The sequence below is a fragment of the Ptychodera flava genome, chromosome 22, assembly GCF_041260155.1.
Source record: "Ptychodera flava strain L36383 chromosome 22, AS_Pfla_20210202, whole genome shotgun sequence".
In the NCBI taxonomy this organism is placed as follows: domain Eukaryota; kingdom Metazoa; phylum Hemichordata; class Enteropneusta; family Ptychoderidae; genus Ptychodera; species Ptychodera flava.
The window spans coordinates 20,499,380-20,568,332 of NC_091949.1; the positions used below are offsets into that span (position 1 = coordinate 20,499,380).

Here is a 68,953-nt window from a genome sequence, read left to right on the forward strand (position 1 = left end):
GAACATAAAAGAGGGAATGAGTTTAAATTCAGGGCACCGCGTGGTTTTTATCGATGTCTTTACTAGAATCGCACACGCTCTTACCTTCCGAGAAGTTTCCTGATACGATGCTGTTTCTACACTCTTTTTATCACTAAATTTCCTCTTTTTTGTTGGACTAAAAAAAAAATTGACACCTTAGGATTATTTATGAAACAGCTAATGAACGTTTTCGATTGCACTAAACTAACTATTTCGTTGTTTTACATCGGACAGTATTGAAGCCTTTTTTTTGCACCCGCCGCGGCCGCCATATTGAATTGTGTCGGGTCTTATGCCCCTGAGTTCAAGGGGCTTATAAGCTTGCATATTAAGTAGCTACTATATTAGATTTGGTTCATGTCGATTAATTTTTAGGATTTAAAATGATTTGCAAAAGTATCTCTTGAGTTCTTTCTATTTCATACAAACCTAATTGAAATGTGGCAGCCCAGGTCAGGTGTCTTTGAGTTTGCGCAGTAATGAGTTAGTTTCTACCGGACCACTGTATCGCCTTCACTCAACTCATCGCGTACACCCATACCACGTTTACACGCGTTTCATATGAAAACAGAACACAAATCATGGCGTCCCACCTACTCACACATTTACAATTCACAAGCTTGAACCTTGTCTACTATACACTACATTGGCATCTCGCCAAACTTAAATCAGAGGCTAACAGAAAGGGTCACCAGCCAATACATCTTCTAAAGAACTGTTACATTATTCTAAATACCTAACTAAAATAAATTGTGACCCTGGTGGAATTAAACATTCTCATATAAATGAGCTTTAGAGTAATAATGACTAATCCGAGGGGTTTGTGTATTTTCAAAATAATTTATTCAGTCGACATTGAGCTGTTTTTTTCTATATCACGCCATCATAAAACATTACAATCAACAAGATAAACCAAGCTAGCGCGTGTATGTACAGATTTACGATACTTAAATCCATACAAATCACCCTTTAATGTATACATGTAGGCTATATGAAATTCACACGTAGAATACTTAATAAAATATTAAAGTAGACATTTTAGGGGACAAAAAGTGTGCAATGTTCTAATTACATATTTTTAGCTAAACACTTTGTCTAGAATTTTAGCCGTAGAGGAATTTGCTAGCTCTCCTTTGCAGAATAGCTATTATATAGTCACTATTGAACACTAGAATACACCATATTATATTTCCTATCACCCGTTTCTGTGTGTTGCATAATGGCATATAATCACTTTTAAACCTTTTAGGGTAATTTTAAAGAATTTAGTCTTTCAAAAAAGGCGGAGTTTGGTGGTCACTGCTTCGCTTGCTCTAACATTTTATCGCTATTATTTAGGTCGTTTAAAGACGGGTCGTTACTCTTTATCAGTGTTGATTTATTATTATTCTTAACAGTTCCTTGACAACGTTTTATGATTTGTTTCTAACTAGGCTCCTAAGCTACACACAGGGTATTTATGTCACATCGTTTCTGCTGAACTATACGTCGAATGTATGAACACATCATGCTGGTAATGAACGAACACGATGTCCTTGCTGTACTAATCTCTGTAATCGTATTTCACAGCAACTGGAGACAATTTTAGTTATATATCTTAAAGGTGGTTGAGGAAAAGAAATGCAGACAAATGTTTCAGTGTCACTGTCTCTCCTTATCATATTTTCCGTACCAATTAACCAGCGAGTGCCATCAAAAATCGAAAATTAAGGAATTGTTCATTCCAGTCATCGAATTTCTTTCATTTTAAAAGTTCTTTGATGAGTAAAGAATTTTACACGATTCCGTACCCTCTGAAGATATTTTCCTGGATGACTTAAGTTATTGTTCTTTCAAGCGATTGGACTAGTGAAATAACCCAGTTTACCTATTCCATGTAGATATTGGTCTGATCAACTTTGCATTGTTGCTTACAATTCAAAAATTACTCTGACTTACCATTTTGCACTGCATATCATGGTTGCTAAAACTCCAAGGAAGTGATACTGCATCTTGTCGTTTTCCGCCCTGTCCTGATGCACAGCCATCTCGGTGTAAAACAGCTTCTAGAATCCGAAATAAAACAAGAAATAAATACCAATAACAACATTGAATATGTTTTTTACAGTTACCTGATAACGAGACAGGGTACTGTAGCATTAACGCCATTTTACATGCATTACTTACATAATTACTTACTTACTTACTTGTTAATTACAAGCTTGCTTACATAGAGATTACGTGTTTTTTCATCGACAAGTCCATTTTTTTAATTTATTCATTGCTTACTTTTACTTAGGATAAAATTGTCCGCCTACTCGTGTACTTGGAAAATTCATATAAACGAGACAAGTTCTATATGAAATCACCCACAGAACGACAAATATCTTGCTGTTACTTTACCGCATATTTTACTCAACATGGACACTTCACATCATGACATCAATCAATGGTCTTTGCAAGCTATACACCTGCACGAAACAAACATCACCCTCGACGACGATTATGTGAGACTAGTTTAGAAAACAGTGTTTATCATTAAGCATCACCACCCAAAAATGGCCTGATACATCGGTTCACCGTTGTGCATGACATTCTGTCACGGCTTAGTCGTAAGCTTAAATAACAATGTTGCTATTGTTTGCCATGAAGAAAGGGTAGAATTAAATTGTTTTCTTTTTGGGTGCATTATTCCAAAAATGACAGTGGGGAAATGTAGGGAACTTATGACATTATATGCGAAATACTTGACAACAGTGAACATTGGTGATGTTACTTCAAACGTTCTTTAAACGTCATCCTAAGATATGAAAACACAAACTTATATAAAGTCAATGTTGTCCTAGTATAGTGATCGATCCTAGTATAGTATTGTGATTGTCACATTTAATTAAAATAGCGTAATATCTTATCTACAAAATAATAAATATGCTTGGGACTCGATTTATTCCAAAGTCTAACAACTCGGTCCTACCAGTAAAATCTCTAATCGGTAAGTTGTCATAAATACATCGGTCTAGTAATTAGCGTAGGACTTGCCAATACAAACCAAATTCCTTCTTTCCACCACCTGTCAGGCCGTTTGTTCGAACGTCGATAGTGTTGTCGACGTGCACGCAAAATGGTGCGTCGAAATGCAGTCGACCGATCTCTGAAAAACTACTTTTAAAGCAACAGAATTGCCTAACAGAGCTTTACACATGGGTAAAATTTTATTCAAATACACCTTTTTATTTTCTGTTTGAAAAGCATTACCTACAGTATACTGTAACAGAGAATTGAACTGTTTAGTTAAATGTCAGTCATGATAGCTTTTTGCTGGAATACACCACTGATAACCTTATGACCTACTGAGTCAGTAGTGCGTTTACCTATTGTGACTTAGACGTCAGACAGAGGGCGATTTAGAAGGCCTGTTATACTGTCTTTGTTCAGAGTGCGAACTAACAAAGGTTAACTAACAATAGGTAACTAAAACACGCGTAAAATTAAACAGGATACTATGCAATCTTACAAGTCACATGTGTAAGGCACTGCTATACCAAAACATGACCATATTTGGTGCTACTGCTGAATCGGACAACAGCTATGAGCCAACCAGTGCGATCCATAAAGTGTACCACATGCATATTATCTTGTTAAACAATGCACTCAGTTTAACGACAAATACCAAGCATTCCCTCACGCAAAATTTTCAGGTGGATCAGTTGTAAAATCTTTGAGGCCCTCTTTCGATTTTTCCAGCGAAATTGTAGAGTTTTATCCCAAGGGGAAAACTAATTAACTGTGTGAGCATCGTCGCAGCCCATTCAGGAGATACAATATTTGAACAGTTTTATCCAGTTGACTTCATTTGACAAAAACTTACAGAAAATTCCACGATGAAAGCCAGCATTTTTCGAGTGTGTAAGTCTAGCATTGCTATTGCAAGAGTTGTTGCACAGTTCCAACGGTATGCAAGAACCGCGAATAGATTAGATCTTAAAAGTACAGTGCACATATGTATGTACGGCACATGTACATTAAAAAGTTTCGTAGGAAACAAACAGAAAACTTTAATCAGCGACGGATTTAGATGTCAATCAATTTGTTTGCTTGAAAGTATCACTATTAAATTCTCAATTTGTTGATATCAGGACACGTCAGAGAAACACGGTGGTATTATTTTTAACTATAAATGGACATTATTATTGATTTTTGCGCTAAATACGTTACGAGACATATTGTTATTCATTAAGGTAGTATGCGCCTCAGAAGTCAAGACTTGAACTTCTGCTCAAACTTTCCTCAATGAATCTTTCAACCATTCTCTCACCAAATCAAGAATAAAAATCAGGGGTCGCCGTGAAAATTTTGTTCTAGAGAAACAAATAATCCGACATTTACCGATATTTGCAATTCAAAATGGCCGACATCCCTGTCTGAATATCTGTCCACGAGGCAAAATAGCGATGAGTAATTTGCAAAAGGTGAAGAAAGGTGATTCAAAAGGCGAATCACTGTAGATGTAAAATGCTAATACATCGATTTGGATGCCAAATATAACTCAATTTATTGGAATATCTAATCTGGGAAGTTTGCCTGTATAAAGAGCCTTACCTATGGTTACCGGCCAATATCTTTATGATAAATAATGCTTGTTATGGCATAAGCGCCTGCAAAATTAGTCGGGTATAATTTTCCTTAACATTCAATATACCAAATTGTCTGTCATTGCATCGGTCAGGTGAGCTTTTTGATATGGTAATTTCATTACTTAAATAAATAATTGCATAATCACTATGTAACATCTATATTTATTTTCATGGTTAAGTTCACTTCTTTGTCGAATATTCTACAGTTGATCTTCAAATATCGCCATAGAATTGAAATATTTAATCATACAAATGGTAGGAAACTGTTCACCTTCAGGAAATAAGTGGATATAAGTTGTAACATGTGCAGGACTTTGTTCGTTCGTTTCCTACTTTTGGGCTAATATGCAGCATCTCGGAAGTTGTTACTCAATTGGTTGGCTGAATCTTACCGTTATCATAGAATTATACACAATATACTCCTTAATGACAACTGGCTAATCCAATATAATTTTCCGCGCCAGCTGTACATCAGCAGTACTTTTTCAGATATGTTGTGTAATTACTTTTGCTTGTGCTCAGAAAGAATGAATCAACCACTGTCAAATGACACAAGCATACTTAAATTTTCGTGAAAGTTTCGTGAAAGCTACTATAATTTTGAAAATACAGTGTTTTTCACTTTTTCACAAGTATGTTAATTATATATTATTATGTAAGCCACGCCTAGATATCCGTACACCGTAAATAGTTTCCGAACGATACATCTGGTTTGTCTGTCATGCTCGAATCCCGCCAACGAACACATGCGCAGAACGTCAACCTAAAAGTTTGAACGAGTATAGTTGGAAACCTCAATTCTAGTGAGCGTAAACACGAAACAAGACAGGGGCATAGCCTTTCAGTGGATTATACTTACAAAAAATAACGCTGAAACGCAGAAAAGAAGTGATTGAACTTTAACATTAAGATTCAAGGCGAAAAATTCCAACTATACAACAAATATGTTTTGTATCATTGAAGCCCTAGGCGTTTGTCGCATGCTAGCTTTTTAAAAGTAATTGATTTTCCGAGCAGTGTAAACTTGTTTAAAGAGAAACTCACCGAAAATGGCACGGTTTTCTTCAACAGCTATGTTAAAGTAGTCTTGTTACTCTGTGAAACTTATTTCAGCACTTTAAAAGTCACAATTTTGAAGATGGCACACAAAAGTCAAGATCACCGGGTAAAGTTAGCCTCCCGCTAAGCGCGTCAGACTGCGAACAAAGTGACAGAAGGCAGACAATACCTTTATGCAAAGAAATGTATCCCTCTGAGTCATTATAACCTTAGTTGACCTATAGTATTCTGACCTTTAGTAGATGCCATCGCACCGTTAAGGATGTACCGGACAGAGGTCATGTCGTATCTAGATATTCTTATCTGCACTCCGAAACTCTACATTTTTGGTGAGTTTAGAGTATCTGATAGGTATTCTTATTCTATCACAGGTTTTTGGAAGTACCCACTTCTTTATTGACAGTTTATATGAACAAAAAACACCCCTTTTAACATGATTTGGGAACACGCGTGGACACCCATTTTTCTCCGAGAACGCAACGCCACCACCGGAAGTTGATATCAGTGAACTGAACGCTCAAACCGATTCATCAGATTCGACTGGTCTATCGTAGGCAAAACGTAATGATAACTGTATTGTATCGTTCTTGTTCGTTTTAAAACGGATGCAAAGTGCTAGTGCCACGGCTGTACTGAAAAAGATTGCAAACCGTTGTAGATAAACTTGTTGAAATTTTAACTGATAACAGTTGTATCAATACAGAGATTGTACACCGGTGTGGTCTGGTCCCCCATTAGGTTGTAGTACGCATATCCTATTATTTAAAACCTAAATGATATATCAAGAGCGCATACTAAGCTATTCATTATTTTTTTCCGTGACACCAAAAGCTATGATTTGTTGCTTGTTTGCCGTCACAAACAACACTGTTGTGGGTAGAATACTGTTTGTATTGTTCATAGATTTCATACGGAATACAACCATGTTCTATTTCTATATTTCCATGGTAAATTTCTCTATAGAAGATAATAAATTTTTCTGAATCTTAATCTGAATCTGGCTCTAGGATGTATGATTGTTTACACGTTTCTTTCGTTTTTGTAATTTCGTACAAATCTTCAATAAAATATGACCCCTTTAAAGCGTCTACTGTAAACTTAGACCCTCCTCCATAAACGTTTAGTAAAACTTATTCTCTGATTCCACAATCCCTCCCCTCCCGTAAAAGTGTGAGATCCCTTAAAGTGAGGAATGCGATGTCGGCTTGTATTCATTCATCTTAGATTAAAGCGATACCTAAGGATTCAACGCTCGCGCGATTGCTATAAAGGCTGGCAGAGTTCCAAATGGTTGCCATTGCACGTGAAAATGTTTACATAGTTTTCTAGGCGCTATCGCTTCCTGCTGTTGTCAGCCATTTTCCCATCTACTGAAATGCATTTCGGTAGAATTGTAGAGACCCATGCCCTAGCTGTGGGTCCAAAGCTGTGGTGTTTTCAGACGGGATTCCTGCCTTTTACGGACTTGTTTTGACTTCTACGGTTTTTACGTTTTGACTTTTGTGGTGGCGGGGTTAAAATCGTAAAAGTCAAAACAAGCCCGTAAGAGGCAGGAATCCCGTCTGAAAACACCACAGCTATATGGACCCACAGCTCCCCATGCCCGAGACTGTGAAGGAGTATGTCAAGTATCACTATGTAAAATTTCAGGGGATTTTGAGCAAATTTGGTGTAGATGAAGCTTTTCAAATCATATTGTGCTAATTTGCATATCTGTGACGTCACGCGTTCAATGACCGGCAATCATGCGTCTGCTCGGTTTTGGTGTTATTGTTTTGCATCTTCGGGTCAATAAATTCACAAAATTTATATTTTCTTGGATTTGACGAATTTTTCTTAGCAACCGTTGCCTAGATGCTTGAATCCCTCGGTGTCGCCTGAAAGAATATTGTTTAAATATTTGTATAATCTAGAATTACATACAGGACACCCGTTACACATAGATGATCTGTTGAATTTTTGGATACACAACATCGGAGGCTCACTGACGTATGTTCGGCTGTCGCTCGACGCAACCGGACGTCGTTCTCACCGAAGTTCAGTTCAGTGAACATGACGTCTAGTCTAGTCTAGTCCGCAGGTAAACTATGCAGCAGTAGCTCCGTACCGAGTAGAAAGCTATGTACAAACTACGGTAAAGCACAGCCAACTACAGAAATAACAACAACAGTGGACTGTAAACAACAGGATCAGGGCTCATCATATCAAGCACGGCTTAAAGACCAGCTGTACGGTCGGTTTTATACCCCCAGCTAGGTCATGTCAGGTGCAGCCAACAAACAATGCACTTTTAAAAAGGTCCTTACTATGATAAGATTTATTGTGCATGACAAATAATGTGAACTGACTAATTTTAAGTCAAGAGGGTAATTAATTAGCTGTTCATAATTTGCCCTCCCACAGAAATTTTTCGACTTACCCTCCCACATTCAAACTTCATTTTTACCCACTCCCCACTTATTTTTGCCTGTTTCCCCTCCCCACTGTGAATTTTTGAAGCTCCCTCGCCCTGTAGCGAAAAAAAACTTGCCAATTTTCCCTGCCCTGGAAACAATTTTCCTCAAAAAGTTTTCTGCCAAGCCCTGTCCCCAGGAAAATCAACCGATATCCGCCCTGCCCTACAAAAAAAATCTAAAATTTGCTCCCCTACCACCAAAAAACATGTCCCCTGCCCTAGCAAAATTAAAATTTCCCCTGCCCTCAAAAATTGCTCCTGGAATAGCTTTTTCGATGAATAGCTCCGTTGGCTGCACCTGTCATGTGACAAATACCAACCAACCCACAGATTTCCCTTAACAACTTCCACCGTTGAGGGCTCCAGCACAGATGATTGCCCAAATACAACACTCTTCCCTGTTTTCTTTTTGAAGAGATGGCTGTCTGCTGGTTACAAACTGGTAATCATGGATCTACCACAGACAGTAATTCTCTTCCAGGGCAGTGTTGACGAAGGGCAATGATCACTACACATATACAGAGGTGTTCTATGGAAGTGACTAGATATACCCATGGGAAAATTTTGAATTAGCTGGTACTCGTACTATTCACCTGGCTAGGCAGGATAATACTAAACTTTTTAAAATCCTTAAAGCTTGGCTTAACAGTGATTAATCAAATGAGGTCTTTGGCAATCCAGAGAATCCCATGACTACTCAACTTGTTGATGTTGCCGCCAGTGTTGCAAAGGTTGTGTTCTCCAGGCTCAGCTTGGCGACTGAAAATCATGTCATTTCAGCTGGAATGAGTGTCTGGATCATTGAGAGAACAAACCAACAGATTAGGTACAAGCTGAATACGTACAGGGAGAATTATTCTCTGTGAATCTACAAATCATGTACAGTTACCCCAATGCAGCGGCTATGATACTAATTCATGTCAGATCAGATCATAAACTGACTACATAGGTAACACTGACATTTATGCAAGTCCACAGAAACACTTCCTCTACCTGTACCACAACCAAGTTTCCAGCTCTTTCCCTTCTCTGATGTTGACTCGAGCAAGTAAACACAACCCCTAGCATTGAAAGAATGTATATTTACTCTCAAATCAGAGTCCTCTTCATGCACGATTTTGGTACAAGTCGCTCCCTATAGCACTCGCCAATTGGCTCGTATTACATGTCGCGAATTGTATCCAAATCTTGTGTATACCCGCCTGTGGCGGGGGTTATTGCTAAATGTTACTGCTTTGGCATATTTACAATTTGTGAATTTCATCCCAGCAACTAGAAAATTCGTAAAGCATGAGAGATCTTTCTATTTTATGCATACAAGGATTCAATGAAGCTGTTACAATTCCCAGACTAAGCTTCTATTTAATCGCGTACACATCTGGCATAAACGTACTGATTATTTCTTTTAATACTGGACAAAAATGCTGCTATTCAACTCTGACTGTAGTAACGATAGCGAAATATACAGAATACAGAATTTTTGATCGTCACAAAAATATTTATTCTTTGAGCTTCAAAGTGAGACCCCACAAGTGGTAGACCAAAATATATTGTGAAAGTTTGAGAATCCGTATATGGAATGATAAAAACAGATGATCAAAACTTATCGATTAAAATAATCTTTTCCATTGGACAAGATCACAATTAGCTTTCTTACAGTTTTCTTTGCCCTATGCAAAATTCAGGACATTCGCATTAATACAGTTCCTTCAGCAAACGAAGCGGATCTCTCGTTTTTATCAGCTAATCAATAGTTCTGAAAATCTCTTGAGAATAGCTAGCTTGATGAGCTGACACAATTAAAAAATGAATATTCCGAGGTCCCCTTTGTTCTATGAGTTTTATTATGTTGAATTCGTTACCATGTCGATGCCTTTTACATTAACAACGATATTTTGCTAGAGTAAGTGAAAACGAGTAAATGCTTTATGAACAACGATAGAATTTTCAGACCCTCCACTACTAGTTCAGAAAAGTACGATGTATGATGTATACGACATGCATATGATGACACTTTATGCCAGCTGATGCATATGTTTAGTCTAGCCTGAATAGGTAGCTCCATAGACAGTGAGCGCCCATCAATTCGTTGAAATAGCACCACAGACAAATATAGAACAGACTTGCAACGCGGCATGCCTTTTGTTCCATGGTCGTCTCGGTAGACTATGGCCTTTTCATATTAAAATGAGCTTCAATGGTGTTGTGGTTGATAAATGCGAAAAATACGATGAGATGGCATCGTGCTACCAGTCGCTTAGCAACCAGAGTTACTTTGTGAGCTCTCAGGGCAGAAAGACTGCTTCACGCCAATCAAAACATAACACGCCAGCAGTTTCATAAACATGTCCTTCCTTGACGGACTAGTCGTGTAAAAGGCGATATGGCTGACCGTAAACCATTGAGTAAAATCGATAAAAGACTCAAATTTTGTTCAAACGCGCTCATTATATATTCATAAAAGGGTGAGCGGAATTTTTAAAATGGTAAAACTCACCTCCCCGAAGCTCAAAACTTTCCAGTTTTCGCCAGCACGCTAATTCAGCTCAGCACAACAAGACAACAACAACACGAACTTTGCCGAACATACTTTCGCTTAAAAATTAGCGAAAATCCGGAAACTACCGAAGGGTGTATAGTCGGCACTCTTCGGAAAAGAGAGTCGAGAGCTTCCTGACAAACATGGAGGGCTTACGTAGCAGCTTCACACCTTGAACAATGCCCGTTGCTAGGCTGTTCTATATTTGTCTGTGAAAGCACCATTCAGTTACACTAGATTCTGTAAGTAGAGCCTAAGACAAGATACTACATCTATGACGTTTCTAGAGTACGGTCTTTGCTGAAATAATCGTCCTGAAAAGCGAATTTCTTGTCTTTATGGCTGGTGTTTGCACATAATACTGTACCACTTTAAAATCAGCAGTGCAGTAGTAATATTTGTATGTATACTTATGTGCATGTGTGCATATGTATATATGCATACATAAGCTTAAGTGTGGATGTAGGATGTATGTGTGGATATATGCTTTATATATATATATATATATATATATATATATATATATATATATATATATATATATTTATATATATATATATATATATATATATATAATTTGTCTGTGTATTGTAAATGTATAAATTAACTTTGTAACATTCGGCCCTCCTAATGAGAGATCTTGATATTTTACGCGTGGATTCCGTGCGTATTTTACAATCCCAGTGTAAGCTTCGATTTAATCGCGCATACATCTGGCACCAAAGTACTGAATATTTCTTTTAATGCTCAACAAAAAATGTCGTTATTCACCTCTGACACAATAAAGATGGCGAAAATACAGAATATAGAAATTTCGATCATCACAAAAAAACAAAACAAAACAAAACACAGTTAATTATTTAGCTTCAAAGTGAGATCCCAGATGTGGTACCGAGAAAAAATACTTTGTAAAAGTATGAGAATCCATGTATCTCTCTTGTTCCCTGGTGAATAATAAAAACAAAAGATTAATTCCTATTTAGAGGAAAATCATCTTTTCCATTGGAAGTTTTCCTGTGCACAATTCAGGGCACTCGCATTGGCAAGGTTCCTCAAGCGAATGAAGGGTAACTTTCTTTTCTTCGTTTGTTTGGTTACTAGTATATTGTGGTGGTGGGTCTTATTGTGGACAATTGATGTAGTGTTGTTGACTACTTCACTGTGATGAATAGTCCTGTAATCTCTTGAGAGTTGTTACCTTTATGAGCAGATACCAATTAAAGAAATGAATGTTCCGAGGTCACCTTGGTTCACTGAATTTCGTTACTTAGTTACCATGTCGATGCCTTTTTACAAAACAATGATATATTTTTGCTAGGAGAGTGAAACCGAGCAAATGTTTTGCGAAAACCGATAAACTTTTCAGGCCCGCCACTATTAATTCAAAAAAGGTTCGATGTATGATGTATACGACATGCATATGATGACACATTATGCCAGCTGATGCATAGATTTAGTCCAGCCTGAATAGATAGCTCCATGGACAGTGGAGAGGAAAACTGTCTTTGGTAGCGCCCATCAATTCGTTGAAATACATGATCCATAGCACCATGCAGCTTACACTAGATTCTCTAAGTAGAGCCTAAGACAAGATACTACATGGATGACGTTTCTAGAGTACGGTCTTTGCTAATATCATCGTCCTGAAAAGCGAATTTCTTGTCTTCAAGGCTGGTTTTCGCACATAATACTGTACCACTTTAAAATCAGCAGTGCAGTAGTAATATTTGTATGTATACTTATGTGCATGTGTGCATATGTATATAAGCATACATATGTGTGGATGTTGGATGTGTGTATGCATATATGCTTTATACATACGTATATACAATCCCATTGTAAGCTTTGATTTAATCGTGCATACATCTGGCACCAAAGTACTGAATATTTCTGTTAATGCTTAACAAAAAATGTTGTTATTCACCTCTGACACAATAACGATAGCGAAAATACAGAATTTCGATTATCGCGAATAACATTTACTACATGAGCTTCAAAATGTGACTCCAGAACTTGTACTGAGACCCAAAAATGTATTGTAAAAGTTTGAGAATCCATCTATCTCTCCCCCATTCCCTATGAAAAATAAGAACAAATGATCAAATCTATTGAAAGGAAAATCATCTTTCCCATCGGAGAAGACCACAAGTTTCTAGCAATTTTCTCTGCCCTGTACACAATTCAGGCCACTCTCATCGGTCGTGTTCCTTAAGCGAATGAAGCATAACTCTCATTTGTTCTTTCGTTTGTTTTTATTTCGGTGGTGGGTCTTATTGTGGGTAATTAATGCAGTGTGGTTGACTACTTCACTGTGATGAACAGTTATGGAATCTCTTGAGAGTTGTTACCTTTATGAGCAGATACCAATTAAGGAAATAAATTATCCGACATCCCCTTGGTTCACTGAATTTCGTTACTTACTGTAGTTATCATGTCGATGCCTTATACACAAAACAATGATACATATTTACTAGGCAAGTGAAAACAAGTAAGTGTTTTGGGAACACCGATAGACTTGTCAGACCAGCCACCAGTAATACAAAAAGTACGATGTATGATGTATACGACATGCATATGACACATTGTGCCAGCTGATGCAGAGATTTAGTCTAGCCTGAAAAGGTAGCACGGTGGACAGTTGAGAGGAAACAGTCTTTGGTAGCGCCCATCAATTCGTTGAAATACCTGTCGTATAGCACCATTCAGCTTACACTATAGATCAACAGATAGAGCCTAAGACAAGATACTACATGTATGACGTTTCTAGAGTACGGTCTTTGCTGAAATCATCGTCCTGAAAAGCGAATTTCTTGTCTTTAAGGCTGGTCTTTGCACATAATACTGTACCACTATAAAATCAGCAGTGCAGTAATAATATCTCTTGTTATAAAGTCTCTTCATGGAAAGGATGCTTGTCCTTTTCGTATTACTTCGGTGAAAGTACACTGATTGCACAATGCTGTATCGTTCGAAGTCGAATAATTACTAACTAATCGAGTCGCTCGATTTACAAAGCTGTATTTAAGAATAGATAAATGCGTTGATAGCATCTTCAAGACAAGAACTGTCTTAAAATTTTGTAATTTTTTTTCGGAGTCAACTCAGTTAGGAATAATTGTGAAAGAAGAACAAGGATGAGGAGAAAGATACTTTGCATGAAGGACATCAAGAAATAGAAAATCTGTGGTATGGGAGATAAGGTTAGTTCTACGTGTACTGTGCTGTCAAAACTTTTCCCTAATAGAAAAATATTAAATTATAACTTACCATTTTTTCCTGGACACAATGAAGAATGTAATTGTTGATTTCCTGTTGGCTCCCTGTATTTTTGGGGTTCATCCTGTATTCTTTACTGTAAGCTGAAAGCCACACCTGAAAGTATTGTTTGGTTCGGTATGCGAACAAGTCCCAAGCAGAGGATATTCACTTCACATTACATGTAAGTACACAAAAATAAATTATGCTAATAATGTGCGCATTGTTATCCATATCGGTGATCTTTCAGACGAACGCCCTCGCCGTTCTCATTGGAGACATTCGTCAGCATGTTTCTAATAGTAACAATACAACTGCTTGAATCCGTAAAAGAAATAGGCATCAGACATATATGTGATTCTACTGCTCTATCTTCTTTGCGCATATTCTGATAGTCATTAAAATGCACGAACAAGTTGATTGCTTTTCTCCTCTTTCCATGAAAACTAAATACAAAATTGATGTAAACATATATTATTTGTGAACATAAAACTATGAAATTGGCAGGCACATTGGTTTGAGAGACAAAGTCGCTCTTTTTTGAAATTTTGTGTTATCAAAATTAAATGGAAGGCTTGCATAGAGCCACTCAGTGTACAAAATGAAGTCGATGCATTCCTTCAAAAGTGTCAGAAATCACCCCTTTCTTCGATGAGTGACGTATTGGACTCATGTCCTATACGTCGTTCATTGAGTTCGCATACTGTGAATAACTCTGTAGTATTGTTTACCCTGTGACATGTTGTGACATAAGGTAACCGACTTACACTCTTTTATCTGAATATTATGATAACAATTTTTATATTCAAGTTCCTTCCCTTCCCAGTCACAATTAATTCGAATTTTCGTTCACATGCCACTTTTTTCAATAATTGTGGACGCAGACAGTTTCGTAGATACATTGAAGTCAGATCTTGTGAGACAAGAGAGGGACTCTTTCTTACTATTGACGACATTTTTTTTTCGGTGTCTCCTGACTGCCGAAGAAACTTTCGATCTCTCTATAGTTGTCATGTTTTTCTATCTGCCTCATCTAATTCAAGGAGCGAGATGTGAAGTTGTGTCAACTGTTTTTGTACATTTGCCAGCCCGTCAATCCGTATATCCAGCCTTCCAGCCATCGATTGACCGACCCTCCCTCCCTCCATCTATACATACATTCATTTCTCAATATACTAGTCTATCTGGCCATACAAGCGCTCTCGAACATCGGCATGAAGAAAACTTTTGATGAAAAGGTTCACCGAATTAACATTTTTCTCGATTCAGGGCGTATATCATGAAATTGCCCATCTAAGTGTTTCTGTGTATAGAGCCACACTAAGACTTATCATTGCTACCAAACGATTTTGTAAACACGGTGATGGAATGACTGAACAAAAGACTGAAGGAAATATAAGGTAAATCATGTTATGAATTCGGTAATATTTATTTTAACTGCGTTTATGGAAGGCCCATGTGATATAATTATGAATTCCCACAACACTGTGAGGTACGTTATTCAAGAAAAAAGCTCAGAACCTTCTAGTTTAACATTGGCAGAAAAAAAAACAATGAAATTGGGTTAATTTATTCATTTAAATGTGTTCTCGTGTTTTAATTTACACGTGAAATTAATTTAAATGAATATTTACAAACCAGGCACTAAATAATAGGTCAGAGTGGACCACATTCGTTCAAGCCGGACACTGAAATGTTGCTCTACGATACTATTTTTCACAGTATTTTATCTCTTTCTTATCCTCTTGTATTTTATGCCATTGTTTTGATATCTCGGATCTCCGAGTCTACATCACTGTTATAATACAACACCAAAAAGGATCAAATGTTCACTATCATTCAAGGTCACAGATAAACAATTTACCAGGTCAAATGAACAGAGAGAAAATGACATTAAAAACATAGGGTCATAGTGCATAGTTGTGTTACCAGTTTTTAGGGATGGTAAGTAAGTGTACTCTGTCAGGATGCTGGTAAAAGACGGGCTTTGAAAATATCTACAAAACACAGCTTTATAATTAGAAATATTTGAAAAGCCATTGGACAAGTAATAAATAGATACTATAAATACTGGAAAGCCGGCCGATCGGGAAAGTATCACACTGCACAACTGCCGAAGGGCTGAGAGAGAGAGAGAGAGAGAGAGAGAGAGAGAGAGAGAGAGAGAGAGAGAGAGAGAGAGAGAGGGGCTTCTTAGCGCTCGCATGTTGTACATTATTACAATTTAACAAAATTCAGTGAGTCAAGTACGAGGAAATCTTCCGCATTGAACGGGTACTATAAATTTCAGGGCCAAAATAAACGTGAGCGTTACTTGAAACATGCTTTTTCTGAAACTAATTTCGTTGTTGGCAACTTTTACATCTTAATGTTGTTCGCTGTGATAATATTTTGATGTTTTTTTTTGTCAGAGGTCTTGTTTTCAATGTAAACGGCAGCTTGTCCTACTCCCCGAAAATGTTTATATACACAGTATCCAGTTTTCGAAATCTTCTTGTTCATCGGCGACTGCATTGTTATCGTTGACAAGTGAGTTCTGGTCCTGGCTGGAAATAAAATCTGAAAAACCGTGAATTCTGTGTTGGCAAGCTAACCGGGTTGGGGGTTAACATGCTTCGGGAAGTAGCAGAGCTTGCAATTGACAAACAATGACCATCAAAAGTTACAAGTACTACCCGTTTGTGTCTAGTGTCTTTACTACAACATATGATCTTGACTTTTTGATAAATTATTTGCAGACAATAAATCGAAGACAGGTAGGGCTTGAACAACACGTTTCGAGACCCGAGATCCAACATAAAACTGTATCTCTATGAACCAGTCATAATTCTGCTCGGTCGGGAAAGCTCCTCAATCATTACAGCTGTCTGATCATACTTGTCGTGGGAACGTCCCAGTTGTTTACATAACGGGTAGAAAATGTCATAGTATACCATCAGAAATACCTTATTTATCGAGTCATGGTCAGGGTGTTCATCCTTATTAAAATTGTGAAACGTTTCACATAAAAACCTCGAAAATAGACATTGCAGATTATTGATGGTAGACCACACGTGTTCAGTCACCTAATTATAAAACCTGTGAATGTGACAACAGCATAATTGTCAAGATAGAAACGTTAATAATTAATGAGAAAATAATTAGCAGTGTTGCAGCTTTCCTCGTATCCAAGTCACGTGACGTGTCACCTGACCATTGAGTTCAAAGCTGGTGAGTAATTAGCAACTTAGACTTGCTCTAAGTCTGTGGGCATATTTAATTTATGAAAAAAGAATAAATTGAAGGAATAAACTTCAGCAGACTGTCGCACTAAGTGGTAGGCTGTTGCGTAGATCGTGGGGTGAACGCATTGGCCCACGGCCAGTAACTCAGTTGCCGAGAAAAGCCAAGCGACTTGGGGCCAGTCTACCAGAAACTCAGACCTGAAATGGTTAGCTGTCACAAGATCATATACCGTGAAAGTTTGATGACAAAAAGAAAACCAACGTAAAATGGTGTTTAACGTAAAATTACGTCATAACGACGTTTACTCTAGTTACTGACCCGCAGGAAAATATCATCTGCTTTTTATATTTCTTTTATATGACTACCTTTTGACCACAATGACTCGGTAAAGCTTATAATGCAGGAAAGTCGGCATACAGATGAGTTGATCTTGAATCCTTTTCAAAACATTTTTGAAAAGTTCATGATATTTTCTGATTAGAAGTTGACAAACATTTTGCGACTGGTCGCGGTTTCGATCCTTACAGCAACCGACTGATGAATACAACGCAAGAAAAAAAACCCCAGAATGCGGTTGGTTTCAAGGTTACGGCTTCGCCTGATTGGTGCATCGCCCCGCTCCGAAGTTAACATAGCAAGCCTCCAAGCGGGATATCGATAGCTGATGGATGATACTCAGGGTATAATAAGATTTCAAGTCAAGACTCGCATTCAACTTTTAATACATCTTCGTTTGAAAAATAAAACTATATTACTTCCCATACAGAATGCGTTGATTTCAAGGTTACGACCGGGATAGTAGACGTCGCATCGGTCAGTGAGTTTGCATAGGAAAGCTGCAAGCGGTATCTCGATAGCTATAGTGGATGATACTTACGGTATAATCATATAAGTAATAGTCAGCATATCAAAATGTATTTTACTTTCCATTTTTGATATATTTTCATTAAAAGTAGCGGTAGTAAGCATACATTTTACTCAGGAAAAACTTAGTAGTCTCTTTCCGGTCATACAAAAATTTTAATACTCCAATCACTATAGAACGTCACTGTATGCATATAGTATTTTAGACCCTGTATGGACAGAAAAAATCCACAAACTGCGATGTAAACGTTAATGATTCATTAGGTTTCTACCAAATGAAGTATTTCAAACCAGTTGCCTTTCACTCAAAGAAAAAAAATGTTTGACAGATAAAAGACAGAATGCAATAACACATATGTTGCTGCATCGCGTCCAAGACCATACCACTCCCGGAGTCTCATCTCAGCAAATGCTATGGTGAATTAGTTCAAGGCAATCGTTCAAACCCCATCACCAGGTCAAAACCAAGAATACCAAGCACGAGTACGGCAACCGAGGAGGCTTATGAAATCCCTTTCATACTTTTATTTCAACTTTGATTTTGACTTTGGACAACCAAACTCGAAATGAAAATGAAAATGAAAATGCAAAGGAAATCGAAAGTCAAAATCAAAGTTGAAATAAAAGTATGAAAAGTGATTTCATGAGCCTCCTCGGTTGCCGTACACGAGACTCAGAACGCGCCTGGATACTCGTGACTATCGTACACTTTATTTCCATTACCCCTCCTTATTAAAATAACAATGTGAACAGATATACTCTTTGTTCAGATTCTTTATACATTGAATTGACTGTGATAAACATCGATATAATCTGTATCTTGACATACTAAATGCATCTGTCTGGGAACAGAAAATCGAAAAGCCTAGAAAACGATGGTTACATTGCAGATGCAGAAATCTTGGTCAAACTTCCCTATACAGCGCTCAAAGTCGACGTAAGTTTTTGGAGTAAGAAGAATTTTCGCCGTCTTAGTTGTTTTTGTTTTTTCGAAAATATAACAATATTTTTCTTCGCACACTTGAAATAGGGAGGGACGCAATTTTGAATTTCAAATATCGGTAAATGTCAGGTAATTTGATTCCCTAGTTCCAAAATGTGCACGGTGGCGCTTGATTTTTATTCTTGATTTTGAAAGACAATAGTTGAAAGTTGCCTCGATGTAAGTTGGAGCAAAAGTTTAAGTCTTTCAGCTTGAGGCGCGGACAACCTCAAGGCAATGGCACCATCCTCTCCACCCTAATGGCACAAGTTTGACAGTACTTTTGCAAGTACATCCAAGATTAAAATGATTTGTTTTCAAAGACATGTGCTGCTATACTATGATTGATGTCGGAATTAACTTCTTCGGAACAGGCGGATGTATCTCGTTTAATTGCTGAATCTCTAAAGCGTTTCACCTTACTGACTTTATGGGGAACTTATAAATTACCAGTCATCATGCACAGCAAGTTGTATCATATCTTTTTCTTCGGCTTTTAAAATACAACCGCCATTCCATATTAATTGGTCATAGCGTTCTTGGGTAGTATGGTGGTTATCCGAGGTTTGACAAATTCGCAAGAACTTTGCTTTACTCAGAGACTCTTATTGGTCAGTTTCGTTGTGGGACCTGTCTGGAAACAATCGAACAGATGACGTCACCTAGTATGAGATGAGATACTGCACACTGTTCGGTGGCGTAGCTCAGCATGTCGTTCATCAGCCAATGGAAGTACATGTCTCAATCAAGGTTCTTCTAGATTGGAACTTGCCAAATAGGTGTGTTCTTTCTGTGAGACTACCAAATGACTAAGACTATCAATCACAGCAAGAGTCGTTTTAATCTTGTCTTTTGTCACTTTTGAAGAGAAGCTGATATCGCTGGACTTAAAAAAATCTCGATGACAATATGATTGTAGACAAAAAAATCACACTTTCCATCACAGAAAGAAATCGCAAGAAACTTAACTTGTTTGCAGCTGCTTGAATTAACTTTATTGAACGTTCTTAGTGGTTGAACAGAAAGAGGTGAACAATACACAAGTAAAAGACATTTCTGAAAGATAATTGTACACTGAAATTTCCAATTGGCTCTAAATTGTATTATATAAGATACTTGCAATTTACATACAGTTTTCGACATGGGCAGAATTTAAACAAAGACATATTCATAGTTGATTTTGTGTCAGTGACGGACAGACAGTCGGTCGTGAAACGATTTGCTTAATAAAGCTCATGAAAGATAATTATTCTGTTTATTCACATCTAGCACATAATTTAGTCGGATGGGACCGGGGGTGTCTTTTCTGTTGGATTTTGTCAGGGGGTGCTACTCTCTGTCTATTTTGCAGCTATCATTCTCATCCATTTGCAAATTTCCAAACTGTTATAACTAGGGGGGGGGGGGGGGCAAAATAAAATATTGCAACAGTGGAGTTGTCTCATAAATACATCGTTTTCCACATACTCGTAAACTATTCATGAATCTTGAAAATTGAATTTGTATACAAACTTTAAAATATAAATCTAACCGGTCGCCAATAGTACTGTGTATGCTACAAAGCAAACCATTACTTTATATGTACGAAAAGAAAATGGATGTGTATATGACATCATAATCAGCGCACCTGATTCTGGTATCAATTCGTCATGATTACAATTCACAGATTTGAATACCGCTTCAAATATTGTGTAAAAAACTAAGTGAAATAAATTATTCTCAGTAAAAGATGCTACATTTTGCGACCAAAAAAGCTTAAATTTTGTCGGTTAGGCATAAATTTCAGTTCATTTCCTTTACTGACTTGTATAGAACTACTAGTTTGTAGTAACTGCAATGTAGTACATGAAAGACGGGAATCTTTACATCCTCGTAAATATCCTTTCACGATCTTCATTCGCGTCCTCGTTCACAGCCCTTGTATCATCATAGCACCGCCACCGTGTGTTCAACTACCAAGAGCGTACGTCGTGTGTCCAAAACGTAAATCGAGAGAAACCGTTTGAAGAAACCACTGTCGTATTCGTATTCGATGTAATTGCATACATCAGTCTGAAATGAAAAAAGCGAAAAAATGTTTAGCTTCCGTACAGTAGGAGTTCTACGCACAGTCAACTTTTTCAATTTTCAGAATATTCATCGAGAATAGTTTACATATGGTAATATCCGTGGCTCCTTCTTTGAAACTTCGAGAAATGCCCTTCGCTCCCCGGAGATTTAGAGTTGATATTTTGTCTCGTGGAATGTGTAATGAAGGTCATCATGTGACCTTCATGTGACCTTAATCATTCACGATTATAAAGAATGAGTCTATGGTCATTTCATGGTCTGTAAATACTGACATATTTTCAGTCCTTTGGGTAATGGGTTACTGACAAGCATGTATCTATGACGAAACTTTGAAGTGTGACCTTGACACAGTGTGTTGAATTCCCACTAGCGAACGATTTTCATAGACAATGAGAACATAGCTAGATCTGGAGGTGAAGATTCGAAAAAGATTAAAAGGGACAATTGGCTGTAATTATTTAAAGATATTTTCATTATTTATGTTCACGAATACTAGGATAGTTTCTTATCCTCAAATTTTGTTGAAATCTATTTTATTACAATGTATATATATATATATATATATATATATATATATATATATATATATATATATATATATATATATATACATACACACACACACATCATAGTCAGTATGAATTGCAAACATAAGGCTACGTTTGCAAGTTGAATTTCAGGAATTATGATTTAGGTAAGAGCTATAAGTAAGAAGCATTACAGTAATAACGAAGAAGACATCAAAAAAGCAATAAAATTCTGCATTCCTACCTGTACATGTTTACTTAGTTGACCAGTTGATCTTGAAGCCTGTGGCCTGGCCACCATTATCACTGGTGAAGCGCACTATAATTTCACTGTATCCTGTCTCGAGTGGTTCCGGAGGAACTTGACCCGTGAACTTGTTGATCTTCTGGAGTTGGGGTCCGATCACCCAGATATAGTCAAATCCACCTTCCAAGTCCAATGCTTCGAAATCGAGCACGACTTCCTGCAGAAATCGAATAAGGTAGAGTCTTAAACTCTCGCACCGTAATGGACTTGTGTCTGGACTGTGGCTTGACTTTTCGTGAATGTTTTTAAACATTGCTTACAAAGTCGTTTGGAGAGAGAATTTGTTGTAGTTTTAAAACCCTCGATCATTTTTAGCATTTTGAAAGGAGCCCACGTTGACTCGAGAACTATTCTAGTCTTAAATATTTGATTTTACTCAAACAAGTCACTGCTTATGAATCGTTTGTTTATTTTATGTATTTTCGTTTAGAAGTTGTTTTCAAGTTTTTCGGTTTTCATCTCGATCAGCTGATTAGTAAACAGGTATCCAGGACAGGCTGTCCACGTGTTTTCTGTGCTATTATCAAATGACAGTTTAAACTTATGCCGCGTCTGCGGCTGTACGTATGGGACGAAAGATGAGGGCATGGCTAAGCTGGAGCAAGCAGCTTCATATCAACGAAGGGACGCAACCAAAGTGTTTGGCAAAGCCTAGCAGTGATTTGAAAGTTAAAAACTGGTGAACATGCATCAAATGCTGAATTTGCTTCACACTTGCTCGACATCGTCAAATTGTGGGAGGAGGCTATGTTTATCAGGAAGAAAGTCGCGCAGCCGCAGACGGGACGACACCTCCCTTTTAACTTACCTTTCCTTCTGTGGATCTGATGCGGAACTCGCAGCGTGCGTCGTTTTCGTACAGAGTGGTACCATCGTAGTCCAGTGACGTGATGGTTCCAGTTTCACCTGCCAAATCGTGTGGCAAACCACATCCGGAGTCGAAGGTTGGCTGTTCTGCACCGGATTCTGAGGAGAAAAGGGACAGAGGTTACTCCGAGTCTCTGATTCATTTTAACATCGATCAACCTGCCAATTATTGACTTTACTTTCAAGTGTCATGGAAGCATAGCCAAAATCACACTTAAGGTAGAACGCACCTCGGGGACAGATATTCGGGCCTTCAAATTTTATCAATTTTCTTCTGACCTACCACTTGTGGGGGCTCATTTTGAAGCTCTTGGCGAAAGAAAAGTTTTCACCGACTAAGTTTTTCGAAAATCGAAAATTTCATTTTTTTCCATAGAGTTAACACAGGGATGGCGGCCATTTTGAATGTCAAATATCGATAAATCGCAAGTTATTTGTCTCTCTAGTGCCAAAGTTTGCACGGTGACCCCTGATTTTTATTCTTGCTTCGGTAAGAGAACGGTTGAAAGTTTCACTGAGGAAAGTTTGAGCAAAAGTTGAAGTCTTTCACTTTCGAGGTGCATATTACCTTAAGCTACACCCCAACTTTAATGAAGTAAATATCCACATCGTCAGTAATATTGCATAGGCAGTGCAGCAATTCCGCGTCACAATCAGACACAAGGTATAACACTTATTTCTGTTGCCAGAAGAACTTTCCCCTCAACTGGTCGGAGTGGCTTTTGCAAATTCACAAAAATGGAAACAATTGACACTCACCAGGTGCCATGACGGACACTTCGCAAACGACGACGGGATTGCCTCGGTCTGACTGGAGGCTGACGTATCGGCCGACGATTGGTGTGATACAGTCGACGGTTGTGATGGACATCTCCAGTGTCCTTGGTGTCAACACTTCGCCGCACTGATGGTGAATTTCGATGTTTTCCTCTGATCCGACTCTTACAACAGCTCCGACAAGACCGCCACCTAAGTAAGACAGAAAAAAAATGAGTTTTAGGGATTCCCGTTTTTGGTGACTTCGTATTTTTACGACTATGTCTTTTTGTAAAATTTGGCTGCATGCATTGTCTTGTCATGTTGGTGGCGCCAACCCTACAGTCATTCTGATAGTATGGTTTGTGGAAAGAGGAGGGGGATAGATTACTACCAGTGGCCAATAGCACGTAGAGAGCGAGTTTCACTATGCTTGCCAGATGCTGACGATCCCCATCATGTCTGCAAGTTGCAATCCCACGTTTGGTGTTGCTTCACTCAAGCTCTTTGATGGTGCAAAGAGATTTCCATATGTCATGCCAATGTTTCATTTTGACCACAATTCAAATGACACCCTTGAATAAGAGACACTAACTCATTGACCCGATTAGATTTTACACACTCAACACGACTTGAACTACATTGGTATGGTCGTAATAGCAAGGAAAGTGTCACGAAATCGAAATTTCGAAATTTTTCCAGCACTTTAACGTCACCAACATTTTCATTACTTTGAGGCATTACAATAAATGCTAAATGTAGTCAGGGTATATTTGAAATAACTTTGACAGTCTGACTTTGACTTTGACAGTCAATATTGATCACGTGTTTTAAAGTTATTGAATCAGATACTGTCGTGCATTTTATTTTGACTCGCGACATTTGCACAACCTCACAAATCCTGAACAGAATTTTTCAAATCGTAAATGGTATTATATATAACAAATTTGTTGATTTTCTAAAAAATTTGCAAATCAAATTATCGCAAATTAGTTGCAATCGTGTAATTTACACCCACCTCTGTAATCAGCACAGTCATCACAATCGCAGTGGTCGGCGGTTTTGCCACACCATGCGTAGGGCGAGCAGCAGGGGAATTCACCGTTGGGGTTACACTGAGCTGGAGAGCCATCAGCGGCAGGGTAGTCTGGCCCGCACCTGAGATCCGCCCGCCACTTCATTGTCGAGGCTGTGAAACATATACAGAGAGATATTAAGATCAAATCTTGAACCTGAATGCATTGTAGTAGGCATAATGGAGCCCTGTCACTTTTAACGGCAGATCTGACTTTACAATAGACGCTTTCATTTCTATTAAAATATTTGAATCGATTCATCTTTGACTTGTAGTGAACTCTAGACATCACAATTAATTAAAATTCCACATATACAAGCATGTTGCGCGCTGTTGAACGTTTTTATGTGTATCGTTTGTTTGTTTGTTTAAGGAAATTTGTGTGCTTACAGAAGTCGGTGCATTCGGAGCACGTGCAGTGGTCATCGGTGTTTCCACACCAGCCGTACGGTGAGCAACATGGGTAAATTCCACTCGGGTCACACTCAGCTGGGCTTCCATCGGAGAGAGGGTAGTCGGCACCGCAGCGCAAATCATTCCTCCACCTGTTTGCTGGTGAACGAAAAGAGAAATATATTTAATTATTCAAAGCAGAGGGTATTTATATATCAGAGCAACAGTTTTCTAATTTTAGTAACGATGGTTTGGGCGATTGGCTGATTGGCACAAATTGACATGAGGGGTTGCTGTACATGTTCATCAGTGTTTATTTTGTTGCCTTATTTTGCAAACACAGTATTTACATTTCCAAGGAGACGAGTTGAAAATGACACTTACGTTGTCTCTTCAGAATGACTCTGTGAACAGCGAAGGGTTGGCCGAGATCAACCTTCCACCAGGATTTGTCTTGCGGGTCCAAGAGGGCACAAGTGCGAGGGTCTCCATCGCTACCGTAAATTGCATTTTCACCAGCGCTGAGGTACGCAACGCCGCTCGTAGCAACATTGACCAAGTCCGGTTCTGAAATGAGAAATATTTTCGCCTTATTATCAAACTCATCATCATCATCGTCATACTTTTAGGAAACAATTTTTTAAACTCAGAGTAGTGATCTTAACAGAAATACTGTGGAGGTTCGCTTAATAAATTCGACTACAAGTCCCACCTTGTTTCTGGTATTTTTCGAAGAAGTCACTCTCGTTCCAGTCGAAGTCGCTACATCCGGGGAACTCCATAGGTGTGCTAGGTTGCTCGTTTGGCTTGACGTTGAGTAAGATGGCCATACCGCCCAACAAATGGTGTTCGATGTGACAGTGCAAGAACCACCAGCCTGAAATACACCATGCAAATGATTATAAAAAACTGTTGACGTTCCTTAGTCGACAGACTAATTTTTCAAATTTCAGAATTTCAAGGTTTCAATACTTCCTTAGCTACTAGCAACATTCATTTTCATAATTGTCAGTTGTTGCAATGGCATTTACAAAATGTTATCCATCAATATGAAATATGGCTACATTTAAGAGACATACAATCTCAGGAGCACATTTCAACTTTGGTCAAGAATATCAAGGAAATCTCTGACAATAAGCTGAGATCTGTTGAGAACAGTCTCTTTCATGCTAACAGCGGAAAAGCAATGGATTTAAATTGATGGTTTTTTCTGTGATTATATATATAGACACTTGAAAGCGGAATTGTCAAGGTGATTGAGACTTAAAATGAGGTATCATCACTGTAGGACTGGGAAGTTACCTGGATTGTCGGTCGTCAAACGAGCGATGACGTAGCCACCAGAGGGCAGTAGAACGGTATCCTTTCTTGGCGGGTTGAACAGATTCTGTGGAATGGAGTCGGGATCCTCGTTCCAGGTGTCGTTCCTCCAGCGTGGATTGTTGCATGGCACAAGAACGCTACAAACAATAAAAAGACTTTAATGATACAGGAGATACTATCGGATGACTTGGCATATGAGATTTAAAGGTTTAGATTACGAAGAACTTCACTTTGAAATTAACTTGGATTGATGTGAATACGTATTGATCAATGAGATTAAAGTCTCTAAACTGTAAGTTTTCGGAAATGGAAAGTTTTCGACGGAGAAGGACGGAGTCAGAGACACAGTTATGAAATCCCTCCCTATTCTTATTGTTGCGAGGCCATTAGATCTTTAATGCATATTTTCATTGGACTCAAGTCATTTTGGGTCTTTGATAACATAAACCTTATTCCGATCATTATATACGTAAACTGGTACACCGAATACCGTACGTGACGTTAGTACTTGTGGGATGGTTGGTATAGGTACTACTATGAACAGGTCATCGGGAATAGAAACAGGATGACAGTTGTTTGTGTAGGGAAAAAATGTGCATGGCAGACGGAAACAGGCAATTGCCAGAAAGTTACTTGAGTTGGAGCAGAGACAATCTGTCCAATTAAGGAAACAGTCAAAATTGGCAAGTCTTACCTGTCAAGAGAACAGCACTGACTTTCGTCATCTGGGCATGGACAGCAGAGATCTTGATTGGCACGGACGTACTGACCATCTTCGTCCTGTTCTGGGAAGCCCATCTTTGTCACCAGCAAACTGTGTCCGTGGATGTGAATTGGATGAAGGGACCCGTTGTGGGAGCCACCAGAACCAACGCTGGTGAAGACAAGCTGGTAGTGTTCTTCTTCGAATGTTACGAAGTTGGTGCATCTGCAGACGTTGTGGTGATCTGGATCATCGCATACCTCGTCACACTTGACAAACGCAGCGCTGGGGTCGAAATCGTGGATTGACAGCTGTGAGGGGGAGACGAAAGCCTTGCCGTGCATACCGGAGTGGTTTCATACCAGGCAGGGCCTTACCCAGCGCAAAACCTCCTTTGCCGCCGAAGACGAAGTTCATGAAGTACTGGGCTTCCTTTGTGACGTGCGCAGGTGTTGGGTCGAGGGCCAATTCTCTTGCGGAACGGCTCAAAGTCGTCGAGATGGATACACTTGGCACCAGACCAGGACGGGTAGTGGTCGAATGGGCAATTCATTGTCCAGCAGGGTGCGGTGTCCTTGTCACAGTGACGCCAGATATCTGGTGGTAGAGTGTCAGTAAGGAAAGTGCCACTTTCGTCACAATAGCGGAGTACTGCAGCATTGGTGTCGTTAAAGGGACGTTTGTTGACCTCATCAAATCTCATGGTGTCGGCTCGCACTTGGTATTCATTATGTTCGGGGTCGGTTTTGGTCGTTAGCACAAAGTCGTATCTTTCACCTGCAGACACTACGATGTAATCAACGTCTTTAGGATTGACATCGAAACCATCGGATGTGATCACCTTCAGTTGTGGTCATCGATTGAGATACGGTATGAGAAAACCATCTGAGCACCAATGACTCGGAAACGGTATCTGTGGCCTGGTTTGACCGCGTAGCCGAAGTATGGAGTACGCTTTTTCGGATCATGGACGTCGTAACGTCCGTGGCCGTTCAACAAACCGGACTTGTAGGGAATTGGACTGATCTCAAGGCCATCGAAGGTACGTTCACCATCGAATCTCACCCCGTCTTCAAACCAACCACCAGCTTTGAAGAGTTTCTCAAACATGTGGTGGGATTCCTCGTGTTGCCAGTCAGATACCATGATGATGAACTGATCGTACTCGGGCAAGTGACGTTCATCGTGGAGGTCGATCAGGTTGAAGTCGTAATAGTGTTGGTTAGGTTCGTCTTCTTCATAGATGACAATTGGCCCGGCCATACCTTCGCTGAATTGGACGCCGGTATGGGAGTGATACCAGAAAGTACCTAGTTTTAGAAAAAGAATATTATAAAAACCATTCGCGTTTTAGTATTCACGTTAAGATTTTCTGTGTGTATGGTAATGCATGCAAAATTTGCTTATATTTTGCAGAGAAATATTGCGACCACAATGCTTTATAATTCACGATTGAAAATCAATAAAATTTTGGAGTAGAAAAGCAATATTGAAAGCCAAATGGCCACCATTCATTGTATTTTAACTCCGCATGAAGAATAACTTTTAGAATGTCACAGAAATTAAGGCGAAAAGTGACTTTCACTAGAATGGTTTCAACATATATCCATGAAAAATTAGGACTAAACCATGGACCCTCGCAAAAAACGAGGGCCTATGACCAAACGTAATTTAGGATGAAAAGTTGTCCTATATGCTTCCTCAATACACGTTTCATTGGGAGAGATATGCTCGCAATCGCGTCAGGTTACTTACCAGGAGGCATGGCAGCAAATGCGTAGACAAACTTGCCACCTGGAGGGACCGGACACTGCGAGATGTATGGGACGCCGTCCATCCATGGTGTTCTCATCTGATAGATTCCGTGCCAATGAATGGTGGTGGCGTCTGACATCATCGCGTTGTGCATTGTGACGCGTACAATGCTGCCATATTTGACCTGGACAAACATAAAGAGTACAGTATATTCAGTTTTAATCTATGAATGGAATTGCAATAATCGAAACAGTTAATTATATTAAATTTGTCGGCGAACAAGGATACTTGGAAACTATTAGACTTGAGGTCAATTTCACGCTAAAGAATCTCAACTGCACGCGTCAAGTTTGTATGTTCTCACACTTTGCCAGAAAATTCCCCTATAAATCCCCGGTTAAAGTCTTTCTCGCTGACCGTTTTATCGTCATGTTCAGTTTATATTGAAATTCACTCACTCACTCACTCACTCACTCACTCACTCATTCGGAATGGCGTCGTCACATGGATACATACTCTGATGGAAGGTCCTGGGATCTGTCCGTTGATAGTGATCACGCGGCGCTGCTCACCATCGCAGGAAAGCCTCACTTTTTCTGCAAGAAAATGACCAGGCACTTAGTTCACGATGACAGGTTTGTCCAGAGTTGATTCAAATTCTCATGAAGTCTGCCAAGCCCTACCTACAAAGCTAGGTACTGTCTGGGTGTATATTAGTCAGGGAAAGACAAAAGTTGGCTGAAGATCGATAGAACTCGTCTGGGACAGATCTAGCGATTTCTTTTTTCACCTGAAAGTCGCAATTGGGGATGAAACTTGGACAATTGCACTTCGATTCAATCAGTGTAGAAAGTGGGTTAATTTACAAGGAATTCTAGTCCAATAAATAGAAGCAAAATGCATTTAAACCCTGCAGTTGTAGCGATAACCCTAAAATTTTGAGAACGACATCCTGATTGGATGCCTATCGAATGTAATGACACAGCGGGTGAGGCTTTGAGAAACACATTCTAATTGGATACCTACCGAATGATATTGCCCTATCGGTGCCGGCGCAATCGGGATCGTCGATGTAGCACGCCACGCAAGTGACAGTGTTGCCGTCCGGATCTTCGCAGTCACTGACGATTGTGTTACCCTGGTACGTCATGCAGTAATCGTGTTCAACTTCGAAGTCGTACCTACAGACTGTAAAAGAGGTGACGCAATTTACGGACGGACCTTATTTTTTAGCAGGGTGGCGCTCAAAACTACGTCAGGAAACTTGCTTTATGAAAGTTGTTGAATGTTTCTTGTTGAATGCCACCGGTAGCTGAAAGAATTACGTAGAAGCTGTACCAACCGCAAAAATGTTTGGAAACTCTAATCACAATATTTAGTGTAAGCTTTTACAACGTGACAGAATTTATTTATTTCGGGATAAAAAAATGGTTTTTTTTTAACATGTTTTAGAACGATAAAGTGGCTCAGTACATTTGATGATAATTTCAGTCTGGAAACATGTCAATGTGACTAAGAGAATATCGTCAAAGGCTTTACCTCATTTTGATGAAATATCGAAGACTGACCGACAACTCGGCATGCCTACTTACCCACACGATAATCGTCCAGATCGGGAACGTATTCACGTTCGCATTCTCCCTGGTCATCATAAATAGCCTGCAAAATTTACAAGAAAGGAATGCGCTATTCAGATAATTTAAGCATTATTTTAAACCATCTATTTCAACGCCTCATCGCGTTTCTTTATTGCAAAGTTGAAAAGGCCGAGGTAAAAGTTTTCATCGCTCGGCAAAGATCATTCGACTGGGAAGCTCCCAGGGCTTACAGGCGCAGTCGGTCCAATCACATAGCTTTGCGAAACTCAAAATGTTACTTACCTGTGATAAGGCAAAAAGCCCAAGAAGAGCCAGCACCAGTAACTTCATGCTTTGCTGTTTCTTCTCCTAGTCCAAACAGCGATATGAAACTATCTGGACAAACCACCAACTTTTATACACTTTTGGGATCGGATTGGTCAGGTGACACGTCACGTGATTTGATTACGATGAAAGCTATGAAGCGCTGCTTAATTATTTTGTCGTTGCAAATTAAAGTTTCCGGCTTGACCAATAACGCCGTTTACACATTTACACTTTTATGGTCAGGTGACTATACACGTGGTCTACCATCAAGAATCTTTTTGTGTCTATTTTCGAGTTTTTGATGCCAGCGTTTCCCATTTTTAATATTTATTGACACTTTTACTAAAAATTGATGAATTAGAAATTTGTGATGGTATACTATGACTTTTTTTCCAAGGTTATGTAAACAATTAGAACATTCCCTCGACCAAGGTGAGCCATCAGCTTGTGGACTTTCTAAATAGAGCAGAATTGTGACTGGCTGTAGTCTTGAAACACATGAGTCAAGCCCTCATTTCTCCCGTTTATCGGCATATTCTTTATCAAGGTCAAGGCCATGGGTTCGTGGTAGTAGTTTATGACGTTAAATTTCGGAACTTTTTCCAGAAGCGTCTGGCTTTATATCTGAAATAGAATCACGAAACAGAGTCACATACAACTGCTGGTTAGGCGTTGCAGAGAGGGTCCTGTTTTGCTCTCATGGAAAATGAACTAATAGAAGCAAATCGATCGCAAGGAAATAATGCTAAAATGTAAACTTTAGCAGCAGTATTACAGATCACAAACTTGTTCTGAGATACTTTTCAACCAGGTGGCTTGTCACATGATTAATCTAAGTTGGTCAACCAACAAACCAATGTGAAATGTTTACTCATCTTTCTTTGTTTCAAGACTGGATTCAATATGAGTCTTCGAGATACTTCAGCGACTTGGACTTTCAACGAAGTTTTCCTTTTGGGCGATAGGGGCGGACACGTACACATTGTCTTTTAACACTAATGTCAAGGTCATGAATGACTCAAAAGTGAAAGATCATTCTTGTTTTACAGAAAATTTGAAATTATCATGTGAAATTCTGTCTACTGTGCATTTTTTAAACTACGAAATCCAGATATAAAAATACCCAGCATTTCTTGTGACATATGTTGGCAATTCCCTTTGGTTATTCCACTCGAAAAAAAATGAGTATTTAATTTCAACGGAAAAAATGATACAGAAAACGTCGTTCTACAGTTTGTCACGGGCTTTCAACATGATCCACGCAAACTGCAGTATAGCAAAATCAGGTGTGAAAGCTCAGATCTGTGTTATGAAAATATCTATAGTCTCTAATCCCTTTTGTGCCAGAGACTTATTTTTATAGGTTCACTTTCACAAATTATATCGACGGAGAAAGTTGCTGCATTTTTGTATATCGATTCGTGTCGGTCTAAAATCGTACACAGGAATGACTTTTACAACTCGAAATTCTCCCAAAAAACGGCAAAGACACTATAATGCAATTGACGTTGAGCTCCAGGACTCTCAGTACGCTGCGTTCCAGGCAAATATGCAATTTCATTTGAATATTGAACACGTAATGAAGTTTAAGACTCTCTATAATTGTATATTGTTAGATGTGATGGTCAGTCTTATTCTTGAACTACATGCAATGACGATTCAGTAATTCAGAAATTTAGCAATCGAGTCAATGGTTAGGTGGTTTACATAAAAGTTGTCAGCGGCACAAGATCTGATAAGCCTACGAGTTTTGATGGATGTGTTCTCATTCCTCGTAGGATTTTTGGATCGTTCAGTTGAATTTGACTGAAATACGCCGATGGAAGGTGGAATGGGTACCTCATGTTATCTAGGAACTACGTATGAATGTAATGAGCATTAATATAACATAGTTTTATTGAAAACGTTTGGCTTATTTTTATTTTCGAATTACAACGATATTTCCAGGTTAACACGACTGTGTAACACGAGGGAATGATGGGGTGTAATTTTCGACGAGTGTTGCTGAATATGAAGTCTGCCAAAATTCCGTTGTGCAGCAAATCGGATATGTATAGTATCTTGATCCATGGTTGTCACACGGCTCTCTCTCTCTCTCTCTCTCTCTCTCTCTCTCTCTCTCTCTCTCTCTCTCTCTCTCTCAACCTCAACCTCAACCTCAACCTCAACTCTCAACCTCTCAACATTTTCATTAAATTATTTTCCGTCGTTTTCGTGTTAGTAATAGCTCTGGTAAAGTGCTTCAAACTCTGCTTGTTTATAATATCGAAATTTAATCAAATAACTTGAATTTGAATGAGACCCAAAATGTAATCACGTCACAAAAGTAGGTGTTTCCTAACTGAAAACGTATTTTACTTCCACTGTTTAAAATGATACATTTTACTGTGTTTTCCCTTCAGTACAGTAAGTCTTCTACAACGGAGCTAGTCAGTAAAGAAGTCGGGCGATCACTAGTTGCCATTTTAAAATCAGGTACAGTGAAAATAGCCAGCCGAAATGGCATCGGAAAACATGACTTTCGTGACTTTCAGTATGTTCTGTACGTCTACAAAAATGTGACAAGCGAGGGATATGGCAGATTCGACACTGTAACTAACTTAGGTGTGATTTCGAGGCGAAAGTAAAAGCGGTCGCTAATGTCCCGTGTTTTTTTTGTTTTTTGTTTCCATTTTTCCGGTGAAGATTGGATTTGCTTACTAGGAAAGCGATTTATTAACGTCAAATACAGGTTTGTGTAATTGTTTAATTTCCACTATTTTTCATTTTCAATTTTTCGAATCTTGTAAAACATTGTTCCATAACGGAAATATTTTATGTTAACATCCGTACCATGTGCATCCGTGTGAATGTAATATAAAGCAAAAAAGATGCGGGGGAGGGGGAGTTATTCCGTGGGAGTAATTGTTTGTGCAAATTTACAATGTATATGTTAATCAGTAGCATGATCATGAATTGTAAGTACCCGGTCAATGCCAATATTTTCAACTCAAGGATGCTGACGCATTCACACGTTATTACGTAAGAGTTACCAATGTACGAAAATTCATATATTATTCATTTTATACTTAGCTTCCTATAGGACTTTAGAGAGCAACTGAGCATGCGCCAGTGAGGTTGATATTTTTCTTACACAAGTCTCGATGACACGTGTCAGTCTGAAATCTGCGATACACAGATTAAGGTAGAACGTGCCTCGGGACAGATATTCGGACTCTCAAACGTTTGCAATTCTTTTCTGATATTTCAATTGTGGGGGTTCATTTAAAAGCTCTTGGTGTAAGAAAACTGTTCACTGGCTTAGTTTTTCGAAATTCGAAAATTTTATTTTTCTCCATAGAGTTAACACAGGGATGGCGGCCATTTTGAATTTTACATATATCCGTAGATCTTGGAATATTTGTTCCTCTAGTGCCAAAATTCTCACGGTGACCCCCAATTTTTATTCTTGATTTTGAAAGAGAATGGTTGAAAGATTCCTTTAGGAAAGTTTGAGCAACAGTTTAAGTCTTTCACTTTCGAGGCGCATACTATGATAGGTCTGGCGAGCGTTCGTAGGTTGTTGCATTGCCTTGTAGCCGGCGGTGACAATTTAATGGAAAAAGTTGCGGGAAACATAAACCGAATTTTCGAGTTTTCTTTTGATCACGCAGGAAGATTCGACATCAAAGAAGATAATACTGCCTCGTTCCTAAAGACAAGTTGCTGTATTTTTTTCTATTATTTGTCTTTTTATATTTTAACTGCAATTTATTGTCTGATCCAAACAAAAGCATGTTGGATCACCAACTATTTAGTTTGTCAACGCAAAACGCACGTGTAAAACGCACTGTACGTTGTCGGTTATATCTTCATTTCAGTCTAAAGGTAACAGTGAGACGATATCATGAAGCAGTGTCAATTTTGGTATTTTAAGTGATACGCTCGTACGTACAAGAGCATTGGCACCCTCTCTGCTATCTCCGTGCCCGCTCCGAATACGGTAATTCTAAACAAGAGCCTTATTGACGCTCCGAAATGCCACGCTAAAACACGCCCCCCTCCCCCGCATCCATCCAATGCCGCATATGCAATGCTGACATTTGCGACGGTATTGAGAGGAGATACAGCGCGACATGCAAAAGGGAACAGGACAGCAGATCAGCTGTATTTAGCTGCGATCGAGAAAACGGGTCCTGGCTGATATGCGTATAGGGAAGCAAGCGGAGGAATAGGCCAGTACCGAAACTCAAATTCATTTCAGCACTCTACTCGAGAATTCGTGTTTGTGTCACGCAAAATGGCCCAGTTCACTAAACCCGATACAACTACGTTGTCATGGAAATTGGGGTACAGATATATTTCGGGTTCACCCTGCGGCGCAGACGACCCCCTGTATAGCTTGGTAGCCACGAAAATCTAATGTTTTTGTTCCCCTAAACCACAAGTAGCTCCCAAAACTCAAACAGTATCGTATATTGGGTTATTTACGAAAATTTATTCGAAACAACTCTCTTAAATCGTTGTTTCCTGATGCACCATGGTGTTTTGGCAGAAATGCTCACTATTAACCGCTCGTCGGATCCAATACCATCCGTTATGATAGCATTTTCTGAACGCCATTCCCGCCACTTTGTGAAGTTAACCATTCAGGTGAAATTGTGCCATTCTTTTCTTATTATTGTCTGTTTGTTGATCTAGCTTTCAGTCATATTTGCCCTTCCTTTGTGAAAAATTTTGTTATGTTGAAGACAGAAAGGCACTTCTAAGTCTTCTGTTAACATTACAGAATCGTACAAATGTCACAACCGAAATCGCCACGACATTTATGCGTGTTTTTTATGAGTTTTAAGCCCAGAAGACATGATCTACAAAAACAAAACAGTGTATGACCCTAAATAAAACTATACAGCAGGCCGTATTGCTTGTTTCTGCAAGCTTGCAAAGACACCGTAGCTCGTTACAAACCGTATAGGAGGGAACAATTAAAGATCACTCTGATCGCAATTTTCAAAGTATAGAATTGATTTCAACTTTTCCTCGGTGAATGTCTATTGAGAAATGTCAACCTTTTGACCTGAAACAATATAATTCCTCATCTGCGACCTAATCCCGTAACATTTTAGCCACCGTCGACAGAAAGGCAAGCTGATTCCACACATCCGGGTCAAAGACGATGTCCTCCCACAACATACGTTGATTGTATACATGCTATGTGACTTGTTTTCAGGGGTTTGAAGTTACACTGCTTGCTAAGTTGTCTATTGACGTCAATCTTTGCTCCCTGATATGACTTCTTTCGTCACCGATAAAAGCATCCGATTTCGAACTTGTGTACATAGCGACACAGTCATTGCACGTCAAAGGCACATATTATTGCTGTGTACCAATAGAGATACTTGAAACACTGTCCATCCTGCGTTTTTCTAGGCTGCTTATGGTGACTACATCGATAATGACTAAAATAACATGGTATTTTCGCAGCCTGATCACCGAAAAGTCTGATTTTAATCATGGACTGACACCTTTGAAGTCTAAATATGCAACAAGGACTTGAACGCTATCGGCACTCTGATATAACCTGCACATACCTTTAACAAACGTATGATCTTGATCATCATCAGCTATGCCAACATGTACATTTTTTACAATGAGCAATTGAAACGACTCAGCACTGCCTAAATGTAGCGCAGAGAGCACTGAAAGCATATTGGCTGTACTTTTTTTTATTGAAGATGGTTTGAAATCAAAAGCCTCTTATGTAAAAAGGCTTACCGAAGTGTGACCACACCACGTTTTTCGAACAATAGCGACGAACGTACAATTTACTCTTTATTATATAATTCCATGAAACTTTTCTTTGTTTGACGTCATCAGATACGAGAGGCATTCTTCGCGGAATCGTACCACTTCTAGCGAAAGATGAGAAGCTATATATACGGCTCCGTGAAAAAACAAACATAGGATGACTTTCACGATGTAAACGACCCATCAAGAAATGCAAATGAGTTACATGTACTTTTATTCATGAATTCAATCACAAGTTGATACACCGAATGCGATCGAGCTTTACCAATCAGACCCATGGATTAATTAATCACCTGAACTTTTCAATCATTGTCTCGCGCTGTCCCAACCCAAAGCAAGTATTAAAGGCACTGGCGGTCAGGGGGGTTTCATGGTTCTAGCGGCGTACCACCACTATAGTGACAGTAATATACAGGATATTTTCAAACATATTCATGAAGAAAATGCAACGATAAGATTGAAACAGTGGTTCGTGGCTTTCAAAGCCCCCACAAGTTTACGTTCTGGGTACGCCCGAAAAGGACCGTTTGGTGGCGCCCACGATTGAGTACTTACAATGATTGTGGCTACAGGGCTGCAAAGTCAACTCGTTAATCGATATCATAGCATTACGTTGCAGGTTTGAATCCGGCCGAGAATTTACATAATTTTTATGTAATGAAGGGAATTTATTCGAATGACTCGACGTTTTCTGCTTTCTTCGTCGCTTCCCTTTATATCATACTATCAAAGAAATCGACTTTTATGTATTGAGTTGAACTTATGCAGGGGTGTAGCTTAAAGGTTTGTGGCCAGGTACGATGTCTGCATTGAGCCGTACGACGGGGACTGCGACCTCAGCTCATCGGTTAGTGGATCACGGCGCACTGCAATTCTTGCGGACCGTGCGGGCATTAGGGTCCGAGACCTGGCACACTGCAAGTCATTGGTCTTGGTCATTGGTCACGGTCATTGGGAATAGCGAAAGCTTAAGCGACTCGAAATTTCGTTCGGCATGCCTCCCATCGCATCATCATTTTCGTAATTTTCTGTATGAAAAGAAATTGGCCCTAATTGGTGTTTGAACACGGAAAGATGAAAGATTGGTCTCTTTCTGCTGGAAAAAGTTCCAGTAGAACAGAAATAGCTGATTGCATTGATTTTTATTTGCCTCCTTCCAAGTCACACTGCATGCTGGCAGTCCGAGACAGTCATGTGATGAACAAATAAATAATTTCTGCTTGCACTCCAAGTCAAATATGGCTGCCGCGAGCGCAGCGAGTACACAACTCTGAGACCTAATCAATCGCAAGGGATTGAAATAGATATTATAACTTATCATATTATAGTTTTGTCAATACCTGTGAATTTTAGGACATCATCTCCCCAGATTATTACCGATAATGTATCCGATTATACAGTATTGTGGCTCCAGCTGTTTTCTACATCTACTGATTCACCGGCGTCCAAAACTATAAAATGATATAGCTATAAGGGTCGACTGAACTTTGCACTCCATAATATACTCGGCCTCGTCTCGTATACACAGTGTCGTGTACAACGTTCGCTTTCGTCCATTATGAGCCAAGAGAGAATTAAAATATCTCTCCGAAGATTGGATGGTATTTTTGGAAAGGAAAATTGCACAAAAATACAGCTAACAGGGCTTGAAGTATGTATGGTTTACATTTAATAGTCATTGCAATGCGTGCGATTGTTTTGTGGTTGACGAGATCAAGGATAAAAGACAGATTGCCTTGCGATCTCATGACTTCCTGATATTAAAATTAGTAGCCATGGACATCGCAAAGGGAGGTATGCATTCAAAGCAAAAGAAGGCACTACAGAAACTGTGGCTACGACAATTTTATTATTACAAACAAATGTGAAGATACTCATATTTTTCATAATAATTTGATGAATACAACAAACTAAATTTCCACTTTCATTAAATACATCATAGAATGTCTCATACATACTTATATTTCTGTGACAACATACTGTCACCTCTTACACAAGCTAACGGTGTATACAAGCATACAATCAACTAAAGACAAACATCTACTTAGCATTATGATTACCTTTTAAGCGATTAGTACCTTTGAGATAAATATCTTTAAAAGTGGAATGCTAACATCGAATAAGCTAAAAGAAACTGTTACACCATTGCAACTTCATAAATATTAATTCAACACAATGTAATCTGCTCGACTATACCATACAATCTTTATCTATCATTCCATGCAATCTATTGCAATGTCTATGTATATGGGCCGGAGGCCTTTCAATACAATAAATACACACGATTTTCCTATTTCCCCAATAACATCCCTATGTAACAAGAAGCCTTAAGATTCCTACTTAATTAATAAGAAATCAATGCTAAGATTGTCAAGATTGTTGAAAAGTGCTATCGTCATTCTTATCTTTATTTATCACGTGACTACAGGCGTCAAGAGCGGAATTTTGATAATGCACGATACATTTAAATCTAACAATATTTTGTTGATGCAAGAAGCCTAGAGCTACGTATTAAACAAGAATTATTTTACCTAGAACGTCATTTTGTTATTATCAGCTCAGCTTATATTTTGAACTGATTTTTTACCGATTATATTTGCATGTTTGCCCTTTGAAACAACAACTGAAAACCTATAGACTCTCTCACAGCCCCTCGCCGGCTACGCCTTCGACCATACTAGCGCGCTCAGCAGTTTAGCCGAGCGAAGCTCGGCTCAGCGAGCCGGCGAAGCCGCCAAGTTCCGCTACGCTATAACACGACTGGCTCGGTTAGCCTCGCTTGCTGGAAAGACCATTGAGGGCGCATCACCATATGGTTGAGGATAGAGCTGCGTAGCGGACGAGGGGCTGTGAGAGAGTCTACTGAAAACCCTGACATATTGGCTGGCCGTTAGTAGCAAAATCACTGAAAAACAGAGTTAGGCCAAAAATTACCCTAAAGTTTTACCCTGGTAGGCGAGCGTGTGTAATTTAAAGACTCGTGCCTAGTATTCCTTGCCGGTGAATTCGATAAAATCTTTGCTACGGTGCTCCCAAACAGACTGCCGACTCACGATCTACACGATTCACGATATCATATGAAATCACTTAAATTAATTAACTCGATTTGTGACAAAACCTCCCTATCATACTGTTCCTTCTAATTTGTGAAAATGGGCAATAGGAAGTGTCTTGCAGTCAGGTGAAATACAGTAGTCTTACAAGAACTGTAGAAGTAATTGTCTCAAAAAATACTGGTTAAAGTGGCACTCCCACTTGGTAACATTTTTAAAAACACATTTTTTTAATGCCAACGGTCAATATTGACGTGACGACTGCGTATGAATCGCGAGATATCGATAAAAAACATTTATTTCCCAAGCGTATTTTTCACATCCAGTTTTACGATCGTTTCTGATTATGACCAGAAATCCCCGAAGGTTTGTTGCTGTGCTGATGGACGATATTCTATAGGGAGTCCATAATAAGGTGGAACGACGCAATCAATTTACCTCCCACTGCGAAGACTTTTTATATACAGCATTATGACATTACCTCAGGAAGTTTCTTCTTTTAAAAACTTCTCCTTAGTTTTTGTCGTTTTCATTATTCTCAATCAGTTGTATTATATTTTTACATATACAATACAACGTAGATATCATTTTTTACGTGTAAAATATTAGACATTTTGTCGTCTGCCACACGGTTACGTGCGGTTCGATACATAGCGGCCGCCACGTGGTATGCGTCTATGCATACCATGCGGCGGCCGCTATGTATCAACCAAATGTAACTATGCTAGTCACCTATGCGAATTCTGGTGGAATCAGCAAACTTTGTTTTTCGGGGTTTTTTGGCGAGTCAGTAAGACTCGGCTTCCTCCGACGGGGCATGACCGATCACGGACGCGAGTGGTACTTGCATACAGCAGCGTCAGCGTACACTCGTACTCTATAGCTTAGTTGACAATGGCCCCAGTGCCGAACGTTCGATCATGATGATCGGAAGGTGAATTTAGGTGGGCCATCGGATTGCAAACTTTTACTTTTTTGAGGACATGTTTTTATCGATATCTCGCGATCCGCGCGCAGTGGCCACGTCAAAAATCGACCGTTGGCATTAAAAAATGTGTTTTAAAAATGTTACCAAGTGGGAGTGCCTCTTAAATATGATTTCATCGTACAATGTTTGCTAACTTCCTGGGAATAACTTTTTGTGTTTTTGTTTATTTGTTTGTTTGTTTGTTTGTTTGTTTGTTTGTTTGCTTGGTTTAGCCTCATTGTTCCTGAAATTACATTCTACAAGCCTCTGGCACTTCCATGTGATCGTGTAACATGATGGCCACAGCAAAGCCAACAGCAACAGCGACGGTTACCAGAAGAAACAGCCAGAAGAGTAGTCTGTCAAGCATGGAAGCGATTTCGCGCCATTTTCCCTCCATTCTTGCACTTTCTTCTTCGTCGTCTCGTTTACGAACCAGTGTCTGGATGCCCTTTGCTATCTCCGCGTGGTATCTTTCCGGGCCGCCATTGCCATCGCAGCGTTCCCTCTCGGCCCAGTCCGTCCAACGAAAGATATTTCGGTGATTCAAGCTCCCAGTTGCTTCTTCATTGTACCAAAACACTTCTCCAGTTTTGACAGTAGTAGCCGAGTCTGGCCCATTGGTACCTGGGGCGACGGAACTCAAACCTCGACTGCTGTCTACCTGTAGGGCACAGTCGTAACTCCTTCCCTTGAAAGAATTCCCTCCTGATCGGAGTTTCCTACAGCTGAGTTTGGGCAGGTATTTCAGCCATGTCCCATGCATATCTGGACCTTCTGGATACCCAGGGGGAACATTGTAGAAGTTTAGAATGAAGACAGTTGATATACACGACATCCCAACAATGACGATCATACACGAAAAATAGATTGCTGCGGACAAAGGCAAAGATTTCTCATATGAATATAAGTGTTAATCTATCTTACTGAGAACTCCAGAGGTGCAGTATTTAAGCTATAAACCATACCAAGCGACGGTATAGGCCTACCACGAGATTTTGATCAGTTCAAGTATGCGCATGAGAGAAAGCGAGTTCATATATTGAGTGAACTAGTCAAAATTGAGTGATATACCCGTTGCTAAGATGGTTTATCGCCATAGCAATAAGCCACCTTATGGTGTATGTGTATCATAATACACATAGGATGAGATGTGTATCATAATAGTAAACTGGAATTCTGGCGTGAAATGTCCAAAATGGAATTTTTCTCTAACTGAGAGCTCGTGCCTGTTCCGACTACTATATTGCGAATATGGAAAGGTTATTTTCCAATCTCGACCAATCAGATCGCAGTATTTGCGCCATTAATATACTTTGTATGATATAATTGTTTATACTAGCAGACGATAGCAGGGGGCAAGATTTGCGAATATGTGTTATCAATTTTATAATTTTACCGAAAAAAGTAGTCACAGCAGAGAAAGTCGCCACAGGAAGAGAGTCGCAGTAATGAAATACATTTTCCGATTGCAATACGTATATTGCTTTCAATTACAAAGTAAATTGTATAGTTAATTGTTATATATTGAGATGAGTCAATAATCAGTATGTCAGTTCTGTAAATCCATGAACATAAGTTAAATATTGACAAAGTTAATAATTCGAAATGATGCATGGAGGTAATTTGCTGACTGTGATATTTTATTTGTTATTATACCTTATCCCGGACAATTTCCTACTGGTATTTAAGAAGATGCATAGCAGAAACAGTTTTATTATTTTAGTATGGTGTGTAAAACAGTACAAAGACAGTGCGATCCAGTGTGATGTGTACTTACTGAGTATCGGGAGATCTTCAGAACTGCTAGGCAGCGACTGCGTCGCGACTTCGTTGAAGACAAATATGGTCAAGAGCGTAGTGAACGATAGGGCAACTCTCTCACCTGAAGCCAGAGGCAAATAAAATGCAAAGACAGCTATGAGAGATATTATTGCAGTCGGAACAAAAATCTTCAGCACATGGTACATCAGACGTCGCTGCAGGACAATCATGTAGGTAACATCCGGGTAATGCTCCTTAGTGTTGCAGCACTTGTAGTTGCCTTCGTGGCGGTAGACGGGCACCTTCAAAAGCCACCAGTCGGAGTGGGACTGAAAGTTGCTGAGATCAGCGTGGTCGGCCTCTGCACGGATGTCCAAGTCCGACCCCGCGAAGGTCCAGGAACCGAACTTGAGGGCGCAGCACTGTCTGTCATTCGGAAAGTAAGTGGCGTCAATTCTGCAGGTGCTGACCAGTAAGGCAGGAGTTGGCCATTTTAAACTGCCATCTGATTTCAAGATAATATTCGTCTGTTTTAGTCTTTTATTTTCTTTTCCAACACTAAAAAGAAAATAAAACATATAATGAGGTAGATGTCTATCATAACTTCTCTGCCGACCATAATAGAAAAAAGTAAGGTAGTATGGTCCTCGAAAGTAAAAGACTTAATCTTTCACTCAAATTTTCCTCAAGGAATCTTTCAACCATTCAATTTCAAAATCGGGGTCCACCATGAAAATTGTGGTACTAGAGAAACAAATTACCCGAGATTTATCGACATTTGAAATTCAAAATGGCCGCCATTCATGTGTTAACTCTGTAGAGAAATATAAAATTTCCTAATTTCGAAAAACTAAGCCAGAGAAAAGTTTTCTTACACCGAGAGCTTTAAAATGAACCCCAACAAGTGGTATATCAGAAAAGAATTGTGAAAGTTTGAGAGTCCAAATATCTGTACCCGAGGCGCGTTCTCCCTCAAACATGGTGTCACAATCTCTGAAATATTGAATTATTTCGTCGCACTCGAACTTTGGGTTGGATGAGCAGAGAAAGAAGTGAACAACTTGTTATGGATGCTCAAAACTCAGGAACACAGTCGATGCAATCAAGTTGCCATGCATTGCGGTATCGGAGACTAGAAAGTGAAACTAGTCAAAGCCAAGCATCCTCAAGACTTATACATTCAGTCATACATTCAGTTAACATGTGCATAAGCCCTTACTGCAAAGCAAAAGATGTTAGACCTTTCATGGTAGCACAGGCTTAACACAGGGATGGTTGCCACTTTTAATTCCAAAATAGGTGAATGATGATAGATAATTTGTTTTTTAGTACCAAACTTTTTGCTCGTCGATCCCTAATATTTGTTCCTGACTTGATAAGACAATGGTTGAAAGTTTCATTGAGGAAAGTTTGAACAAACGTGTAAGCCAGTCACTTTCGAAGCGCATACTTCCTTGTATTAGACACAAATATGATCGGCAACGAGCACAATTGGTGGCAAAGGACGTTTCAATGCCAGTTTAAGGGGGTCCCGAAAGTTCCTTAAAAAGTGAGGACTCTCTGAACTCTTTTACCCGTTTCATACTCAGAAACATTACCTTTAAAAAGGGTTTTTTTTTCTCATACTGTTTCATGAAAGTCTGTATTTCATAGATAGATAAGTGGAATGCAATATTAGAGTATAAGTTGATCTGTACATCCGATTCGGTATCGATTATCATTTACAATGGTGTTAATTTTGCACGTGAGCACTCAAACTGACTGCCAAGAATGAATGTTTAATTAAGAGAGACCTTGACAAAAATTTACCAACATATGGAGTACTCGAAAAGTAAACGATACCAGACTAGAAAAAAAATAATTCATTCATGCGTCAACTTTTATGTTTTTCTATCATCGCACTTCAACAATAGCGGCTGGAATGTATCAAAATACCGCGAAAGGGCGTCCTCTATAAACAAATTTGAAAATGCTTTTTGTCGGCGTCTAATATTAGAGAGCGCCCTTTAGCTCAAGCCTTGGGCTTGGCCAATGTGGATGTCAGTTGGTCATATGATAACAGTCTACAACAAAATGATGAAAAAACAATTCCACTACATAAAGTAATAAAGCTGTAGATGAAACTTTAAACTTTTCAGGGGAATATTTAACGAGCTATTTACCAGCAATAAAATTTCGGGGGTTTTATAGATCAAGAACACGGTGCAGTCGAAAGCCATATGCGGGCGTTGATAGTCCGTTGGACCTACGGTCTGAAGGACTAAAAACCAGGTCCTCTCTTCTCCTAAAAGCCGGGTTACATACACAATGACAAAACTCAGGGCAAGAAAGGGCAACACTTTGTAACATAAACCGGCTGTTAGAGGACCTAGGAAACGAGAGGCTATGTCCTAAAAGCGAAAGTTTTTGTTAAGGTTTTCCCATTATTTCAACAGTAATGGAACAACTTCATGTTCATATTATTCGCTACGCACAACGCTTCAGTTCCTATGAAGGAAAGCTGAATTTGAGGGTACGGTGTGTTTTCAATGCCTGCCGCAGTCAGGGGTCAACAGTTAACTCTCATGCCAGAACCATGAAAATATATACAAATTCACTACATGGTGTGTCAGACGCTGCCACTAGAGGTACTGTAAGCATAATTTCACGGTTTCGAACTACTCACTCGTTGTACAGTACAATGTCAGATATCCAGACTTGACTCGTCGAGACACGTATTTCATCAATACCGCCATATTCAGATGAATTCCAGCGCAGCCTCTCATCGACCCAAAACTTTTATAAAGATAAAAATAGACAAATCAAACACAGTGTATCACTTCAACACCATTGAGTAGTTTGCTGTAAGCATTATGATTAACTGCGACCAATTAAAAAGCGGTGAAGGTGTTGTGAGCTATATTGTCTCAACCACTGCAAACTATAAATTTGTAAAATGAAAAGTTTTCAATTGATTAATTCTAATCTTGATCTGGATAAGCAGTGCTTTGTACTCTGGTTAACATAATCCTGGCCAATTGGAGAATTCCCTTTGGCCACGTAACTTATGGTTTCCAAATATTTCATTGAATACATCATCATATTAATTTTCAAAATTATAAAGAGGATAATTTACATTTGTTGAAGAAGAAAATAAAGCTGGCCAGTATAAAGTGATCATAACCATATCTAATGACTTTGTCTGTACCCGTGACCGAAGAATATTTCTGTTGACATTGAATTTAGTCAAGGTCACTGTTAATTAGCCTTTTCTCTTCCATTACCTGACGTAACCACACGTTGATCGTTATCTTTTCGTTCAATTCGTCCTGTAGAAAGGAAGGACAATGTTAATAAGTGATGGCCTTTACAAATTCACCATTGTGACGTCATAAGAACAGCGTCGATCAGCTCGACCGTGTCATTTTCTGCGGAACGAGCATTGGCAAAGTCAACAAACAATTACGTGTCTTACGCGAGAAAGTACATCACACATTCTCAGTTTTACTGTCATATCTTTCAGGAGGAGAAGGTCAAAATGTAGTTGAAAGAGAAATCGAAATATTTCTCGTGGAAAGTCGGTACATATAACATGAGGGAAATGTTACTGTACTGACAATGACCCTCACTCAAAGCCATCGTCATGTACCTTGAAACACACAGTACAGCAAATGCATATGTAAAGTATATTTAATTTATTGCAACCTATTTGGTCAGGCTTTCCTAAAACAGATGGAACCTAAGCTAAGCATACACATGAAGCAAATATTGTGGGTCCTAAATTGCATTGTTATACTTTACATTGGGACTATAAAGTGCCCCTCACAGGTAACAAGTATTTAGCGGAGTTGTTTAACTGTCAGTGGGATCGATGCGACGCGGCCAAATGTATTGTACATTTAAGCAAGTCCCTCTATGTATGACTAAGGACTGTGATTTAAGGCTTGCTTCTGTGCAACCAGCTAAGGCTGGCTGTCTGTTTATCGCAATCACCACGATATTGGCCGCGTCGCATCACGATCCAAAGACGAAGTAACGAGTGGGAAGGAAGTCGCTATGGAATGACAGCACCTCTCCTTGAAGAACAAGTTTCTTACCAGATCAACAATCTGAGTCAGTGTCATGCCTAGCGTTATGTTGACAACGTCGTCATCGTTCAAACCTGGCCGAAGTTGACGGTTATAATCCCGAAAGAGATCCTCAAACAAGATCGCCCCGAAGTCTTTACCTGCCGGAAGAGCAAAATGAAAACAAAAACAAAAACAAAAAAAACCGGTTTAGCCTACACTGGCCAGCCATGACATGTTGCCATCGGGTAAATGAAAGTGAAGGCATATTAAATTCTTTAGAGGTGCATTTACCAATCCAGTCGTACGAATAATGGGGGTAATGTGCGAACTGTGGGTGTTGTTCTTAACCTTGGTGCACAATCAGGGGCACTATTTTGTCAATGATAATATATATATATATATATATATATATATATATATATATATATATATATATATATATATATATATATATATATATAATATATATATATATATATCGAAGTATACAGATGTCCTCGTGGGAAATTACGGTGCTCAATGCAAAAGCAGAGCGTTATAAATAAACATATTACTTCAAGTACAAAGAAATGAAATCTATTACTTAAGTTTCATGCATGTAACTTAAGTCATAGATTTCATTACTTTGTACTTGAAGTAATCTGTTATGTATATATATATATATATATATATATATATATATATATATATATATATATATATATATATATATATATATGTATATATGTATATATATATGTATATATATATATATATATATATATATATATATATATATATATATATATATATATATATATATATATATATATTATATATATTAATCCGGAAGAGATCCTTAGACAGGATCGCTCTTGCGAAGTGGCCGACTCCCGACATGCTGTTTTAAAATCGATAAAATCGATAATATCGCCTAACATCTAAGTTAGAATCTAATATTAGAAGGGTGGGAAGTGGCCGATGCCCGACAAGTGACGATAAACCTTCAATGTGATACACATGATATCCAGTAAAGACTACGTTGACAAGTTGAATCGAGTATTCAAGATATTTTCAGGTGCGATGACGATGAACTCCAGCAGAAGCACAACAAATTTATAATGCTACTCAGTGTTGAACAATGAAACAATAGGTAAAACAACAGTGAAAGTGTGAGATTAAATATCAATCAAATCAGGGCATAAATGAAAGCAAATATAAATAAATTCAGATGTATGAAAGAGAAGCGACCAATGGGAGCGCCGAAAAATGAAAGATATTATGGAAATTAGGTTTCCAAAGGACGCACAGACACTGACATATTTTTGAAAATGGTGTGCTCGACAGGGACGCCAAAAATTAAAAATGATATGGAATGGGGCGCCGGGAGGAGGGGAGGTGGGCCAAAAGTGACAAGGACAGACTTAAAAGTACTTCATATTTTTACGTCATATCTGCTGGAAATATATTTTGTGCCATTCTTGGCTAGATTTTCTTCAAGGACAATCTCTCGGAATCTTTTTTTCCTTCAAAGATCTTCCCGCCCCCCCCCCAACCCGAAATCGAATGGTCCATTCCTTCACTTGTTACAATTTGTGACTGCGACCGCTCCCCATGCTATAGAGTTCAAGAATCATTCGTTTTTACACACCTTCTATCGAAGATTGCAGACAAACTTTGTCATAGCAATGAATATACATGGCTAAAAATGTTTTCTGGTCATCCGTTTGGAATGTGATCATGACATTCACGGCACACCCGTCCCCATGGTAGCAGTAGTCACTGCAAAATATTTGACGGCGCGTTCGGACATTGATTCCATTCAACTGCTAATTCAAATATTAAAATCATCGTGCGTCTCCAGTTCTATACGTACATACGGTATACCCCGTCGGGAGCCCAAATATTAGACTCTCGCCAGTCGCTTGTACTGCTTGGTCTCGCGTAGCTTCCGGTATGTATAGCTGGTACAAGCTCGTGCCTTCGGCACTCGTGCCTTCGGCACTCGACCTCGCGCCTTCGGCGCTCGATCGCCTACGTTGGATTGCTACCGCACTTAATAAAGTGACTCCGGTCAAAAGAAGGCACGAGGACTGTCGACAGTCTACCCAAATATCTGTTATTTTAAATCAGTGTGCGATTTTATAATGTACAAGATATTAATGCTGCTTTCTGTACTTTTACATTAACGGTATAATTACTTTAACATGACGAATGTTCAGCTAAGATTTCTTCGTGACATCAACTTTAGGTCGTGTAATATGACTTTATAAAATTAATACATGAACGATGATCTACAGTAAAATCACCGATAATTAGCGGTCATTATCAGCTGTTTACAGTTATGACACCAGTTCTCCGTGTAACGTCACACAGGAATGTGTTTCTGAAGAGATGCTGACACCTGTAGGTTTGGATCTTGTTGAGGTTTATAGTGATTAAGTCCAATGGTGCTTACCTGCTAAAACAAATTGCACGTGAAAAAGATTGAATGTAACGAACGCCAGGTACATCTTTTTCAAGGGGTGAGATTTTTCTCCTCTTTATGACTCGCCGAATCAGCTTGTAAATGGTAAGTTTAGTGTGTGTAATGGGTTTGCCCGCATTTTGAAAATATATAACCAATTGATTTATTAATAAATAATACTGAATAGTTGCATAACTGGTAGCAGCACATCATATGTTAACATCATCACATATTAAATTATTTAGTTCAGTAAATTTTGTCCTCCAAAGAATGACCCTTGATTGATGAGCAAATGCAACACGCTCCTAAAATCGTAATGGTATTTTTATCTGAACGAAAGGAGACCAACTGGCAGCGCAAACTGAACACGCTAATTTTGAAATCAACATGATCAGCGAAATTGACTCTTTGTGGATGGCCATTTGGGTGACCGTGGTATCAGTGAGATTCAGGGACTTTGGGTAATTGATAACAAACGCGTTCATTTGAGTTTTACAATGCAAGAATCATAAATCATGCAATATGATTAATTCAAGTTTATCACATGTTTACTAGTATGACCTTTTACAGAGGCCAGTTCAATGCTCACTCGACTCATGAGCGCCAAGACTCGTGACTTGGCCAATATATTGCCCACACGTGAACGAAATATATATCAGGATCTTCCATATTTTGCTATGACTTCTTCAAACATCAGAGATGCGTGTATTAAGTTTCATAAAGGAGTGTTATAACCCGTACAATTATAAATCAGTTGACATAATCAATGAATCGTTACTCCTATTACATGCCTTGATGTAAGTGCGAATGAGTGCATTGTTTTGAATAGGAACATCCGGGGAGTTAGCAGTCCGTGTGAACGATGTACCATGGAGACCGGTTTCAATAGTTACCCGGTCCGGTGAAGCCCTTCGGCGTCAATGAAGAAGCTTAACGCTAGATGTAAAATATCCATGCGCGCACTGGCATTTGACTTTCGATGATATTTGTTTGATGCTGGTCGATAATGATACCCTGCATCTGAATGTAAGTACTTGTCATAATTTAATGCTTGAATACATGGTTTATGTTACCGCGCAGCAGGAGACAATTTGCCTTACTGGTGTCGGGCAAATTGTCACCTGCTCTCGGGCACATAAACCCATGTATTCAAGCAATAATATATAAAACTGACTTTTCTCTGCCCATCTTTTGTCGGAATACATGTTATCAGATGTAATCAACTCATCACGTCTTGTTCACCCAGGTCTTTTGTTGAAGACTGCTGCCATACGGTTTCAATCGTTCGCATTATCTACGTAATCTGTTTGCCCGCAAATCATGCTGGACTGTTATAGGTACAGACTTTGTTTTTCGGTTCATTTCAGTTCTGCCATGGCAATACTTAAAAGAAAAATAAATTAATAAATGAATAAATAAATATAAAATTTATAAAACTGAAGCTTGCAGAGTGGATTTACCGAAGTTATTTAGTCATGTCAACATTCATCATGAGAATGATTCAAGTACAATGGCCGCCATATGTGCACATGAATGGGTGGCTGGGATCCGCACGATCAGATTGCCGAATTTTAGACAACTACAAATTTGGCACTGCACATTTATGTATACATTTATCTACGTTTGATAAGTTATGTAAATGCACAGTATTCGCTTCAAGTCGAAGGTAAAATGTACATGTGTCTTCAAGAACTTTGTCTTCTTTTTATTTCATCGAAAATGTTGATTCGCTATACATGGTAGCCTAAGAGAAAATTATGAACAGTATTTCCAATATGAAACGAGCGACGAGCGATACCTATATATTCATTTATAGACGTTTGGTCATTGATATATATATATATATATATATATATATATATATATATATATATATATATATATATATATATATATATATATATATATATATATATATATATATATATATATATATATATATGGTTAGAATAGGATTGGTATATAATATATATATATATATATGGTTAGAATAGGATTGGTACAAGTGCGCATGTGTACAAGAAAGTTGATTTTTTTGAATTTCACTGAAAAGGTGGATCCACTGTCATAGAAGTCTATGAGAATATTTTTTCCGATATAAAACTAACAATATATGTGCACTTATAGTGGTTTGATAATTTAATTAAATGTATTTGATTAAAATTAGGTGTTCACAAGTGCAGATGTGTACAAGAAATTTGGTTTTGGAATTTCAACGATAATGAGAAAACTATGAGTTATTTTTTCACAATACAAGCTAAGAAATTCTGTTTTTTCTATAAATGTTTGACAATTGGTCTAAATATTCTTGATTAGTAAAGGGTGTTCGAAAGTGCAAATGTGAACATCAAATATGATATGGGAATTTCATCCAAAGACATTAATTCACATCTCATGGTAATCTATGGGTAAACTACAAGCTATTTTCCCCCTATACAACTTGCCTTATCTGTACATTTATAAGTAAGAGCCGTTAAAAATTGACTTACAGGCTGCAATCGGTTTCTTGACAAACTATGAATGAAGGTAAAAATTATAATATGTCTTTAATTTTGAATAGCCAATGGTGCTTTATGTAGTTTATATAATTATTGATAATTAATGTGATCTGTTTTCATCAAATTACTTAAAACCTTGCATAAAAGTGTTAACATGTATCTGTGAATTTTAAAAATTATTCGTTTTACAATTAAAGAGTCAAACGAGAAGTGATATGTCAATTAAGATATTATTGATAAAGACTGTAATACGCGGGGATCACTGTTTTTTGCGCATGGGAAGGTCACTTGTTTCCTCGCAAATAGTTTTGAAGGATCACCATTTTTTGCGCATCGTCCTGATAGAAAAAACCCACCGACCTTCCCTTTGTAATTTCTGTCCAGTCCCTAATGCGATTTCATCGTAAAAAGTTTGCTAAATACCAAGGAACAAACAGCTAATGTATTTGTTTGTTTTAGCCTGTGTGCTCCTGAAATTACATTCTACACGCCTCTGGTACTTCTATACGATCGTGTAACGCGATTGCCAAAGCAAAGCCGATAGCAATAGCGACAGTTACCAGAAGAAACAACCAGAAGAGTAGCCTGTCCAGCATGTAAGCGATTTCGCGCCATTTTCCCTCCATTCTTGCACTTTCTTCTTCGTCGTTCCGTTTACGAACCAGTGTCTGGATGCCTTCAGCTATCTCCGCGTTGTATCTTTCCGGGCCGCTATTGCCATCGTGTCGTTCCCTCTCGGCCCCGTCCGTCCAACGAAAGGCATTTCGGTGAGTCAAGTTCCCAGTTGCTTCTCCATTGCACCCAAACACTTCTTCAGTTTTGACCGAAGTTGCTGAGTCTGGCCCATGGGTACCTGCACTCAAACCTCGACTGATGTCTACCTGTAGGGCACGGTCGTAACTATTCCCCTCAAAAGAGTTCCGGCCTGCTCGGCATTTCCGACAGCTGAGTTTGGGCAGGTATTTCAGCCATGTGTTATGCATATCTGGACCTTCTGGATACCCAGGGGGAACATTGTAGAAGTTTAGAATGAAGACAGTTGATATGCACGACATTCCGACGATTACGATCATACACGAAAAATAGATAGCTGCGAACAAAAGCAAAGACTTCTCATTATATAACTATAATTCTGCCACGACAACTTCACAGGAAAACAGAAAGAATATCAAGGACGCGATATATTTTAATAATAACACACGAGACCAAGGGTGAGATTTGCGATTATGTGTTATTAATTTTATAATTTTACCGAAAATAGTAGCCACAGGAAATGAGTCGCAGCATTGAAAGACACCATTTTCCGATTGCAATACGTTAATTGATTTCAATCACATAGTCAATTGTAAAATAAATTGTTGTAAATATTGAGACTAGTCAATAATCAATACGTCAGTTCTGTAAAGCCACGAACATAAGTGAAATATTGACAAAGTTAATAATTCGAAATGGCGCACCATGGTAATTTGCTATATACTAACTGTGGTGTTTTATTTGATTTTATGCGTTGTCCCCGAACCATTTCCTATATCGGTAATTTACGAAGCTACACGTCAGAAACCAAATTATTATTTTGGTATTGTGTGCATTAAGACATAGCGATCCAGTGGGATGTATACTTACTGAGTAACGGAAGATCTTCAGAACTTCTAGGCAGCGACTGCGCCGTGACTTCGTTGAAGACAAATATGGTCAAGAGCGTAGTGAACGATAGGGCAACTCTCTCACCCGACGCCGGAGGCAAATAAAATGCAAAGACAGCTATGAGAGATATGATTGCAGTCGGAACAAAAATCCCCAGCACATGGTACGTCTGACGTCGCTGCAAGACAAGCATGTAGGTTACATCCGGGTAATTCCCGTCAATGTTGCAGCATTTGTAGTTGCCTTCGTGGCGGAAGACGGGCACCTTCAAAAGCCACCAGGCGGAGTGGGACTGGAAGTTGCTGAGATCAGCGTGGTCGGCCTCTGCACGGATGTCCAAGTCCGACCCAGCGAAGGTCCAGGAACCGAACTTGAGGGCGCAGCACTGTCTGTCATACGGAAAGTAAGTTGCGTCAATTCTGCAGGAGCTGATCAGTAAAGCAGGAGTTGGCCACTTTAAACTACCATCTGATTTTAAGATAATATTCGTCTGTAATGGTGCTGTATTGACTGTACCAACACTAAAAAGAAAGGAAAGCATTATGCCATCATGTAGATGTCTATCAAAACAACTTTGCTAGTCATAATAAAGTTAGTTACACTGTGAATGGGCGACGGATTTGTGCAATAGTCTAGTTTTTCAATCAATTTAATAGTTTGATCGAATTTGGTGTCGCCTTTACTTGGAAAACTCATGCGTTACGTGTGTGGATTTTGGCAAAAGAATTTAAGAAAGCTGAATCTATTTGTTGCTATTTATGCATTTTGTTTCAATATCTCATCGAATGCATGGGTGGATGCTTTCTGATGGACGTTGCTTTACCAGTTTTATTTAGACTATTACACCATAATCTCTGCAATATCGAATTATTTGTTTACACTCAAACTTTGAGTCAAGCGATCAGGTAAAGACAAACTGTTATTAAAGCTCAACAAATAAGGAAAAGAGTCTGTAAAGTCAAGCTGTCATGATTTCCAGTATAGAAAGTGGAACCAGTCAAGAATAGACTGAACATCCATACTCATGTATACTCTCAGTTAACTTATGCATATAAGCTCTTGCTGCAAAACCGAAAAGGTGCAAGCCCTTTTCTGGTAGGATGGGCCTCTGTGACAACTATTCGCCATCTCAAAATTTACAATTTTCCCTTAATGGGGGCTCATTTTATACCTCTTTGGGTTAGGAAAATTTTCATAGTCTTAGTTTTTCGGGAATTGAAATTTTATCTCCCTGTACAGTTAACTCTGGGATGGCTGCTACTTTTAAGTGAATATCGGCAAATAACTTTAGGTAATTTATTTCTCCAGTACCAAACTTTGCACGTTAGCCCAAAGGTATTTTTCCTTGACTTGGTAAGAGAATGGTTGAAATTTTTATTGAGAGAGTTTTGGGCGAAAGTTCAAGTCTATCACTTTGGAGTCGCGTACTTCCGTATATGAGAGATACTAATATGATAGGGAACAAGCATAATTGGAGGTAATAGGAGTCACCAAAAAGAATGGGTGCGATGGGAGAGAGAGGGTCCTCCGCCAGAGTAAAAAATTCCTTAAAAAGTGAGGGATCCCCTCTGAACCGAAGCTATTTTCTCAGATGGTGTCATGGTCTGTACCGTATGTTGTCAATGCCAGTGGCAGTCAGAGGTCAAAAGTCAGCTTTCATGCCAGGACAGTGAAAATCATGCCGTTTGGTGTCAGACGCTGCCACTTGAGGGTTCTGTAAGCATATAATTTCACCGTGACGGTTTCAAACTACTTACTCGTTGTACAGTACAATATCAGACATCCAGACTTGGCTCGTCGAGACACGTATTTCATCGATACCGCCATATTCAGATGAATTCCAGCGAAGCCTCTCATCGACCCAAAACTTTTGTAAAGATGAATAAAGGAAATGAAACAGAGTGTACCACTTCCACAATATTGAGTAGTTTGCTTCCTTTATGTATAATAATTAACGGAGGACAATTAAAAATGTGGTTTTTTGTCTCAACCACTGCAAACTATAAATTAGTAAAATAAAAAAGTTTGCAATTGATTAATTCACATCTTAATCTGTGAGATAAGCAAAACTTGGTTACGGTCACACACGTGCGTTGGTGCTTTGTACTTTGGTGAATATGATCCTGGCCAAACTGAAGAATTGTTTTGGCCTCGTGAACTACATGTATGGTTTATATAACGGTCACAGGGAGAAAGCTTTTAAAAGATAAAACGAATGTGTAACAAATTTAATTTACCTTGTACAATTTAATTATATTAATGTCAAAATTATTTAATGTCAAATATGTTCTTTTGTTACATTTGTATAGTGATCAGATTGTCACTCAGGCTGACCATCTTCCTTCGTACGATGGCCTTGAACTATTAATTAGCTTTTTACGCTTCAATTACCTGACGTAACCACACGTTGATCGTTATCTTCTCCTTCAATTCATCCTTAAGAAAGGAACGAAAACGTTGATTAGTAACGTCACAAGAACAGCGTCCATCGATCAGTGTCATTTCCTGCGGAACGTGAGTTGGCAAATACAAATTGCCTGTACGGGACTTTTGTTTTCAACAAACAATTGCATGTACTTGACTTACGCGGGAAATTATTATCAGTTTTACTTCAGATATTGAGACGGGAAACATTCAATATGCACTTGAAATAGAAATATTTCTCGCGGAAAGTCTGTACATATAGCACAGAGGGAAATGTTACTGTGCTGACAATGACCCCGCTTAAACCCATCGTCTTGTAGCTGGATACACAAGGTGTAGCAACTGTATGATAGGGGAACGTGCTGCAATCTTCACATCCTTTGATAATGTGTGTCATGAGAGTACAACAACTTGTGCGCTGCAGTCAAGAAATCTGATTTCAAACTCTAATGAAAAGCGCTTTACGATGAGGGATTTAAGTACCCATCACAGGTTACTTTGCGGGGTTGAATAACTTTACAATTAAAGCTGGTCTCTCTGCAACTAGCTAAAGGCTGTCTGATTATCACAGTCACCACGATATTTGCCGCGTCGCATCATGATCTAAAGACGAAGTAACGAAGGAAGAAGCTATGGACCACTCTCCTTGAAGAACAACTTTCTTACCAGATCAACAAGCTGAGTCAGTGACATGCCTAGCGTTATGTTGACAACGTCGGCATCGTTCAAACCTGGCCGAAGTTGACGGTTGTAATCCGAAAGAGATCCTCAAACAAGATCGCTCCGAAGTCTTTACCTGAATGGAGAGCAAAACAAACCAAAAAAAAAAACGGTATAGCCTACACCAGCTCACGCCATTACATATTGCCAGTAGGTAAATGCGAGTGAAAGTATATTAATTCGGAAACAAACCTATAGGCAACACCAAGATATGCAAATACCTATTTAGTAGGATGAATAATAAGGGTAAATGCGTAAATTGTAGGTGTTTTAAACCTTAGTGTCCTATTATGCCAATGCTATCAGTGAATCAGTGCCAATGTCAGAATCTGTGTAACTATATATATATATATATATATATATATATATATATATATATATATATATATATATATATATATATATATATATATATATATATCTATCTGAGGATTGCAAGATGCATGAAACTTAAGTAATAGATTTCATTACTTTGTACTTGAAGTAATTTGTTTATTTATAACGCTCTGCTTTTTGCATTGAGCACTGTAATTTCCCTCGAGGACATCTGTATACTTCGATATATATATATATATATATATATATATATATATATATATATATATATATATATATATATATATGTGTGTGTGTGTGTGTGTATATGTATATATATGTATTATATTATTATATTATATATTATATTATATATTATATTATATATTATATATGTATTATATATTTTATTTATTTATTTATTTATTTATTTATTTATTTATTTATTTATTATGATTACACAAATGATTGCAAGTACAGAGTAATAACACCACCCAGTAATCTTCAGAACTCTGTCTACCTGTTTGAAGATTGCAGGGTGCAAGAAACGTAAATAACAGAGGTTATTACTGTTTACCTGAAGTAATAAGTGTTATTATTCATAATGCTCTGTTTTCAGCTTGGAGCACTGTAATTTCCCACTAAGCATCTGTAAGCTTTGATAGTTACATATATGTGTGTATATATATACAAAAGTATATACACACACATACAAAAGTATACAGCAAGATATATAAGGGTTGCTTGAGAATTGATTTTTACAATTTCATCTCTACAACGTTGTTTCGTTAGTCGCGGCGAGACTCACTCGTCAGGAGACTAAACTGGAGTGGATCTACATGGGGTTACACATCGCTGTCCTCATGCCGTCACGAAAGCAAGGCATTGTTATGCATTAACTAGTAACCTCCAAATACATCCAACTACGTAAATCAGTCCTGTCCTTGGTAATGAATATTCATATCAGCACCAATATCATGCAACAACTGTCAATCTCAACCGAAATTCCACCATCTGCGTAACCAGAGATGTGTGACCCATGTAGATCAGCTCCAGTTTAGTCTGCTGACGAGTTAGTCTCGCGACTTACGTAACAAAGCTGAAGAGATAAAATTGTAAAATCAATTCTCCAGCAACCCATATAGACCCTAAACTCGTTACTGCGCAACTCGTCAAAATACGGACACATCACTCGAATACGACGCGGTATCGCCCTAACTTCGTATAATAACCCCTTTATCATACATGCATGCTTTGGTTATGACTGTTTTCCTACATACGCACCGAAAGTAGCGACGAAATCAACTTGAAATCGACCTTGCTTCCTCCAGGCTGTACTTATAAAAAGTTGGTTGCTAAGGAGTGATGACAACCGTATCACTTCTTGATATTATTCCGCTATTGGGCCATTCTACTTCAAAGGAGGGTTTATGGAGAACTTTTAAAGCGAACAATTTAAATATTACGATGTCGACACAGATTTTCACAATTTGAAGATGATTTGTTTTTAGTTTAAAATGACGGTGGATGTAAACATAGGCGGGAGTTTGTAAAATGGGTGTGTTTTCGTGTTTTGATACATAACCTCATCCCTGCGTGAAAGTTATGAGGCCGCAAAATCGGGTCAAAATACTCGCGCCACGCCAGCGTTCGATTTCAAACTCGATCGAGTATGAACAGCTGAGAGCATGGAGCAAGCAGCTCTGCGACATCTATGAATGCACAGTGGATATAATACCCGTACCAGTCAGTTTATCTCGAAGAATTATACATGTCCCCAGACGTCAAATATGCCGAATTTACCATCTTAGTAAGCGGATTAGGGAATACATGAAGTGAGTACACTGTCAGCTGTAGTGTCGTAACTCGTTTGTGATTTTGTTGCTGTACGAATAAAACATTTCTCAGGTATTTCCGAAGTCTGCTCGTATATTTTCGTCCTTGCTTGCCTAAATAGAGCTAAACTTCCTTTAACAATCTAAGCGAAAGTTTGACTTTCCCTAGATCTTACATTGTATCTGAAACCCGCGCCGCACCGGTGCCACCAGACACGATCATGACCTGTGAATCTCACTGACATGTGACAGGTACAAATCGGAAATATTATGTGCAAGTTCAACCTTGTCTGTCGCGAGTATTTTCAGTGCGGTTGGATTTTTGTGGCTCATTTACAGCTGTAAACGATGTAATTCATCGCCCAGATACTAAAGCTCATCAACAGGAATCTTGTCGTAAAGCAGTTCTATCATGATGCACTGTCAACCGATATTCTACATGTAATCTTCAGCAGCGTAGACGACACGAATAGTAGTTTAGTACGTTCAGATTGACGACTTTGCGTCGGCCCAGGTCCGGACCTGGGCCGGGGCCGACGTAAAAAACCAATGTGGACACGCTGAGTCGGCCCTTGGCCGACTCAGTTTGGTCCCGGTTAGAAGGGGGGGGGGGGGGGGGGGGGTTCAGGGCCGACGCAAAATTTGGTCCGACGCAAATCGCCAGTGTGGACACGTTACGACGGCCCTGGTCTTAGTTGACCAGGCCTCCGCCATGGATCGAAGTTGAACTAGTCACCCTATTCGCCACAAACAAACGACGTTTGAAACTAAAGTTTACACCTATCGAAAGTTTCAATCCAGTCTTTACATTTTAATATCATCCCATGTACGCAGAACTTCCCACCACCTTTGTTCCGCAAACGAGACCATTTCATTCGATTCCACAGTGCACGTAATAGACTAGAGAGGCATGTCAAAAATGCCGCGCACTGGTTATTCCTCCACCGCGGTCATATATATACCATACGCTCATCCAATAAATAGTGAAGATCTCTCCGATGATTAAAAGGGTGAGTGGTAGTCATATTTGCCCTTCTTGTGCGTAAAAACACAGGAAAATCATGAACAGTAGAAACAGCGTGCCATATTCAAATGCGCCATTTTGAACTTTGACAGGTCAGAGGTCACAAAGGAAGGTAAAGTTACGTAGGCCCTAATTCTGGTACCGGTAGGTGTGGACACGGACCAAATTTAATCCCAAAAGGACAATTATTTTGCGTCGGCCCAAATTTCAGTTGGGTTGCCAATGTGAACAAGATAGAAAACATTCCACCGCCACGGGACCGGCCGTGAACGATGACAGGTGTCGGCAAATGATACAAATTTTCAAAACTATTGTTTGTATGTATTTGGTACAACTGTACTTGTGCTAAAGTGTAATGCCCATGACGTGACTGCAAACAACATAATTTTTACCATAATCATAATGACGTTTCGGATTGTCATTTGTATTATTCGCTCAGCTGTTTTATATGTACATATTATATATGTACATATTATATACTAACGAAGGTCGTGCATACCAGCGAAGGTCACGCGTACGCGTCGCTGTAAGAAGTTCGGTTATAGTGAAAATATAATTCGTATTTTCACTAGTTAAAATATGGGCTCATATCAGTACCGTCTGAACAATAGAAGAATGGCAATACAGGCATAGCATGTATGATAACATTACTAATTAAGGCATGTTTGATTCTCAAACCAAGTACTTGCAACGAAGTGTCACATTCTGTTCTTCATATCGTACGGCACTTACATGCAGTCACTTAGTGGAGACATCACAGTAAAAACCCTCGGCTGAATCCCTTCCCTTTCAAAAAGAACGGTTCAATGACTGAGTTAGGGTTGAACCATTTGATATTCTGGGAGAGGGCTTTGAAGAGTGACTCTATATAGAGTATTATTGTTTCCCTGCTCCACCAAGAATTTTTATTAACTTTGTGAATTCTGGCATCTTTTTTTTTCCACTTCCCCATTCAAAGGAATGTTTTCTCGCATGCATGCGACTGCACTCTGAAATGCCAACATTTGCTGGGTTTTTGTTAAGATGCCCTTCTTCATATGACAGAACAAAATTGAATAAGGAAATATAGAACAGCAAAAAGTTGATATTGAATGACAGGCAAACAGCAGCTGCTTCACGGAGCTTGGAAAGTTGAAGAGAAAATAGAACCATCTGTTAGTGCAGTAAAATTAATGATATGGAGACAAATAGATCGAGGTCACAATCTGTAAGACAACCACTACCAAAGTTAGTGAGTAACTGTGGTACAGCCAGTAGGCTAAAATCATGTGGTACAAATTGACTAAGGATTTGAAAGACTGCAAATGCATAGAGACATTGGAATACTGAAATGACATAATCCAATTACTTTGGGTGTTTAGTAGGGGCAGTCTCCCTCCTTCATATGTATATGCTACAAAGAATGTTTCAATAGTTTATGCAGCTTCTTTTTGTAGATATGTCTATTTTAGTGGGTCTTTTATGACCGATATCTCAACCTTATCCAATCCTCGTAACACTGCATTGCAATTGTTGTTAGAAATCAGAAAAGAGTAGTTCTGGTAACATTCAATATTGGATGAGAGCGGGAACCACTTTACGTACAACAAATACTTGATAAGTAATGAAAAGCCCTGCACATCATTGTAAAGACCAACAATGGACTGCAGTACAGACTATGTTGAAAAGCTGAATTGCGTATAAAAGATATTGTTAGCTGCGATGACGTTAAACTGTAGCAGAAAACACAATAAATGAATAATGCTACTCATTGTTCCACATTGAAATACTTGGTACATGTCAAACAACGACAAAATGTGATATTAAAATATCAGTCAAACAAGAACATTGGTGAAATGAAACTTACATGAATTCAGATGTTGTCTCTAACGAGTGGGCCGAAAATTTAAAGATTTTTCTAAATAGGGCATCCAAAGGACGCACAAACATGGACTGATATTATAAAAAGGGTGTGCCGTAAGGTAAGCGGAAATTAAAGATGTTATAAATGGGGCGCCGAAACCGGAACTTAAAAGTAAATGTCTGCATTAATTTTTACTTCATATCTGCTGGCAATAGTTTTTTCTGTCATCGTTAGCTAAACTTTTGTTTCAAAGGCAGCCTCTCAGAATCTTTTTTTAAAGATCTTCCAAGCCCTCTTCGGGATATCAAATGGTCCATCTCTTAAGTTGTCACAATTTTTAACTGCAACCCCTCCACACGCTATATAAATTAAGAAGCAGCCGCATTAAATGTTTGGTATCAAACATTGCACACAAACTCAATTAATGCAATAAATATATCGCTAAAACTTAACTTAACAGCACTGGTGCTTACCTGCTGAAACATGCTGCATACGCAAAACCGTTAGGATAATGAACGCCAGGTACATCATTTTCAGAGGGTGAGATTTTTCTCTTCTTTATGACTCGCCGGATCATACGATAAATGGCTTTGTATGTTAGTGGTAAATCTGCATTTGGAAAAAATAAGATTAATTAATTTACAAATAAATAACATGAAATAGTTGCATAACGTATGGTTGCATATCGTATGTTAACATCAACACACATTGAATTATTTATTTCAGTAAATTTGGTTCTCTCAAGCATGACCTTGATGAGCAAATGCAGCAAGTCTCTTAAATCGTAATGTTGATTTTTTTTAAATCGGAAGAAAAAAGACCTACGAGTAGCGCAAACAGGACACGCTTATGTTCGAAATCAACAAGTGAAGAAAAATAGACTCTTTGTGCACGGGGAACGGCCGTATGGGTAGAGCGTGGTGTCAGCGAGACTTATGGATCTCGGGTAATTGATGATAACAAACGCGTTCGGATGTGTTATTACAATGCGACAATCGTTTAGATATTCTTGATATGAGGGAATAATATATCGCATCCACAAGCCAAGAATTCATTTTTTTTTTTTAAATACAAGGAGCTTTTCACAATAATTCTGCGTTTATACTTCTGAACTACTTTTGGAATACTATCTTTACGCAGTGGATGAGTTGTCAACCATTTATCGATGTCGGTCGCGTGAGCGAGGAATACTGCGCTTGCGTCTGTGTTGGGATCAAATGCCAGATGACCTCACACAACACGTACCTTCCATGAAGTTATATATGATTTCTAAGATAGCATAGGGCTATAAATTTAACTCGGACAAAGTTACGTTATTTTTCAAGAACAACAATCGACTGAATCTCAACAGCGCAAATATTGTGTAACATCGCGCACGACGCAGTACGGTGTACTCTGTGCGTCGAACGTTATGGTGGCGTTGGGATCTTTATGGATATATATTAACCTCCATTTTGGTAACAAAACTAAAATAGGAGGACTCAAAATTTGCCAAATGGATGTATTTTGTCAAACTCTCAAAGATATAGCTGATTTTTACAAATGTTCACGTTAGACAAATTTTGATCGCAGGAGGACTACGGGCTGCCATGTTGTTTGTTTACTTTGACGAGCACATCCAAGATCGACGCGAAAAAGGTCAGACGCACTTAAATTGATGACATAGACGCGGGTTGTCGTGACGTGGAACGACCAGAGTGTAAATCCCGGTATCTTGGCTTGTGCATGTGATAAAAACATGAAATGCAAGTTAATTTAAGTTTATTAATGCTTACCATTATGGCCTTTATGGGGGCCAGTTCAATTCTGGCACGTACTCATGAACACCAAGACTCATGATGCGGCCAATATATTGCCCGTGTCCACGCGATCTACAAATATATCAGGAACTTGCATTTGTTGTTTTGATTGCTCAACCCTCAGAGATGCGTATATTAAGTTTCATAAAGGAGTGTTACAACTTACTGGCCAATCATAAATCAGTGTTACTACAGACCGGCCAATAATAAATCAGCTGACATATTTAGTGAATCGTTACCGTGACTCATACTGACTTTTTTCTAGCCTTTCGTTCGTCGGAATATATGTTATCGGCTGTAAACAACTCATCACGTTTTGTTCACCCAGGTCTTTTGTTGAAGACTACTGCTTTAATAAACCCCAGCTCGAAAAAGACATGGATGGTGTCGATGCCAAGTTTGGGTGGGCGCGGTTTTTTTTAGCATGGCTAGCTGTTATCACTACTGATAACATGTTCGTCTTACGAGCAGGATACCATGAGATCAACCAGAGTGGTGTCTTGTCGATGGCAAATACGAATCTTCATTTCTTCGATAAAAATGTTACAGATGATAGTAAAAGATGCTATACCAAACCTAGTGTCCAACTATATGCTTATTATAAATCAAACAGATGTTACAACACACCTTCTCAACTCAATTATAAATGCATATTCTGACTCATTACAATAATAAAAGCGAAAACAACAGATGTTATAAGCGGGTGTCTACCCTGGACTTCCAAATTGGTCACTAAGTTTAACTTGTTCACATTCGGTCGGAGCCTCAGTGGATGTTGTCACGATTTCGAATTAACATATAACTGTCCGACTCATGAAGTCGGCTTACACAAAGGGCATTGAACTCTCTGTCTTAACTCAAGTTTTCTGAGGAGCAAATTTCCTCCCAAACACTCTGCATAATGAGTGTGCTGGTAACGCTTGCGATCGCGTTCGCATTATCTGCGCAATCTGTTTGCCCGCAAATCACGCTGGGATTATTAGATATAGCCACAGTCCCTCCACCCACAGCCTTCGTTTCCTCAGTGATTCGTTTCAGTTATGTCTAGCAAAGAAAGAAAGAAAGAATAATTGGAAAAAAAATAATCAAATTTATGAAACTGGAACTTGCTCGGTTCATTTACCGAAGTTCCGAAATTATGTCAACGTCCATGATGAGAATGATTCAGCTAACGCTGGTCGCTATATATACACATGAATAGATAGCTCCGCACGATCAGATTGCCGAATTTTGCACAACTATGGAATTGGCCTGTACATTTTGGAAATGATCATCAAAGAGGTGATTAACTTTTGCAAACTTTACAAATTTCCAAAAATTTTGCAATTTCGTACAGTGAAATCACCAACTCTCGATGAAAATTGACTAAAATATATTCATCTGGACATGGGCAGAGGACATGCCACGAATTACCAAGACGATTTTATAGGCCAACTCAGCTGTTACCTTCATGCAAGAAATTTGAATATCAATGCATGTTCGTATGACTTAGAGATTTATGGGTAAAGATTGTCTGTGATGTCAATGGTGTGCCTGTCTACCAATTTTGTGTCAAATATTTGGATGGATGGATCAGGATAGGATAGATTTGGATCTACGACAATACATTTGGATAGATCGCCGATTGATCAAATAAGAAATGAAAAGAAATTAGTAAAATAAACAATTTGGCTACGACATTTTTATTATAACACAAAAATGTGAAGAAACTCATAATTTTCATTATTATTCGATAAATACAACCAACACTACTATTTCCACTTTCATTGAAAATGACATCACAGAATGTCTCTTACATACTAATATTTCTGTGGCAACATAAAGTTACCTTTGACACAAGCTATAGACACGCATGCAATCCACTAAAGACATACATCAATGTAGCATTATCATTACCTTTTAAGTGAATATTAATTTTGAGAAATATCTTTAAAAGGGGATGCTAACATCAAATAGGCTAAAAACAACCAAGACACCGTTGCAACTACAATATAGTGCACAATTAGACAAAATATGTAGTCTGTTCGACTACACCATACAATCTTTATCTATCATTCCATGCTATATATTGCAATGTCTATGTATATGAGCCGGAGGCCTTTCAATGCAATAAATACACACGATTTTCCTATTTCCCCAAACACATCCCTAAGAGTACACACAAACACATGTAACAAGAGCCTGAAGGTTCCTACTTAACTAATAAGAAATCATGCTAAGATTGTCAAGATTGTTGAAAAGTGCCATCGTCATTCTTATCTTTGTTATCACGACACAGTGACTACAGGCGTGAACAGCGGATTTTTGTTAACACACGATACATTAAAGGTATGCATTCACCTGTAATCTAAATATGCCAATATATGGTCAAAGGGGCATTCCTTGGTATTCAAATGCCCATGTGAGGGCGCTGTTTTTAAAAAGTGGCCACCCGCTTAAAATCTCTGATTGGTTACATTTTCTCTTTCCATGGTAACTGTGGCCAAATTGAATAGGTGGCAGTATACCTTTAAAATCCAACGATATCTTGTTGAGGCAAGAAGCATAGATCTACGTATTAAACAATAATTATTTTACCTAGAACGTCAATTTGTTATTATCAGCTCAGCTTGTACTTTGAACTGATTTTTAACTAATTATATTTGTATGTTTGCCCTTTGGAACAAACGGAAAACCCTGACATTAGTAGCAAAATCACTTAAAAATGGGTTAGGCCAAAATACCCCTAAAGTTTTACCCTGGTAAGCGAGCGTGCGTAATTCCAAGATTCGTGCCAAATATTACTGCCGGTGAATTCGATAAAATCTTTGCTAAGGTGTTTCTAAACAGACTGCTAAATCACGATATACACAATTCACGATATAATATGAAATCACTTAAATTAATTTACTCGATTTGTGACAAAGCCTCCCCATCATACAGTTCCTCTAATTTGTGAAAATGAGGAATAGGAAGTGTCTTGCAGTCAGGTAAAATACAGAAGTCTTACAAGAACTGTAGACATAATTGTCTCAAACATACTGGTCAATATGATTTCATCGTATAATGTTTACCAACTTCCAGGGAATAACTTCTTGTGTTTTGTTTGTTTGTTTGTTTGTTTTTTTGCTTGTTTTAGCCTGAGTGTTCCTGTAATTACATTCCACACGCCTCTGGTAATTCCATGTGATCGTGTAACATGATGGCCACAGCAAAGCCGATAGCAATGGCGACAGTTACCAGAAGAAACAGCCAGAAGAGTAGTCTGTCCAGCATGTAAGCGATTTCGCGCCATTTTCCCTCCATTCTTGTACTTTCTTCTTCGTCGTCCCGTTTACGAACCAGTGTCTGGATGCCTTCAGCTATCTCCGCGTTGTATCTTTCCGGGCCGCTATTGCCATCGTGTCGTTCCCTCTGGACCCCGTCCGTCCAACGAAAGGTATTTCGGTGATTCAAGTTCCCAGTTGCTTCTTCATTGCACCCAAGCACTTCTCCAGTTTTGACTGTAGTTGGTAGGTCTGGTCCATGGGTACCTGGGGCGACGGAACTCAAACCTCGACTGCTGTCTACCTGTAGGGCACAGTCGTAACTCCTTCCCTTGAAAGAATTCCCTCCTGATCGGAGTTTCCGACAGCTGAGTTTGGGCAGGTATTTCAGCCATGTCCCATGCATATCTGGACCTTCTTGATACCCAGGGGGAACATTGTAGAAGTTTAGAATGAAGACAGTTGATATGCACGACATCCCGACAATGACGATCATACACGAAAAATAGATAGCTGCGAACAAAGGCAAAGATTTCTCATATGAATATAAGTGTTAATCTATCATAATGAGAACTCCAGAGGTGCAATATTAAGCAATAAACCATACCAAGCGACGGTATAGGCCTACCACGAGATTTTGATCAGTTCAAGTACGCGCATGAGAGAAGGCGATTTCATATATTGAGTGAACTAGTCAAAATTCAGTGATATACCGTTGCTAAGATGGTTTATCGCTGTAGCAATAAGCCACCTTACGATGGTGTATGTGTATCATAATACAGTGTCACATAGGATGAGATGTGTATCATAATGGAATTCTGGCGTGAAACGTCCAAAATGAAATTTTTTCTCTAACTGAGAGCTCGTGCCTGTTCCGACTACTATATTGCGAATATGGAACGGTCATTTTCCAATCTCGACTAATCAGATCGCAGTATTTGCGCCATCAATACATAAGTATGATATAATTGTTTATTCTAGCAGACGATAGCAGGGGCAAGATTTGCGAGTACGTGTTATCAATTTTATAATTTTACCGAAAATAGTATTCACAGCAGAGAAAGCCGCACAGGAAGAAAGTCGTAGCAATGAAAGACACCATGTTCCGATTGCAATACGTATTATTGCTTTCAATTACAAAGTAAATTGAAAAGTAAATTGTTGTATATTGAGATGAGTCAATAATCAATATGTTACTTATGTAAAACTATGAACATGAATGAAACATTGACAAAGTCAATTATTCGAAATGATGCATTGAGGTAATTTGCAAACTGTGATATTTTATTTGTTTTTATACCTTGTCCCCGACTATTTCCTACTGGTATTTTAAGAAGGTACATAACAGAAAAAGTTGTATTATTTTGGTATGGTGTGTACAACTGCACAAAGACAGTGCGATCCAGTGGGATGTGCACTTACTGAGTATGGGAAGATCTTCAGAACTGCTAGGCAGCGACTGCGTCGTGACTTCGTTGAAGACAAATATGGTCAAGAGCGTAGTGAATGATAGGGCAACTCTCTCACCTGACGCCGGAGGCAAATAAAATGCAAAGACAGCTATGAGAGATATGATTGCAGTCGGAACAAAAATCTTCAGCACATGGTACGTCAGACGTCGCTGCAGGACAATCATGTAGGTTACATCCGGGTAATGCTTCTTAGTGTTGCAGCACTTGTAATTGCCTTCGTGGCGGTAGACGGGCGCCTCCAAAAGCCACCAGCCGGAGTGGGACTGGAAGTTGCTAAGATCAGCGTGGTCGGCCTCTGCACGGACGTCCAAGGCCGACCCGGCGAAGGTCCAGGAACCAAACTTGAGGGCGCAGCACTGTTTGTCATGCGGAAAGTAGGTGGCGTCAATTCTGCAGGTGCTGACCAGTAAGGCAGGAGTCGGCCATTTTAAACTACCGTCTGATTTCAAGATAACATTCTTCTGTAGTGGTCTTTTATTTTCTTTTCCCACACTAAAAAGAAAAGTGAACATAATCTGATGAGGCAGATGCCTATCATAACTTCTCTGCCGACCGTAATAGAATTAAGGTAGTACGGCCCTCGAAAGTAAAAGACTAAATCTTTCACTCAAATTTTCCTCACGGAATCTTTCAACCATTCAATTTCAAAATCATGAAGAAAAGTCAGGCGTCACCGTGAAAATTTGCGTACTAGAGAAACAAATTACCCAAGAGTTATCGATATTTGAATTTCAAAATGGCAGCCATCCCTGTGTAAACTCCATGGAGAAATAAAATTTTCGAATTTCGAAAAACTAAGCTGGTTGAAAGTTTTTTTACGCCAAGAGCTTTAAAATAAACCCCAACAAGTGGTATATCAGAAAAAAATTGTGCAAGTTTGAGAGTCCGAACATCTGTACCCGAGGCATGTTCTACCTTAAACATAATGTCACAATCTCTTGAATATTGAATTATTTCTTCGCACTCGAACTTTTGGTTGGATGAGCAGAAAAAAGAAGTGAGAAGTGAACAACTTGTTATTGATGCTCAAAACTCAGGAACACAGTCGATGCAATCAAGTTGCCATGAATTGCGGTATCGGAGACTAGAAAGTGAAATTAGTCAAAGCCAAGCCTTAACATCCATCCTCAAGACTTATTTTACATTCGGTCACACATTCAGTTAACCTATGTATAAGCGCTTTCTGCAAAACGAAAGATGCTAGACCTTTCATGGTAGCATAGGGTTGACACAGGGATGGTTGCCACTTTGAATTCCAAAAAAGGTGGATGATGTTAGGTAATTTGTTTTTCCTGTACCAAAGTTTGCTCGTCGATCCCTAATATTTGTTCCTGACTTGATAAGACAATGGTTGAAAGTTGTACTGAGGAAATTT

The 68,953-nt window shown here is 38.8% G+C and overlaps 5 protein-coding genes and 2 long non-coding RNA genes across 7 annotated transcripts in view; 1 reads left to right on the forward strand and 6 right to left on the reverse strand.

Annotated features, from left to right (window-relative positions):
- Positions 1–19,982: 19,982 nt before the first annotated feature.
- On the reverse strand, positions 19,983–27,421 carry LOC139122909 (uncharacterized). Its single transcript, XM_070688773.1, has 10 exons — positions 27,026–27,421; positions 26,311–26,468; positions 25,721–25,885; positions 25,393–25,575; positions 25,006–25,167; positions 24,559–24,729; positions 23,544–23,753; positions 22,726–22,883; positions 21,855–22,074; positions 19,983–21,065 (listed from the first exon to the last, which is right to left on the reverse strand). Exons 1-9 carry the CDS (start codon positions 27,376–27,378, stop codon positions 21,865–21,867), a joined length of 1,770 nt encoding a protein of 589 aa, XP_070544874.1. The 5' UTR covers positions 27,379–27,421; the 3' UTR covers positions 19,983–21,065; positions 21,855–21,864.
- A 455-nt stretch (positions 27,422–27,876) lies between these two features.
- On the reverse strand, positions 27,877–30,814 carry LOC139122910 (uncharacterized). Its single transcript, XM_070688774.1, has 6 exons — positions 30,670–30,814; positions 30,382–30,448; positions 29,816–29,977; positions 29,306–29,385; positions 28,790–28,973; positions 27,877–28,344 (listed from the first exon to the last, which is right to left on the reverse strand). Exons 1-6 carry the CDS (start codon positions 30,715–30,717, stop codon positions 27,878–27,880), a joined length of 1,008 nt encoding a protein of 335 aa, XP_070544875.1. The 5' UTR covers positions 30,718–30,814; the 3' UTR covers position 27,877.
- A 2,291-nt stretch (positions 30,815–33,105) lies between these two features.
- Positions 33,106–41,068, forward strand: LOC139122912 (uncharacterized). The gene is made up of 3 exons (XR_011549549.1): positions 33,106–33,168; positions 33,379–33,424; positions 40,734–41,068. It is a non-coding gene; the product is annotated as an uncharacterized lncRNA (long non-coding RNA).
- LOC139122911 (neuronal acetylcholine receptor subunit alpha-10-like) lies at positions 40,234–48,864 on the reverse strand. The gene is made up of 6 exons (XM_070688775.1): positions 48,751–48,864; positions 46,341–46,471; positions 45,528–45,572; positions 44,930–45,039; positions 42,281–42,822; positions 40,234–41,373 (listed from the first exon to the last, which is right to left on the reverse strand). The coding sequence occupies exons 1-6, from the start codon at positions 48,803–48,805 to the stop codon at positions 40,751–40,753; spliced, it is 1,506 nt and encodes a 501-aa protein (XP_070544876.1). The 5' UTR covers positions 48,806–48,864; the 3' UTR covers positions 40,234–40,750.
- Positions 48,865–51,065: 2,201 nt separating this feature from the next.
- On the reverse strand, positions 51,066–53,442 carry LOC139123377 (neuronal acetylcholine receptor subunit alpha-10-like). The gene is made up of 2 exons (XM_070689527.1): positions 52,881–53,442; positions 51,066–52,347 (listed from the first exon to the last, which is right to left on the reverse strand). Exons 1-2 carry the CDS (start codon positions 53,440–53,442, stop codon positions 51,734–51,736), a joined length of 1,176 nt encoding a protein of 391 aa, XP_070545628.1. The 3' UTR covers positions 51,066–51,733.
- Positions 53,443–54,684: 1,242 nt separating this feature from the next.
- LOC139122360 (uncharacterized) lies at positions 54,685–56,076 on the reverse strand. Its single transcript, XR_011549430.1, has 3 exons — positions 55,992–56,076; positions 55,293–55,337; positions 54,685–54,768 (listed from the first exon to the last, which is right to left on the reverse strand). It is a non-coding gene; the product is annotated as an uncharacterized lncRNA (long non-coding RNA).
- An 8,490-nt stretch (positions 56,077–64,566) lies between these two features.
- LOC139122913 (neuronal acetylcholine receptor subunit alpha-10-like) overlaps positions 64,567–68,953 on the reverse strand; it is an 11,049-nt gene continuing 6,662 nt past the window's right edge. Inside the window, exons 5-6 of the mRNA XM_070688776.1 lie at positions 67,529–68,070; positions 64,567–66,619 (exon numbers count right to left, since the gene is read on the reverse strand). Coding sequence (XP_070544877.1) covers positions 65,997–66,619; positions 67,529–68,070 — 1,165 coding nt within the window. The 3' untranslated portion in view covers positions 64,567–65,996. The remainder of the gene's footprint in view (positions 66,620–67,528; positions 68,071–68,953) is intronic.

What these genes read in the sequence shown, in the direction of transcription:
- LOC139123377 (XM_070689527.1), bottom strand. Translation starts at nt 53,442, where the DNA reads ATGCTTTCCTTTCTTTTTAGTGTTGGTACAGTCAATACAGCACCATTA. An exon ending in TGAAGATCTTCCGTTACTCA is followed by an intron (nt 52,348 to 52,880) that starts GTAAGTATACAT and finishes TTTTGTTCGCAG; the next exon opens with CTATCTATTTTTCGTGTATG.
- LOC139122910 (XM_070688774.1), bottom strand. Translation starts at nt 30,717, where the DNA reads ATGAAGTTACTGGTGCTGGCTCTTCTTGGGCTTTTTGCCTTATCACAG. An exon ending in GGCTTTTTGCCTTATCACAG is followed by an intron (nt 30,449 to 30,669) that starts GTAAGTAACATT and finishes TAAATTTTGCAG; the next exon opens with GCTATTTATGATGACCAGGG. An exon ending in CGATAGGGCAATATCATTCG is followed by an intron (nt 29,386 to 29,815) that starts GTAGGTATCCAA and finishes ATTTTCTTGCAG; the next exon opens with AAAAAGTGAGGCTTTCCTGC.
- LOC139122911 (XM_070688775.1), bottom strand. Translation starts at nt 48,805, where the DNA reads ATGTACCTGGCGTTCGTTACATTCAATCTTTTTCACGTGCAATTTGTT. An exon ending in TGACTCAGATTGTTGATCTG is followed by an intron (nt 45,573 to 46,340) that starts GTAAGAAACTTG and finishes TCCTTTCTACAG; the next exon opens with GACGAATTGAACGAAAAGAT. An exon ending in TCAACGTGTGGTTACGTCAG is followed by an intron (nt 45,040 to 45,527) that starts GTAATGGAAGAG and finishes TCTTTATAAAAG; the next exon opens with TTTTGGGTCGATGAGAGGCT.
- LOC139122909 (XM_070688773.1), bottom strand. Translation starts at nt 27,378, where the DNA reads ATGCACGGCAAGGCTTTCGTCTCCCCCTCACAGCTGTCAATCCACGAT. An exon ending in TTTGACGACCGACAATCCAG is followed by an intron (nt 25,886 to 26,310) that starts GTAACTTCCCAG and finishes GGTGTATTTCAG; the next exon opens with GCTGGTGGTTCTTGCACTGT. An exon ending in TCAGATCCACAGAAGGAAAG is followed by an intron (nt 22,075 to 22,725) that starts GTAAGTTAAAAG and finishes CGATTTCTGCAG; the next exon opens with GAAGTCGTGCTCGATTTCGA.